Source organism: Macaca nemestrina, chromosome 8 (assembly GCF_043159975.1).
Source record: "Macaca nemestrina isolate mMacNem1 chromosome 8, mMacNem.hap1, whole genome shotgun sequence".
In the NCBI taxonomy this organism is placed as follows: Eukaryota; Metazoa; Chordata; class Mammalia; order Primates; family Cercopithecidae; genus Macaca; species Macaca nemestrina.
Genome location: NC_092132.1, coordinates 42,356,970 through 42,429,058, shown reverse-complemented (window position 1 = coordinate 42,429,058; position 72,089 = coordinate 42,356,970). Strand labels below are relative to the sequence as shown.

The 72,089-nt window shown below is 39.4% G+C and overlaps 1 protein-coding gene across 2 annotated transcripts; it reads left to right on the top strand.

The window, feature by feature from the left end:
- Positions 1 to 19,291: 19,291 nt before the first annotated feature.
- LOC105476022 (ATPase H+ transporting V1 subunit C1) lies at positions 19,292 to 71,429 on the top strand. 2 transcript variants are annotated; one of them, XM_011731639.2, is made up of 13 exons: positions 19,292 to 19,447; positions 38,903 to 39,073; positions 40,754 to 40,821; positions 46,661 to 46,746; positions 48,844 to 48,938; positions 50,522 to 50,613; positions 51,684 to 51,782; positions 53,673 to 53,741; positions 60,746 to 60,838; positions 60,925 to 61,018; positions 62,493 to 62,590; positions 64,100 to 64,226; positions 66,513 to 71,429. In XM_011731639.2, exons 2-13 carry the CDS (start codon positions 38,942 to 38,944, stop codon positions 66,606 to 66,608), a joined length of 1,149 nt encoding a protein of 382 aa, XP_011729941.1. In that variant the 5' UTR covers positions 19,292 to 19,447; positions 38,903 to 38,941; the 3' UTR covers positions 66,609 to 71,429. The 2 variants fall into 2 exon arrangements, with proteins under 2 accessions (XP_011729941.1, XP_011729942.1); XM_011731640.3 differs by lacking the exon at positions 19,292 to 19,447 and adding an exon at positions 19,597 to 19,782.
- The last annotated feature ends 660 nt before the right edge of the window (positions 71,430 to 72,089 follow it).

The following is a 72,089-nucleotide window of genomic DNA, read 5'->3' as shown; positions in this document are numbered from 1 at the left end:
CCGTCTCTACTAAAAATACAAAAATTAGTCGGGCATGATGGTGGGCACCTGTAATCCTAGCTATTCAGGAGGCTGAGGTGGGAGAATCGCTTGAACCTGGGAGGCAGGGGTTGCAGTGAGCCAAGATCTCGCCATTGCACTCCATCCTGGGCAACAGAGGGAGACTCCATCTCAAAAAAAAAAGGGGACAACTTTTTTTTGTCCCCTTTTCCTCTGAGGGGACAACTCTGAGATGAGACCTACCCCGTCCCCGAGACAACTCTGCTTGCTGTCACCCCATTCCCTTATTTGGCCTCTTCCCTTTCCTGCTCCATTTTCTTATTCACCTAATGATTTTTCCTGAGAATGCTCTCTATTTAAACCATTTTCATATGGATTATCCTTGTCTCAGAATGTGCTTCCGAGGAATCCAAATGAAAAAAAAACACCAACTCTGGAATTATTATTATTACTATTACAACCACGTTTTCTTTTTAATTTTATTTTGGTTTTTTATTGCAATATCATGGTTGTACATATTTGTGGGGTACAGGTGCTATTTTGATACAGACATACAATGTGTCATGATTAAAGCAGGGTAAATGGGATATCCATCACCTCCAACATTTATCATTTCTTTTTGTTGGGAACATTCTAAACCTTCTAGCTATTTTGAAGTGTATAATAAATGATTGTTAACTATGATTTCCCTACTGTACTATCAAATACTAGAACTTATTCCATTTAACTGTATGTTTGTACCCCTTAACCAACTTCTGTTCATCTTCCACCCCTTCCCTTCTCAGCCTCTTGTAACTACCATTCTACTCTCTGTCTCCATGAGATCCACTTTTTTAGCTCCCACATGTGAGTGAGAACATGCAATATTAGTCTTTCTGTGCCTGGCTTATTTCACTTAACATAATGATCTCCAGTTTTATCCATGTTGCTGCAAATGGTAGGATTTCATTTTTTAATGACTGAATAACTATTCCATTGTGCATACATACCACATTTTTGTCTTCTTTTTTTTTTGATGGAGTTTCGCTCTTGTTGTCCAGGCTGGAGTGCAATGGTGTGACCTCAGCTCACTGCAACCTCCGCCTCCCGGGTTCAAGCGATTCTCCTGCCTCAGCCTCCGGAGCAGCTGGGATTACAGGCATGCACCACCACACCTGGCTAATTTTGTATTTTTAGTAGAAACAGGGTTTCTCATGTTGGTCAGCCTGGTCTCAAACTCTCAACCTCAGATGATCTGCCCGCCTTGACCTCCCAAAGTGCTGGGATTACAGGCGTAAGCCACCGTGCCCAGTCACACATTTTCTTTATTCATTCATGCATCAGTGGGCACTTAGGTTGATTCCCTGTCTTGGCTATTATGCCTACTGCTGCAATAAACCTGGGAGTGCAGAGATCTCTTTGACATACTGATTTCCTTTCCCTCAGATATATACCCAGCAATGGGATTGCTGGATCATATGGTGGTTCTATTTTTAATTTTTTGAGGAACCTCCATACTGTTTTCCATAGTGGCTGTACTACTTTACATTCCCACCAACAGTGTATGAGCATTTCCTTTTCTGACAACCACCCCTTCTTGAGCACTTACTGTGTGGATCTGGGTATCAGAATCTTGGTTAAAATCCTGGATCTGCTACTGACTCATTGTTTGACTTTGGACATGTTATTGAGTCTCTTATATCTAAGTTCCTTTGTAAAACATGGAAAATAATTTCTCTAAAGGATAGTAAGGACCTGTTTTATGTGGGTGTGTGTTGAGGGTACTCAATTAGACAGTGAGCTGGGCTGCGGCCTTGGCACACAGTGAGGCTGCAGCTAAATGACTTTCCAAAGTGTCTATCACTGACATCTGTGGCCACGGAGTAAGTAAATTATTTCCAAGCTTTCTGATCACCAGGGCAAGATAAATAGTGATTTTCTGTATCCCTCATGGGATTAGACCACTGAAAGGTTTTTTGTTGTTGTTGTTGTTTGTTTTTTTGTGTGTGTTGTTGTTTTGAGACAGAGTTTTGCTATTGTTGCCCAGGCTGGAGTGCAATGGTGTGATCTTGGCTCACCGCAACCTTCACCTCCCAGGTGCAAGGAATTCTCCTGCCTCAGCCTCCTGAGGAGCTGGGATTACAGGCAGGCACCACCACGCCCAGCTAATTTTGTATTTTTAGTAGAGACGGGGTTTCTCCATATTGGTCGGGCTGGTCTCGAACTCCCGACCTCAGGTGATCTGCCTGCCTTGGCCTCCCAAAGTGCTGAGATTACAGGCGTGAGCCACCGCCCTTGGCCACTGAAGGGCTTTGTAAGCATTTGTTGACAGACTGGTGACCATAGCCAGGTAAGCTCCCCAAGAGGATAAGAGTATTCTTGGGACACAGGGGGAAGAATAAACTGAAGGGGAGGGAATGGACCAGGCAAGAAGTGGAGCATCAAGTTGGTATATCAATATCAAAGGGAAAGGGCACCTGGTCCACTGAGGTCCTCCGGAGCAGCTGAAGATTTCAAAACAAGATAATGGTGATGGGGGTGGGATGGCCTGGGGGGCACAAATAGAATAGGTGAAACTGGATGTAAAGTGTGGGAATCTGTGTTTTCAACAAGCACCCGGGTGATTTGGGGATAAAGCCTAAGTAGAGGATCTTGTTTTTATGAGAATGTTGGGATAGAAGAAAATGCTGTAGTTTTCCAGGGAAAACCTCAGCTGCCCTTGACATGCTAATTTGTATCTGAATTTCCAAGAAATGATGATTGCCACCCCTGCGGGGTTATAATCCAGCCCCCTACTGGGGCAGGTGGACCTTCCACCCCCAGGAATTTTAATTCCTGTGCCATTCATGAATGTATGCTGCCATATTTTTCAAAGCCCTAGGATGGGGCTTTCCTTGGACTAGATGAATCTTTTAAAATAGGTCTGAGCTCTTACTACACTTCCCATCCCTGTTTTATAAATGTAAGGTATTTACTTATTAATTATTACTTATGTAAATCACAATATTCTAACAGTATAAATGAATTCAGTTTTTTATTTTTATTTTTTATTTTTTAGAAGCTCTGAGGAGTGAATCCATAATACAGTTCAAAGAGAGATTTAAATTGCTAATTTCCCGGCACTGGAATGTGGGAAAAGATTGTCACAGATTTAGCATGAAAGCCATGTATTTAACATTCCTATGTAATAACCCTCTCTTAAATTGCATTTTGGTTTGAGAAACAGCAAGAACAAATTCCGCACTAGGGGAAACTTTGCTGTTGATTTCAAAGGGAATGAGAATTTATGGAGCACCTCTGCCCACCAGGAAAGAGCTTTCTCTTGAGTCTCCCACATGACTGTGTACTATGTATCACATTGGAAAGAACTTCTCTTTTTCCTAATGCTATCTGAGTTCTGCATTTTGCTGCCAGAACAGGGAAGTGAAGGGATACATAAGAGACATACGTAATAGAAATGTAAAAGACAAGCAATACCACCAGAAGATAGATATAATTTGGAACAAAGATACTTTTATTTGCCTAAGGCTCAGAAAGTCGTTTGCCAGGCGATGCTGGAATGAATTAGTTGACTTCCTCTCCCAAACCACTTCCTTGGCGCTCACTCTCTTTCAGGTGGACAAGATATGGCATTTTTTTTTTTTTTTTTTGAGACGGAGTCTCGCTCTGTAGCCCAGGCTGGAGTGCAGTGGCTGGATCTCAGCTCACTGCAAGCTCCTCCTCCCGGGTTCACGCCATTCTCTGGCCTCAGCCTCCCGAGTAGCTGGGACTACAGGCGCTGCCACCTCGCCCGGCTATTTTTTGTATTTCTTAGTAGAGACGGGGTTTCACCGTGTTAGCCAGGATGGTCTCGATCTCCTGACCTCGTGATCTGCCCATCTCGGCCTCCCAAAGCGCTGGGATTACAGGCTTGAGCCACCGCGCCCGGCCAAGATATGGCATTTTGACTGCTAGCAAATGTCAGATGTCATTGTGACATTTCAGTGGCGCAATTGGTGACAATTCAGCCAATTTTTGGGGGCACCTTCCACATGCCCCAGGGTCTGCATTCAGCCCTTTATGTACATGGGCTCATTGATTCTTCCATATTTTCTAGAATGGGATTTTACCCTGGCTGGCACAGAGCAAATGCCCAAAGAATGATAACTATTGTTTTGAATCATCATTATTATTTTTATAAATAACTTCCATATGAGGTGATGGAAAAATTTCAGATTTTGACTTGGGCCTTGGAAAACAGGTTCAATTTTAGTAGATGGAGGTAAAAGGAGGCAAAGAGTGACCTTATATAAACCCAAGGCTGAAGGAAGGCGGCTCTAAGGGGTGTGTGGGTGGTTAGGAGTATCTTGTCTGAAATGAAGTTTGTATACAGCAGGCTTATTTGAAGTCATGCCTAACAAAATTACTTTGGGTCTAATTTTGGAGGCTTGGTAGGCCAGGGAGCTTGGACATGAATTTAAAGACAATGGGAACTCACATTAAAGTTTCTGAAACGGCTGGGTGCGGTGGCTCATGCCTGCAATCCCAGCACTTTGGGAGGCTGAGGCAGGAGGATCACCTGAGGTCGGGAGTTTGAGATCAGCCTAACCAACATGTAGAAACCCCATCTCTACTTTAAAAAAAAAAAAAAAAAAATTAGCCAAGTGTGGTGGTGCATATCTGTAATCCCAGCTACTCGGGAGGCTGAGGTGGGAGAATCATCTGAACCTGGGAGGCAGAAGTTGCAGTGAGCCAAGATCGTGCCATTGCACTCCAGTCTGGGCAACAAGAGCAATACTCCATCTCAAAAAAAAAAAAAAAAAAAAAAAAAAAAACCATTTTCTGAAGGGGGAGCTGTTCTGGAGTATGCAGGAAGGATTGGAGTGGGAGGAGAACAAGGAGAGGAATACGTTTTAGCGATATTGCAGTTATTTCAGGTTAAAAGTGATAGAGTCAGGGGCTGAACCAGGATATAGGCTATAAAAACAGAAAGGAAGGGATATGTGTGAAAGAAATTAAGAAAGAGGACTTGTTAGGACTTCACGTCAGGTGAAAATTATGAGGAAGATGGATACATTAAAGAGAGTATAAAGGTCTTAATCTTGAAAGTATGGTAGTATCATTTCCAGAAAAGGGAGATGATTTTTAGATATAAATTGGTAACCTGACTTTGAACACATTGATTCTGATTAGAGTGGACCATCTCAGTGAAACTGTCTACTAAGCAATTGCAAGTGGAGGATGGCTAAATAGTGTAAACTCTAGGAGAAGAGAAGAATGGAGAATCTATTGTGTGGAAAGACTCATCTTTTGTGGGTAGAGGAGGAAGGGAGCCATTGCGGGAGAAGGAAGAGAGGTTTGATATGTGGGAAGAGAAGTGACATAGAAAGTAGCATCACATAAGTCAAGAGAGGAGGTAGATTAAAGCCAGAGGATGGGGAGTGGTCAGAAATGAAGAGAAAAGCTTGGGGCAGTAGACATCTGTGGGGGGCACTCCTGTTCTCCTGACCTCCCTGCTTCTGGATGATATATCAGAAGGCATTACTTCTATGATATGTGTTTATAACACCACACTAATTCTGACACCAAATGTGTGTGTGGTTTATTCCCCCAACACCAACCAATTCTTCAACTCTCCAGATGCCAACTGGATGTCCTACCATTTAATTAAATTCTGATACTAATTACTAGGAGTTAGCACAGGCCCCACAGGTTAAGGACTCATTCCTAAAGACCTCCCTCACTTCAGATGCCAATCAAAAGTCTGGGCCACTTATACTTCTGTCAATGAGAAGAGCCAAACTCTGTAAAATATTGGAAGAGATTTATTCTGAGCCTAATGTGAGTGACCAGTGGCCTGTGACACAGCCCCAGGAGATCTTGAGAACATGTGCCCAAGGTGATCGGGCTACAGCTTGGTTTTACACATTTTAGGGAGACATAAGACATCCATCAGTACCTGCAAGATGTACATTGGTTCAGTCTGGAAAGACAGGACAACTTGAAGTTGGGGGGAAGTGGGGAAGGGTTCCAGGTTATAGGTAGATTCAAAGATTTCCTGATTTCCATTTGGTTGAAAGAGTTAAGTTATTGTCTAAACACCTAGAATCAACAGAAGGGAATGTCTGAGTTAGGATAGGGGTTATGAAAACTGATATTCCCACCATGCAGAGGAAGCCTCTAGGTAGCAGGCTTCAGACAGAATAGATCATGAATGTTTCTTATCAGAGTTGATTCTCTCCTGGATCAGGAAAAAGAAGGAATGGGGATTCTCTACAAAATGTAGATTTTTCCTCACAAGAGACAGCTTTATAGGGCCATTTCAAAGTATGGCAAAAAATATAATTTTGGGGGTAAAATACTTCAATTTCTTTCAGGCCTGCTATTTGTCATGTGATGCTATACCATAGGCTGAGATTTGGTGTCTTATTGCTACAAAGAGTCTGTTTTGTCCGTCTTAAGATCTGTTTTAATGTTAATGCTGGTCAACTGTGCCGGAATTCCAAAAGGGAGGACGGTATAATGAGGCCAGTCCAAATCCCCCTTTGCATCATGGCCTGAACTAGTTTTTCAGGTTAACATTGGAATGCCCTTGGCGGAGAGGAGGGGTCCATTCAGCTGGTTGAGGGGCTTTGAATTTTATTTTTGGTTTACATAGCCAACCACTTATAAAGTCAGGGGGTTCCCACAACTCCCCTTTGGATTGGATAATTTGCTAGAAAGTCTCACAGAACTCAGGAGGACACGTTACTTACTACTGCTGATTTGTTATAAAGGATATTCTAAAAGATACGCATGAACAACCAGATGAAGCGATACATAGAGTAAGGTTGGGAAGGGTTCTGAGCATAGATGCTTCTGTGCCTGTGGAGTTTGGGGTGTGCCACCCTCCCAGCACATGGATGTATTCACCAACCCGGAAGCTTTCTGGACCCACAAACCCCACTTAAGGTTTTTATGGAGGTGTATTAGCGTATGATTGATTAAAGCATTGGACATTGGTGATTTACTTAATCTCTAGCCCCTCTCCCTCCCCAGAGGTTGGGGCTAGGGGTGGGGCTGAAAGTTGCAACCTAATCACTTGGTCTTTCTGCTGATTCACCCCCAACCTGAAGTTACCTAGGAGCCCCAGCCACCAGTCATCTCTTTGGCATAAACTCAGGTATGATTGAAAGGAGCTTACTGTGAATGATGAAGATGCTCTTCTTATACCTATCCTTCAGAAATTTACAAGGGTTTTAAGAGTTCAATGCCAGGAACCAGAGATGAAAACCAAATATGTATTTCTTAGTGTATCACCATATCACAAAGTGTTCCGAGGCTTAGAGAAAGAGGGTAGCTCTGTGGAGTCAAGATTGTAAATCTTGGTTGATAACTTTACTCAAAACCTCACGAATAAATCTTTTGTTTTTTTTAGACTGGGTCTCACTCTGTTGCTGAGGCTGGAGTGCAGTGGCACCGTGTTGACTCACTGAAACCTCTGTCTCCTGGGTTCAAGCAATTCTCCTGCCTCAGCCTCCCGAGTAGGTGGGATTACAGGTGCCCACCACCATGCCTGGCTAGTTTTTATATTTTTAGTAGAGACAGGGTTTCACCATATTTGCCAGGCTGGTCTTGAACTCCTGACCTCAGGTGATCCATCCACCTTGGCCTCCCAAAGTGCTGGGATTACAGGCGTGAGCCACCATGCCCGGCACAAATAAATCTTAATCATGGTCAGTAGCAACATCCTTGAAGATGGCAATTCTGTCATTTTATTTTTCACATCATTGTCAGCATCATCTGGAACCGATATTTACTGACCCTCAGTTAGGATACCTTGGATGCAAATACAGAAATACAGTCTTGGCCAGGTGCTGTGGCTCATGTCTGTAATCTCAGCACTTTGGGAGGCCAAGGCAGGAAGGTCACTTGAGCGCAGGAGTTCAAGACCAGCCTGGGCAATATAGTGAGATCTTATCTCTACAAAAAATTTACAAATTAACTGGGCATAGTGGTGAGCACCTGTAGTCCCAGCTACTCAGGAGGCTGAGGTGGAAGGATCACTTGAGCCCCGGAGGAGGAGGTTGCAGTGAGCTGAGATCATGCCACTGCACTCCAGCCTCAGCAACAGAGTGAGACACTGTCTCAAAAAGAAAAAGAAAAAAAAAAAAGTGGGTCGGGGGGGAGGGTAATTAAGGACTCATATTTTTTTCCATTTCTCCAGTGGAAGCCATCCCCAGTGGAAGCTTCATTCTCAGGGAGGTAGCAAGATGGCTGTAGCATTTCCAGATTGCAGCAGAAGCATGACTATTTTGAGGCAAAGGAAAGACCACCTCGTCCTGTAGGTCTCTCTTAAGAGCAAGAGAACTCCACGGAAGCTTTCCAGCAGATTTCCCCTTATGCCTCATCTGCCAGAATTAGGTCACAGGCAAATACCCGAAGCAATCATTGGCAAGAGAAATGGCATTACCTTCAAACATTAGAACCATTCCTGACAGTTTCCTCTGACATACGTGGCTAAAGAGATGGGTCCCTGAACAAAACTGTGGTTCTGTTAGAAAGGAAGAAGAGGGAATTGGACTCTGGGTGGGACCCTGGGTGGAGGGTACATTGCTTATCAGTTTCTAGGACTACAAAGACATGTTTACTTAGGATCCCTATTTGAAAGAGGCTTTTAACTAGTTGCGGGTAGACACACCAAAAAATGACAACAGAATGTTTAGTAAGGTTCTAAACACACAGTAGGCACCTAAAAATATTCACTGAATGAATGAACACATACTAATATTACACCTTGGGTGCTAAGTGAGTAACACAGCTATGCCGCACAGGTTCAGAAGAATGACTGCTCAAGAAGTTCTAGTGCAATGACTCATCAAATTTCATGAGGTCCTGTGACAATGCAGATACCCAGGCCACAACCTCCAAAACTTGGATTCAGTGTTTTCATGGACTGCAGATTTAACAAGAATTTCAGTACAACCTCCATTAGTGTTAGGGAAGGTAGCTGCAGGATGTGGTTAGGGTAAACAGGTATTGTTTCCCCACTCCCAAAATCATTTAATGAATCATCAGATTAAAGACCTAGGAGTTTACCTTCTGATATTTGTAAAGTGATTGCTAAGATCCAAAACATAGTGTTTGGCCAGGCGCAGTGGCTCACGCCTATAATCCCAGCACTTTGGGAGGCCAAGGTAGGCGGATCACAAGGTCAGGAGTTTGAGACCGGCCTGACCAACATGGTGAAACTCCATCTCTACTAAAAGTATAAAAATTAGCTGGGCATGGTGGTGCGTGCCTGTAATCCCAGCTACTCAGGAGGCTAAGGTGGGAGAATCGCTTGAACCCGGGAGGTGGAGGTTGCAGTGAGCCGAGATTGCTCCATTGCACTCCAGCCTGGGTGACATAGTAAGACTGTCTCAAAAACAAAACAAAACAAAACAAAACAAAAGGTGTTTAATAGTTCTTTTTTTACAGACATGTAAAAAAGACATGAGCCACAACATCTGGCCACCTGTTATAGCTTTGGGGAGTTCCTCCAGGTAATCAAAGGAAGCTTTATTTTGGAGAAAGCTCCACAGTCATCTGAGGGCTATGTGATCTACTAGTGGTGTACACTTGAAGGTTTTTTATTATGACTTATAAGGTATAAGTCACTATATTTTGTGGAAAGAGTAAAGATAATGCCTGCCTTCCATATAGTCCTGGGATGCACATGGCAGCTCTGGGGACAAAGTGTTGTTTACAGGGCCGGGCACGGTGGCTCATGCCTGTAATTCCAGCACTTTGGGAAGCCGAGGTGGGAGGATTGCTTGAGGTCAGGAGTTTGAGACCAGCCCGGGCAACATAGTAAGACTCCATCTCTACCAAAGAAAAAAAAAATCAGCCGGGTGTGGTGGTGCACACCATAGCTATTCAGGTGGCTCAGGGGAGAGGACCCCTGAGTTCGAGGCTACAGTGAGCTATGACGGCACCAGTGCACTCCAGCCTGGCTGACAGAGTGAGACCCCATCTCTAAAACAATTTAAAATTAAAATTAAAAAAAAGAAAGTGTTGTTTGCAATTGTTGGGATCCCCCAAATGAGACTTATACCATTCGGTGGGCACAGATTGACAGTAATACCAACGTGACCTTAGGGTCAGCTGTTAAAAGTTCTAAGGTCACTTTACACAACTGAATCTAGTCCTTATTTATGGAGGAACTGCCTGAGGGCAGTCAGCCCAGTCGCTCCTGTTTGTTCATGTTGCCAGCAGGGTGACATTATCAACCCCATGGAATGACTGAGCAATGGCAATAGGAATGAGGCTGAGGAAGACATCTGGAGGTATTGACAGGTGATTTGCACGGGAGGTGCAGGAGCTGGGGCCATCCCCTGCTGTTTTGGTAAGATTAAGAGGAGTGATGGTCAAACTGTGGTCACAGCCATCTGGCAGGAGATGGCTGACCCAGCAGTGAGTTAAATTTAGGGCACTTCTCCTAAGGTGCAAGTTCAGGAGAATCACACTAAGATGTTTTCCTTCCTGAAGAAAGCTCCGGTGATGATTTCGAAAGACAATGGTCGTTAAGGTCTCTCTCCCCAGCACTGGCTGAGGTCTAAGATGTTACTTCCCAGATGCTGGGGTTGTTGTTCTCAAAGTGTGCTTAAGACTAGTATTCATTATTTCTGTTGGCTCTCACTTTGTCACCCAGGTTGGAGTGCACTGGCAGGAACACAGCTCACTGCAGCCTCAACCTCCCGGGCTCCAGGGATGCCCCCACCTCAACCCTCAAGTTGCTGGGACTATCGGTGCCTGCCACTACACAAGGTTAATTTTTATACTTTTTTGTAAACACATTGTTTCACCATGTTGCACAGGCTGATCATGAACTCCTGAGCTCAAGTGATCAGCCTGCCTCAGCCTCCCAAAGTGCTGAGATTACAGGCATGAGCCATCAAGCCTGGCCTCCTGTTGATAATTTTTTAACCACACCCTCCCCTTTAGCAAATCAGTTGCCCTATGTATCGTTAACTATTTTGAAAGACATATGTTTGTACATTCACGAATTAGGTGTAACAACACATAGGCGACTAAAGGGATGCTGCTTATAACCATTAAATTCAGTGCATCAGTGTTTTGTGTTATTTTTCTAGAGACAAGGTCTTACTCTGTCACCCAGGCTGCAGTGCAGTGGTACAATCATAGCTCACTGCAGCCCCCACCTCCTGGGCTCAAGTGATCCTGCTGCTTCAGCCTCTATAATAGCTGAAACTACAGGTGTGCACCACTGTGTCTGGCTAATTTTTTAACTTTTATTAGAGACGAGGTCTTGCTATGTTTCCCAGACTGGTCTCAAAGTGCTGGGCTCAATCTTCCCATTTTGTTCTTCCGAAGTGCTGGGATTACAGCACTTTGTGAACCATCTTGCCCTGCCAGTTTTTTTTTTTTCTTTTCTTTTTTCTAATCAGATTGGTACATTATAACTACTAAATACTAACTTCCAGTTCTGTCACTTTTAGACTATTTGGTGTAAATAAGATGAAAATCAGATTTAGTCCAGAGGTGACTACTTCTTAGTATAGCACAGTACTAAGAACTGTTCAAAATCTTTTCCACTGTGTCATGTAAGCAAAGTAAAAAGTAGTAATAAACGGAACAAAATCCTGAAATGAAGGCGGGAGAGCAGAACTAATTTTTTAAGAAAATATATTCCTATTTCTATGAACATTTGCTGCTCCTAAGATTTCATGCTATTTCTAAGGAGATAATGACAAAAATGATGTTTTCTGCCAGGCACGGTGGCTTACTCCTGTAATCTCAGCACTTTGGGAGGCTGAGGCGGGTGGATCACTAGGTCAGGAGATCGAAACCATCTGGCTAACAGAGTGAAACCCCAACACGGTGAAACCCCATCTCTACTAAAAATACAAAAAATTAGCCGGGCGTGGTGGCGGGCACCTGTAGTCCCAGCTACTGGGGAGGCTGAGGCAGGAGAATGGCATGAACCCGGGAGACGGAGCTTGCAGTGAGCCAAGATTGCGCCACTGCACTCCAGCCTGGGCGACAGAGCAAGACTCCGTCTAAAAAAAAAAAAAAAAAAAAAAAAGAAAGAAATATTCTAGAAGGATGTACCCAAGTGATTTTTCCTGAATGGAAGAATAATGGGTGATGTTTATATCTTCTTTTTGCTTGTCTATACTTTCCAATTATTAAACAGCTAATAAGTATTAATTGTTATAACAAGAATAAAGAAAAACATAGTTTAAAAAGCTGGTATTCACCGCTTGAACCAGGCAGGCGGAGGTTGCATTGAGCCAAGATCTCGCCACTGCACTCCAGCCTGGGCAACAGAGTGAGACTCTATTTCCAAAACAAAACAAAACAAAACAAGACAAAACAAAAAAGGCTGGTATTCACTAAATACTTGACATTTATTGCTATGACAATTTCTGTTCCTAGTCTTCTCAGCAAGGGACATGATCTATAGAAACGTGTGACCGTGTCGAGTCAGAAATTCACTATGAGGCTGGCATTCAGGAGCGGATCTCTTAGCTAGTGAGTGAACCTGAGGTGGGAGGCAGGACTCGACTCCAGAGGCAGGGCTCCAAATCGGATGGAGGACTAGCTAAACCAGGGCAGGGGCAAAAGCAGCTTTTAATCAGACACACCTACCAGTGTGCCATGTCAATTTACAGCTGCCATGGGAACAGCCAGGCGTTACCACCTCTTTCCATGGCAATGACATAATGACCCAAAAGTTACTACCGCTTCCCTAGAAATTTCCTCATAAACCGTTCCTTAATCTGAATGCCATTAAAAGTGGGTATAAATATGACCAAAACTGCCCTACTCTGCCTACTGGGTAGCCTCGCTCTGCAGGAGCAATCATCAAACTGTAACACTGCCTCCTCAATAAAGCTGTTTTCTTCTACCTCTGGCTTGCCCTTGAATTCTTTCCTGGGAAAAACCAAGAACCCTCATGGACTAAGCTCCACTTTGGGGCTTGCCTGCCCTGCATCAAACCTAGCTGACATCTCAAAGTGGCAAAGCAACTATAATTTATTATATGATTCAATTTTATTCTCATAACAATAGAGGTAGATATTATTGTCTCACCTTACAGATTAAAAAATTGAGGGTATTATACATTATGCAGTAAGTCACAAATTTGGGAATCTGAGAGTGTTACAAGTCAAGTACTAAGTTTCTCAGCCTCAGCATGGTTGACATTTTGGATTAGATAATTCTGTTTGGGGTCTGTCCTGTACATTTTAGGATGTTTACCATCATCCCCGGCCTTTACCCACTAGGTACTAGTAGCATCCCTACCCCTAAGTTGTGACAACCAAAAATGTCTCCAGACATTGCCAAATGTCCTCAGGTTGGGAATCATGAGTCTAGTATATTCATTAACCTTGAGCAATGAACTCCAAAAATTCAAGATATAAACCTCATACCATTTTCAACACTTCACCTTCACAGGGGCTTAGTTCTTAATTAAATCTTTAATAAATAGTGTTGATGATGAAAATGAACATAAATAATGATGTAATAAACATATTTTGCATAAATACTTTTCTATCTTTTGCATTATTTCCATTCTAATGACAGTCAAACGGAACAAACATTTTAAAGGCTTCTCATTCATACTGTTAATCACTGACTAAAGAGTTGTACAAATTTACATTTCTACTATCAGTTTAAGAGTCTGTCTTACCACACCCTCATCAGCATCGGTTATTATGTGTATATTTCTATCTTTGCTAATATGAATTCTTATTTCTATTTATTTCAATATTTATGTTTATACAAATTTGTATTGTTCTTATTTATATTTTTGAGCACTAATAAAAGTGAATATTTCCCATATGTTATAGCCAGTGGCACTTCTTTTTTTCTCAACTGTTTTGTGCTTTTTGCTCATTTGGCTTTCAGGTGGTCTTAGTATTGTTCTTTTTTTTAGAGAGAGAGTCTCGTTCTGTCACCCAGGCTGTAGTGCAGTGTCGCCATCTTGGCTCATTGCAACCTCTGCCTCCCAGCTTCAAGCGATTCTCATCCCTCAGCCTCCTGAGTAGCTGGGATTACAGGCATACACCACCACACCTGGATAATTTTGTATTTTTTAGTAGAGACAAGGTTTCGTCATGTTGGCCTGGCTGGTCTTAAACTCCTGGCCTCAAGTGATCCATCTACCTTGGCCTCCCAAAGTGTTGGGATTACAGGCATGAGTCACCGTGCTCAGCCCTTAGTATTATTTTTATCAATTTGTTCAAGCTCTCTGTATATTGTAACCTGGATAGCATATATTTCTACAAAAAAATATTTTGCATAAAGGCATTAGAGCTTAGACTTTATTAAAGCTCTGGGAAGATGGCAAAGGATTTAAATCACAGCAACTGAAGGAAGCTTAAATTGAATTCTAAACACTCCTCTTTTTATAAGTCCTTTGTCATTTGTCTTTCTCTTTTCTCTTTCTTTCCTTCTCTTCCCTATGCCTCCCTCCCATCTCTTCATTCCCTAATTTCTGTTGCTTTTCAGTGGAAACTAGCTTAGTTATTTCTTTGGTCTTTGCCTCCATTTACCGATACTCTCTGTTTGTCTTCCACCCTAGTGGAAGGTATTAGTTTATCAAGGTATTTTCTTAAATGAGGACACTTAGTTTAAGTGTTACGCCAGTAACAACTTTCAAGATATCTTGATTATTATACCAGAGTGAAAAAGAGTTCTGAATCCTGTTGCCCTATTTGTTTCAAATACTTTCTCCACTTTGTTTAACACAAGTTTACCTATGTAACAAACCTGCACATGTACCCCTGAACTTAAAAAATATTTTAAAAATTAAAAAAAGAAAACAGTAATCAAAAAACAAAATAATTTATTGCTGGTATGATTCCATCCTGCACAGCTGTTCTCTGGAGTGTGGTCGTTTACCTCTGTCTGGCTTCTCTCCTACCTAAGTGCTTGCTGCCACCCATGGAAGATTTGATGGACATGGACATCAGACTCCTGAGGCTCCAGAACTATCTTTTTGGTTGTGAACTAGAGGTCAACAAAGATTATCACTTTAAGGTGGATAATGATGAAAATGAGCACAAGTTATCTTTAAGAATGGTCAGTTTAGGGGCTGGCAGAAAGGATGGATTGTATATCGTTGAAGCAGAAGTAACGAACTATGAAGGCAGTCCAATTAAAGTAATACTAGCAACTTTAAAAATTATGTACAGTCAATGGTTTATCTTGGGGGCCTTGAAACAACATCTCCTGTGGCCTTAACACTCAGTGCGTTTCAGGGCCTGGGCATATGAGTACACAGCACTTACTAGGTATGAAGGAAGACGCAAAGCAGGAGATGAAGAGGAGGGAGATGTGAGACTCTTTAGTATATCTGGAAAGTGATCTGCCCCTGGAAGTGGGTGCATTTCCACAAGAAAAAAATAAAACTTCTTGCTGATGAAAATCACGATGATGATGATGAAAAGGAAGAAGATTTTGATAAGGGGAAAGCTGAAGAAAAAGCTCTAGTGATCTATACAGGATACTCCATCCAAAAAATGCACAAAAATAAAACCAAAATAAAAAAGACTCAGAACTATCAAGATTAAGAATCCTTCAAAAACAGGGGGAAAAAACCTCTTAAAACACCAAAAGGACCTAGTTTTGTGGAAGACATTAAAAGCAAAAATGCAAGCAAGTATAGAAAAAGTTGGTTCTCTTCCCAAAGCTAAGTACATCAATTATGTGAATAATTCCTTCTGGATGACTGACTAGGAAGCTATTCACGATCTCTGGAAGTGGAAGAAGTCTCTTTAAGAAAATAGTTTAGGCCAGGTACAGTGGCTCACGCCTGTAACCCTAGCACTTTGGGAGGCCAAGGTGGGCGGATTACTTGAGGTCAGGAGTTCAAAACCAGCCTGGCTAACATGGTGAAACCTCATCTCTCCAAAAATAAATAAATAAATAACAATACAAAAAATTAGCCAGGCAAAGTGGTGGATGCCTATAATCCCAGCTACTCGGGAGGCTGAGACAGGAGAATCGCTTGAACCTGGGAGGTGGAGGTTGCAGTGAGCAGAGATTGCACCATTGCGTTCCAGCCTGGGCAACAGAGTGAGACTCTGTCTCAAAAAAAAAAATAAATAAATAAATAAATAAAATAGTTTAAACACTTTGTTAAAATTTTCTCTTTCTTTTCTTTCAAAAAATTCTTTTAAACAAATAGTTCTTATAGAGACAAAAATTATCTGTCATTTCATTTCTATAAGTTGATATCTGACTGTCCTTTTTATAATTCAGAGTGAGAAGTTCCCTACCGTGTTGGATAAATATCGTCCAGGTTCCATCGGCAAAAATGTGTTGTCCAAAATGCCCCTTTAGTTTTTAAAGATGAAACTCCATCCTTTGTTTTTTTTTTTTTTTTTTGAGAGAGTCACACTCTGTCACTCAGACTGGAGGGCAGTGGCACTATCTTGGGCTCACTGCAGCCTCTGGCTCCCGGGCTCAAGCGATTCTCCTGCTTCAGCCTCCCAAGTAGCTGGGATTACAGGCATGCACCACCACACCCAAGTAATTTTTGTATTTTTAGTAGAGATGGGGTTTCACCATGTTGGTCAGGCAGGTATCAAACTTCTGGCCTCAAGTGATCTGCCCACCTCAGCCTCCCAAAGTGCTGGGATTACAGGTGTGAGCCACCGTGCCTGGCTCTTTGCTTGGTTTTCAGTATATATGTATGTATGGAATATTATGATAGGACATAGTAGTAGCTGTGGTCAGACAAATGGAAATCATGGGAAAACAAAAATATACAAGTGAAATAAGCTCAATATTTTAATAAAGGAAAAAATAAATTTTTTCCCTTGAAAAAGTTGTAAGAAAAAAACAAATCTTCTCGTATGCATCTTAGGAGTGCTTTAAACTTAGATGTTTCCAGATGAGTCGTGTTTAGATAGGTGGAAATGGAGGAAAAGGTGTGGCATGCCCATGGATATCTAGTATGCTTATATGCATAGTACAGTATTAAAAAAGTGAGTTGCTTCTCTGTAAAAACATATTACTTTACTATTAGAAACCATTGGAGAGCAATCATGCCCTGCTTATATTAAACATCTTTGCTAGATTCTTATTTGATTTCTTGAGATGGGGTCTTGCTTTGTTGCCCAGGCTGGAGCACATGGCACACTCACTGCAGCCTCAGACTCCTGGGCTCAAGGGGTCCTCCCATCTTAGCCTCCTGAGTAGCTGGGACTATAGGCATGCACCACCATGCCCAGCTATGTTTGCTAAATTTTTAAGTGAGATACATTCAACTTCATAAAAATTAGAGCTAACATTTATTGAGCACTCTGTTATACTGCCTCCCAAGTATAACATGGTAATTAAAACACTGGAGCCCAGGCACGATGGCTCACCCCTGTAATCCCAGCACTTTGGGAGGCCCAAGTGGGCAGATTAATTGATCTCAGGACTTGGAGACCAGCTTGGCCAACATGGGAAAAACCCGTCTCTACTAAAAATACAAAAATTAGTTGGGTGTGGTGGTGCACGCCTGCTACTCAGGAGGGCGGGGCACAAGAATCACTTGAACCCGAGAGGTGGAGGTTGCAGTAAGCTGAGATTGCACCACTGCTCTCCAACCCAGGCGACAAAGCAAGACTCCATCTCAAAAAAACCCCGAAACTAAAAAAAAACCCCAAAAACATTGGAAAGTGCTGCGAGGTATAATTCAGTTTAGCAACTAAGAATCCAAGACAAATCCCAGCACTTTGGGAGGCCGAGGCGGGCGGATCATGAGGTCAGGAGATCGAGACCATCCCGGCTAACACGGTGAAACCCCGTCTCTATTAAAAATACAAAATAAATTAGCCGGGCGTGGTAGCGGGCGCCTGTAGTCCCAGCTACTCCGGAGGCTGAGGCAGGAGAATGGCGTGAACACGGGAGGTGGAGCTTGCAGTGAGTAGAGATCGTGCCACTGCGCTCCAGCCTGGGCAACAGACCGAGATTCCGTCTCAAACAAAAAACAAAACAATACAAAACAAAAAAAAAAAATCCAAGACAAAAAGTCTGCTTCAGGACCACACACAAGCACGAAGAAATCAAGATAGTTCAAGCATAGACCTAACAAGAAAAAAATTGCCTTTAGGCTCATTTTGTGATGGCAGATAAAAGCCTCTGGAATTCTGACAAGTTTGTGAAGCCATGTTACAGAACTGGTTATTGTAATTGCGTGAACTTCATCCAAAACTGGTGAAAGCATCAGGCTGGGGATAGTCTGGTGGTTGTTACTTTCTGTCCGACCTAATACTGAGGCTCTAAGAAATTCTGTGGTGAATTTCTGTAGGGGGACACAGCAGAAAAGGTGTAAGGTCAGAAAACCTGGGTCCTATAATACATAGTAATAATGACGACCATTTACTGGTTGTTTCCTAGGTACCAGGCATTGTGCTAACCGCATGCTTCATTTAATCCTTACAATACCTCTGTAAGGTATTTATTATTGCCACCACTTTGCAGGTGAATAGGCTGAAGTTCAGAGGTGTAAGGTCACACAACTAGTAAGCAGGAGAGCCTGGATTCAACACCTGGTGTCTATTCCCTTGTGCTAAACAACACCGTGCCCTCTGATTCTTCACTTTCCTCATCTGTAGATCTAAAAGGATTAAATTAGAAAATCTCAAAATTTCTACTGCTTCTAAAACTGTGTTCTAAATTACCACATTACTATCTATCTTCCAAAGCTAATGAAATATGCAGGGTTCCGGGGAGCTTGATACCTATTTTTCTCCAAAGGACATGATTTCCCCTGTCTACGCCTCTGTCCTAAAACCTTCTTTGGTTTCCCACTATCTAACATGGTTTCAACTATTTATGAGGCACTTTCATGGCAAGGAGTGATTCTTCCCAGTCGACAATCCTAAGAACCAGCGCAGTGCTTGGCGCACAATAAATGCTCCATAGACCATTTATGAAATTAAGTCTAAGTGGACTTCAAGGAAAATGTGAATTTGCTGAAATGAACTACTAGCCAGGATATTAGGTAGAAAACCAGGCTGACGAAGAAAACCCCAAGTGGAGAAGCCCTTTTAGGGGGCTGGAGACAATTTCTGACCCGCAGAAACCTGAAGTGGAGTGCCGTTAGGCATGGTGGCGGTGACGTTTACAGGTGGCGGACAAAACGCCGCCTGCGACACTGGAAGAAGCGGAAAACCCCACCCATCCTGGAACAACCGCAACCAGCCCCAACGCTGGGGTCCCCTTGCCGCCCTATAGCCTCCTAGTCCCGCCCCTCTCCCAAGACCCGAGGGAGGCGGCGGCTGCGGCTGCGCAATGGCGCGCGCGTAGGCGGAGCGGCGCGCGCGCGGTCAGCTGACTGCTGGGCTGGCACGTGACTTGTTCTGTGGGCGCTGGGGTAGAGGAAGCCTTGAGGCCGGAGCTTAGGTCGGGAGGGGATGGAGCGCTGAGCCGATAGCGTGCGCCAGGCCGCCCGCCTCCGTACCTGTTACTGCTGTCACCTCCTCGTTTGACACCTTCCTGGGTCAGTGAGCGATGGCTCTCCCCGGATGGGGAGTCCGGGTCACGCCGAAGCTTGCGCTGCGGTCGCCGTCTGGGAAGGACGGGGGTGGGTGCGGGGGCAGAGACCGTGGCGTTGGAGCTGGAGCTGGCTGGGTGGCTGTGTCTGCTTTCTCGGCGCCAATTCACCGTCTGGGGCCTAGGTTCCGTCTCTAAGGAAGAGAAGGAGGGAAAAAGAGAAAGCTCTCGTGGGTAGTTAATGACAGCCTGAAAGGAGAGAGAGAGCGATTTGGCACCTTTCTTCTTGGGTAGGAATGCACGCCGCCTGATTGAGGGGGATGAAGTGACAGAGAGGTCCAGGTGAGGCTATGGAGTGGTGTGTGTGAGGTCACAGCTAGCTCAAGTGCCTTCACTGGGTGTGTGTGGGGGGGAGTTCGCGGGTGTCAGGGGGTCGGGGGTGGTGGATGACAGTTTAAAGGCCGAGTAGCCCCTCACTGCAGGCAGGGAGCCCTCACAGAGTACACAAGGTCCCTCTAGGAATGGGAAAGAAGAGGAATCCAGAGAACCCAACTATTTTTTAGTAGAATGGGGGAGGGTAGGCAAAAAACCAAAACAAAAACCTAGAAGAGAACTTGGTGAGAGTCACGTAAGGCATATTGAATCACTTGAGAAACAGGAGTGTGGGGGAAGCTAGTATTCTTTTCAGAGGAAAATTCTGATATGTTAGGGAAAAATCACATGCTTCAGTGAGAGCCCAGTACTTAGCACCGCTCTGGGAATGGAGCGGTGGGATGTAAACAGTCTATCCTTAGGAGTTCGCACTAATGTTGGAGAGAAAAGTCACACACAGAACACGTTAAAATACGATGCAGTTTATATATAATTACCAAAAAGAGAATGCGAAGTGCTTAGAAAGTGTGGAGCAACGACACGTGTAAACTGGCACTATGGGAAAATATTCTGGAGGAAAGAAAACTTGAGTCTTGGCAAGCCCTTAGGATTTGAACAGGTTGAGAGAAATGGGAGTAATTTTACAGACGGGGAAAGCCACAGTATTTGAAAGCCGGAAGATTGGGATAGGGAATGCTTCTTGGGGAGTCAGAAGTCTAGCTTTTGTAGTGGATTGCACTGTGGAGAAGTGGGAAAGAAAGTTGGGAGTCAGGTAACGAGGACTTTTGAATGGTAGTCATTTACTTATTCATGCAAATAATGTGTATTGAATACATGCTATATGCAGGTACAGTGCTGATGGTAGGGTTTAGAAAATTGTCTTTATAGAGCTTACAGGCAAGCATAGGGGATGGATTTTAAAAATCAAGCGTGAAATGTGCTTTGAAGGAATAACAGTGGTATGAAAGAGTGTACTAGGGGCATGTGTATTATGGAAGATTTAAAAAAGGCATTGCTAAGAATATGACTTTTTAAAAATTAAAACAATTTTGTTTATTTTCTTCATACCCTCTCCCTCTGAGAGGGTATGACTTTTGACCTGAGATCTGAAAAGAGACTGAAAAAGGAATGTGAAGGTGTGAATGAAAAGAACATTCCAGGCCTGTCAGAGTGGCTTATGACTGTAATCCCAACATTTTGGGAGGCTGAGGTGGGAGGATTGCTTGAGGCCAGGAGTTCAGGACCAGCCTGGGCAACATAGTGAGACCCCCGTCTCTACAAAAAATAAAAAAATAACTAGCTGGGAGTGGTGCGTGCCTGTAGTCCTAGCTGCTAGGAAGGCTGAGGCGAGAGGATCATTTGAGCCCAGTAGTTCGAGGCTGCAGTGAGCTATGATCATGCCACTGCACTCCCTCCTGGGAAACAGAGCTAGACCCCTGTCTGTGAAAAACGAAAAAGGAACGTTTCAGGCTGCAGCAACAGCGTATGTCAAGGCCCTGAAATGTGAAGAGGAAAAAAGCTTTTCAGCGTTTTTGAAAGGCTAGCGTGGCTGACACGGGGAGGGAGAGAGGCAGGTGGAGAAAGCTGGGGTCAGGCCAAGCAGAGCTTTTATTCTAAAAACAGAGGGAAGCCTGTAAAGATTACAGGCAGTGGATTGAGACAGGTTGTGGCTTTTTTTTGGGAATAATGGAGGGTAGCAAAAGTGAATGAGGGGAGACCCGCTCAGGGAAACATTGTTGTAATCCACTGAAGGATTTGAAGGCAGGATACCTTCTCTCTCCACTGAAGACTTAAGGAGAACGTTTAACTGTACTCACTTTTAGAGGGTTCAGGAGTTGGGGAAGGGAAAGAATGATTAGATTCTATCTACACCCTTCACAGGGTAGTTGTAACTACCCTCGAGGCAGTCCTGAAGTACATATCGGAGGCTCTTTTGCAAAAATTTGTTTTGGCTTTTCGAATTTATCCTTTTGTAAGGTCGTCTATTTCAGAATATCTTTTATTGAAATATGTTAGTTACAGGGAGGGATCACTTTCATGTCTATTTTGTTCTCACAGTTCTTTGAAAGACAGTGAATGAAAATGCTATTCTTTATATAGATGGCAACCTGGAACTAGAAACAGGTAAAGTGATTTGGCTGAGTCCGGAGTAACTGCCACAGTTTCTGACTGCTGGTGTATTCCTGCTGATTACCTACACAGTACTAAAACCACGGTCACATCTAGAGAAAAGGGCGAGTTTTTTGAAGTGCACAATAGTCTTTGATTCAGCATTTTTTTTTTTTTTTTTTTTGGCGAACTTCTCCCTGAAGATTCAGCACTTTTGATGAACTTTTTCTGGTAGAACAGCTTCAAAGGAATTGGCAGTGGTGGGCTGTGTCTTATCTGTAATCTTGGGTAGAGCTGTTCAATTTACAGTTCATCTGGAGGAGACAATGAACAACAAGGTGAACTGAAAGTGCTCCGGTTGTCAATCACAGTTCTTTGGCAACAAGTGAGTCTCAAATTATGCTGAAGAGTGAGTCTCAGGGTTCTGTCTCAGAAGTCCTGGATCTTTTTCTCTTTTGGTATACCTTGCAGGGACTAGATAAAATCTAAAGAAACAGTACTCAGGATCTAACTAAATGTTGAGAGCTAGATAGTGTAATTCAGCTTTTAAAACTTGGCACAAAATACTCATTTTTTTTTTTTTTTGGTATATTGGTCTTAGAAGCCTCATGTACATTAGTTTTTGCAACTTAAAAAGAAACTTTAGGGCTTCAAAAATCTGATTTTGTGATTATTTCCACAACTCGTGAGATAATACCATTGGCCAACTGGAATGCCAAAGTAAACCTTTGCCAAAGGTCTCCATGTAGTTCACCCATCCCTAAGCAGTAAGTTTTCTTTTGAACTTGATTCTGCTTAGGAGTACTACAGTTTTGACTGAGTACCTCCTACTTACAATTTTGCTCTTGGACATATTTAAATCTATCTACAGGTTACACCTTTTTCACTCTTTGGATGTGCAATTATATATCATTTTATTTATAAATTAATTCATGTTAGATTTCCATTTTTCATCAATTTTTTAAGACAGAGTATAAACATTAGCATAGTGCCCTTGGGAAGCTTAGGCAATAAACCAAGGCAATCTAAAATTTCCTATTGACGTGAGTGATTCTTGGAACTAGAAATTTCAAACTATATTCTTGATGCTGAAACAGAATTTTTTTCCAGCGGTACATCTACTTCTAACATTATACCATATGCAAATGTGCTATGCATTTATTGAGTTAAAAAAATGAGCCAGGTAGGCAGTGGAGGAGAGGTGCTTTGGTTATATCAGGGGATGAAAGTATTAACTGTATATCTAAAATGTGGGGGTTGTGTGTGTGTCTGTGTGAGTATGTGTGTGTATTTGAAAATGCTAGGTAAGTGATGTTTTATAGAAAGGGATCAATGTATCTTCTAAGGTATTTTAAGCAGACTATCAAGGAATAAGAAGTTATAAATTAAGGCATGTTAACAGGTGGTTTAACTTTACCATGAAAGGTTTTCCTTTTGAATCAGCCCATAGTTTAGTGTTTCTGTGTGGGTGCTATTGGCAGTTTGGAGGTCTGTTTCGCCCCTCCCACTAAATGCTGATTAGCCATCTCCACACTGGGACAACCCAAAATGCTCCCATACATTTCCAAACTCCTCCTCGAGGAGAGAGGCACCATTTGGTTGCAAAACATGCATGTGGTGTCATTGTTTATTTGTTGGGCAACTATTAAGATGTTGAGGATACAGAGGTTAAAAATATTTTAATAAACTGCATATAATGGAATTCAAGTAATTTAAAATCCAGTTTTTGATGTTTTAATGTAACTCCTTTAGTATAAAATTACTGAAACTATATCCTAATATTTATTTGAGGCACTTGTCTTTCATAAAACTGCATGAATAACTCAAATAGAGTCCCCTCAATCTCAATAAAATGTAGTCACTAACTGACTTTGGGCAACTAATTTCACCAGCTGTTCCCTCGTTTGCAAGTGGGGGTGGTGATAACATCTCTTTTGAAGGAATTAAGTACAAAATTGCTTCAGTAGATGGAAGTGCTTATCACTGGGCACCACACATGGTACATATTCAGTGTTACCTGTAAACAGAATCTCAACCTTACTTAGAGTCATGAATTGGAGAAAACTAACTTATCTTAAAGTCTTTAAGTTGGTGAATTTCATGCCAAAATACATTGTATTAGAGATACACCTTCTAGCAGAATGTGGTACTGTACTCCAGTCACTATTATAAATTACCGGCCCTGAAGAAAAGGGAAGTCATGTTTTGTGAGCCATGAATGTAGATTCAGGGAATCCCCTGGCATGGAAGGAATTATTTGCCCTCTGGGTCGCTGCTGAGTTGCCTGTGCAGAGGAGGAGTCTCTAGAAGCTGAGAAGGTTTTGGTGATTACTTGCAGTAATGGGTGTTTGACAGGGCCCTCCTGGCCACGTCTGCCAATTCAGCAGCTTTACCAGAAGTTACTAGAAGTTTTTCCAGCATTGTATTGTGTCTGTGTTACATCCCCAACCCCACTCCACGATGTCACAATGTGTTTCCAGTTTTTATGATAGGCATCTATGTGAAAGTAAGGCTTTGCTTTTACATATTGCTTTCTAGGCAAATGTGGAATAAAAAAAATTGTAGTTGTTGATAAAATGTATCTAATAAAGATTAAATTGTCTTTCATATTTAAGTATACTTATGGCAATAAATTATGGTAGACTTAATAGGATTATAGAGCATTTATAAGTGTTGTTTCCATTGAAAACAAAGCATGGAATATTTAAGATTTATTTAAGAACGGCGGGGCCGGGCGTGGTGGTTCACGCCTGTAATCCCAGTGCTTTGGGGGGCAAAGGCGGGCAGATCCCTTGAGGTCAGGAGTTCAAGAGCAGCCTGGCCAACATGGTGAAACTCCATCTCTACTGAAAATACAAAAAATAGCTGGGCATGGTGGCTCGTGCCTGTAATCCCAGCTACTCAGGAAGCTGAGGCAGGAGAATTGCTTAAACCCAGGAGGCAGAAGTTTCAGTGAGCCGAGATCGCGCCAATGGCACTCCAACCTGGGCAAAGAGTGAGACTCTGTCTCAAAAAAACAAACAAACAAACAAAAAACTACATCATATATTCTGACAATTTAAACATCTCATTTCATATGAATCGTGGAAGTATTCCTTGAAAGGTAAAGTTACTGAAAATGTTTAAACAAATTGTATTATGTGCAAGCCCCTGCCACAATCCCAATTAAGATGCTTCTGTTTTGAAGGATAGAATTTTTACATTCAAAGAGGAAATAGTTATTTTTACTTTTTATTTGTATGGTGTTAGTGATTTCTAGGGTAGGATGTGGCAACTTTTTACCTGAGTGGATTGTGGTAAATGTTTCCCATAGATCAGTTCTGTTAAAAGTTGATGTATACATTTAGAAGACTAAATGATACTTCACTGATAGCTGAGGTATGCCTTCTTATGCTTCTTAAAATAAGCTGCTTTAGTAAACTTGGTATTTTCAAGTATTGAAAAGGAAGTTGTTTTGCATGGAGACTACCTTTTAGGCTTAATTTATTGTGAAATTTAATTTACCGTGAAAGGTGATTGCATTTCAGAGACCATGGTTTGGTTTTCTTGAAAGCAGTAAAATCAGTTAAGTGTTGGAGCGCTTAGTGGAGTGCGGTACTGTTTTCTGCAGTTGCCCCATCTTGGGTCAATCCCATACCTTCCATTCACAGAAGCAGTGCCAGCAGCTGTCTTGTTCAGGTTTATAACCCCCCCCCCCCACCACCCACACACCTTTTGTGTTGTAATTGTTGTTGTTTTGTTGTCTTTGTATGCAAATCAATTGTGGTAGGAAAATAATCCATAGCCTTCAAACTCTCAGAAGTGGGAGATAAAGTAAATGAAATTAACAGTCCCAGAGCTTTGGATCCAGGTTTTTTTGTTTTTTGTTTTTTCCCTTTCCCCTTTCCTCACACTCTTTTCCCTTCCATGTTGAAAAATAATTGTTACTTTTTTTTTTTTTAAGCAGCACACTTATTGCAGTCAGACAAAATAGAAGTGCCTACAGAATTGACTAGTGTTTCCCTTTTACCTGCCTGTATCTTCAGTGTTTTTTTCTGTCTTGACATCTGTATGAAGTCTTCCTCCCACCCTCCCTGCACACACACAGACCTGCCTACTCATAAGACCTGCTACTCTCTCCCACCCCCAGTTGTAAGCTCCATGAGGACAGGTTCTACATTTTATTTGTTTCTCAGAGCCTGCTACAGTTTTGGGAACTTAAGCACCCAAAATATTTTGTGAGATGAATAAGAGCTTAAATTGAGAACAGTTACAGTCAGATGAGATGTGTGACAAAATATAAAATAGATGTCTGCCTGATGCTGTTAATGACATGAGTGTAAGTAGACATGTGGGAGAAGTAGTGGAATTACAGTAACAGGTTTTGTGCATGGATGGACTTAGTTGGGAAAATCATTTTGTTAAGGGATGCTTGGGTTGGCTTAAACTGGAAGAGAGAAGTTTGTTTTGTGCGAAACAAGCAAAGGCAGAATAGGAAAGAGAAAGGAGACCTGGGGTCAAGATGGATTAAGAGAGCTCAGGAGGAATGCGAGGATAAGGCAGAAAAACTCAGACAGGGACACTAGTAGTGATGACAGTAAAGATTGGCAGATTTGAGTTTTGTTTCCAAGAAAGAAGCAGGACTAGGGGTGTATATTTTTGTGAGTTGTTCAGCCTTCTGTCCATAGCCTTCAAGAGTATTGCCATTTCTTGTAACTTTAAATATACTGTGTAATCATAGAAATGCCTGTTTTGTTATAATGGTTCTGAAATTTGGGTGAATTACCTGAGGGACTTAAAATAGAAAAAAAGAATACTGGGCCTCACCTAGTATAGGTTCAGGTAATGAGTATAGGAGCAGAAGAGGATCCTGGATATTGCAATCCAATCCTCTCGTTTTACAAGTGAAGACATTTATGCAGACAATTATATGCAGAACTGGGATTAGATTTGGAGTCTTCAAATCCTCAGCGCAGTGCTCTGGCAATTACATTGTGCTTCCTGAAATTGACATTTGGGTTTCCTTTGGCTGTGATTCCCAGTGAGGTAAAAGGACTGTTTACCAACTTTGATCACATCTTCAGAGGTAGCTGCAATTAACCACATTTGCCCTTCTCTTTTGTATGAACTCCAGGACTCTTTGTTATAATGCCATTTAATGGTCTCTAAACTTTTCAGTGTTTTCAATTATGAGGATACTGCCCTAATAAAGCTGTGGTGGGGCATTTTTGTGTGTGTGTTTACGTGTAATAATTTATTATTAAAGAATTAGGAAAAAGAAATATACAGAAAGGATGAAAACAAATGTTCATAATCACTCCCAAGAGATAATTGTTAACAGTTTTTTTTTTTTATAATTTAATGTTTATACCTATACATATCCTTATTTCCTTTCTTAAGATTGGCATAGCTAGGTCAAAGGATATGCACATTTTGTGTGTTTTGATAAATATTTCCAAATTGTGTTCCAGAAATTGTCCATCTTTTGTTTCTTTTTTTTTCTTTTTTAGACAGAGTCTCTCTCTGTCACCCAGGCTGGAGTGCAGAGGTGTGATCTTGGCTCACTGCAACCTCCGCCTCCTGGGTTCAAGTGATTCTCCTGCCTCAGTCTCCCAAGTAGCTGAGATTACAGACGTGTGCCACCACATCTGGCTAGTGTTTGTATTTAGTAGAGATGGAGGATTTCACCCTGTTGCCCAGACTGGTCTTGAATTCCTGTCCTCAGGTGATCCACCCACCTCAGCCTCCCAAAGTGTTGGGATTACAGGTGTGAGCCACTGAGCCCAGCCCATCTGTTGTTTCTCATCTGCAGAATTTTCTTGGGCTCTCGTGTAGTATACAATTATTTTAGATTATTTTAGAAATAGATGATGCAGTGTATTTAAGATATATCTTAGGTATTTTATTAATGATGACAAGTTGTTATAGCTATATTAATGCTCTATTTTATTTTATTTTTAAAAAAAATTTTTTGAGATGGAGTCTTGCTTTATCGACCAGGCTGGAGTACAGTGGCACAATCTCGGCTCACTGCCACCTCTGCCTGCCAGGTTTAAGTGATTCTCCTACCTCAGCCTCCTGAGTAACTGGGACTACAGGCGTGCACCACCATGCCCAGCTAATTTTTGTATTTTTAGTAGAGACAGGATTTTATTATGTTGGCCGTAGTTGGTCTCGAACTCCTGAGCTCAAGTGATCCACCTGTCTTGGCCTCCCAAAGTGCTGGGATTAAAGGTGTGAGCCACTGCACCTGGCCTATTAATGCTTTTAAATAAATTTATATTTTACCCATCAAGATAACACGCCTTACATCTGCAGATTAATGACACATAAGTAAATGTTGGAGACATTTATTCAAGCTGCAGCTGTTTTTCTTTTTAAACAAAAATGAACATTTTCCTTGTTAGTACAAAAGCAATACATGTTCATTGTGTTCCATTTTTCACAAACACAGTAGTACACCAGTCTTTTAGCCTAGATTTGGTAAATTTTTGCCTTTTATTGTTGTCAATCTTGTTTTCTGTTAAATGTTAAGACATGGGGCTGAGAGAGGCTGGGAGGTTGTGGCTGAATCCCTGCATAGAAACAAACAGAACAATTAGCAAAACCGAACACTTGTGAATAATACGTACAACAAAACTAGATGAGACTTCAGTTTTTGTCTGCAGTGGAGTAACTGGTACCATATTTGCTTTCCCACCATAAACAATTACAGATCTGCACAAGATATATTAAAAAACTGCTTCCAGACATCAGACAATAGGCAGTATGGGAGCTGAGAAAAAGGAAATGAGTAATTCCTCCTGCTTTTTCCTGTAGATACTCTCTGCACCATGTTTTAGGAAGCGGACACCCATGCAGAGCGTTTTGGTCTTGCTGAGTCGAGGAGACTGGACTTGGGGAGGGTTTATCTGGCTGAAATTCGCAGGTGGGATTGACAAAGAGAGGGAGCTAGGAAGAGAAATAAACACCAGAAACTTAAAGGGGGATCTCTGCAGGAGCGCTAACAACGAATGACTAAAGAGCTTTAAAGAATTGACAGAGCTTATGGTGCTGGGAGGCATTTGAATTCTGACCACATATGGGGGAGAGACCTTATTGAATACCTGGGACATTCAATAGAATCCCCAAAAGATCAGACCTCAGTATTAGAGACTAAGTTAGCCCTAGAGTAAGGCCTTAGATCTGTCCTAACAATGTTTGAAAACAAGCCTTGGGTGGATCAAGCTGATCCTCTGCTAACTTACCTGCCCACCAGAACAAAGTACAACACTCTTAAAAGGAAGGCAGCAAAGTCCAGTGATAAACAGTGCAACATTTTTACAAATATGCTCAGTGTTTTAACAGAAAACATAAACATAATGAGGAAAGAAATGGAAGATATTTTAAAAATGGAACTTAAAGCAAAAAAATACATAAGAAGTGAAATATTTACTGGTGAGAAGAATAACAGATTAGATACTCCAAAGAAAAGGTCAGCAAACTAGAAGATACAGCAAGAGACGGTTAGTCGTATTTGTTGCCATAAAGGAATCTGTGAGACTGGATAATTTATAAAGAGGTTTCTTTGGCTCACAGTTCTCTAGGCTGTGCAAGCATGGCATCCAGATCTCAGCCTCTGTTGAGGCTTCAGGAAGCTCTTGAGTCATGGCAGAGGGGAAGGGGAGCAGGAGTGTCACTTGGTGAGAGAAGGAGCAAGAGTTAGGGAGAAGGTAACAGTCAGATCTCATGACAACTTCTTACTATGGGGAGGGCATCCTGTTTTTAACATAAGATTTCAAGGTAGCTTATTACTCCAGGGAGAGCACCAAGCCATTTATGAGGGATCTGTCCCAATGACCCAGACAGCCACCAGGCCCCAGCTCCAACAATGGGGTATTTATTCAACATGAGATCTGGGGAGGACAGACATCCAAACTATATCACTATCCAAAATAAAACACAGTGAGAAAAACAACTGAGAAAAATGAATGAAAGCTCAGTGACCTGTGGAGCAGTATCAAGTAGTTTAACATACATGTGATCTTGTATGTTAAAAGAAGAAAGTGAAGGCAAAAACATTTGAGAAAAAATAATGGCTGAAAACATTTCAAATTTGATGAAAACTATGAATGGATCCAAGAAACTCAACAAACTCCAAGCAGAGTAAATACTTGTGACCTTGGGGTAGGCAGATTTTTCACATGCTACAGAAAGCATATCTTATAAAACAAACAAACAAACAAAAATAAACTGATAAATCGGACATTGGCAGAATTGCAAACTTCTATTCAAAAGCATCATTAAGAAAAGTCAAGCCACAGACTGAGAGAAAATATGTCAATATGTATATTTCACAAGGAAGTTGTGTCAAGATCATATAAAAATTTTGTGGAACTCAATAAGTGAATCCGGTATTCTAAAAACTGGGCAGAAGACTTGAATAGAAAATATACAAATGGCAAATAACATGAAGAGCCCCTGAACTTCATTAGTCCGATTAGAAATGCATCATGAAAATGCAACATAACCCTGCAACCCACTGGAATGGCTAAAAATGAAAAGACGAAGAACACTGAGTGTTGGTGGAGCGTCTGGAGCCTGAGTACCTTGCTGTTGGGAATATAAAATGTTATATATCTGCTTTGAAAAACAGTTTGTCAGTCTCCTCTCCCCTCCCCTCCGTTCACCTCCCCTTACTTTTTTTCTTTTTCTTTTTCTTTTCTTTCTTTCCTCACTGTGCCGCCCAGGCTGGAGTGCAGTGGCATGGCTCACTGCAACCTCTACCTTTTGGGTTCAAGCAGTTCTTGTGCCTCAGCCTCCTATGTAGCTGAGATTACAGGCCTGCACCACCACACCTGGCTAATTTTTGTAATTTTAGTAAAGACGGGGTTTCAGCATGTTGGCTAGACTGGTCTTGAACTCCTGGCCTCAAGTGATCCACCTGCCTCAGCTTCCCAAAGTGTTGGGATTATGGGTGTGAGCCACCATGCCTGGCCAATTTCCTATAAAATTAAATATACATTAATCATTCAACTTATAAATTCTACTTTTAGAACTTTTTATCCAAGATAAAAATATATCTTCACAGAAAGCTTTGTAGAGGAATGTTCATAGAATCTCTATTCTTAGTGGTCCCAAACCAGTAGTAACAATCCAAATGTTCATCAACTGGTGAATGTATGAACAGACTATAGTAGATGTATGCGATAGAATACTAAGTAATAAAACAGATTGAACTACTAATACACACAACATGGACAGATACCAGAGACTTGCTGAGCAAAAGCCAGATACAAAAGAGTATCTAATGCATGCTTCCATTTACAAGGAAATTCTAGATCAGGCAAAACTAATCTATAGTGACAGAAAGCAGACCAGCATTTGCCCAGGTTTGGCAGTGAGGTAGGGATTGACTGGACTGAGTGTGAGGGAAGGTTTGGGGATGATAGAAGTGTCCTTAGTGTTGGTTTTGACAGTGCTCAGACAGATGTATACATTTGTCAAAGACTCATCAAACTCTTATTATGGGTGCATTTAATTCTATATACATTATATTTTAATGAAGTTGATTTTATAGAAAACAGTGGAAGTGAGGGAAGCTAACCAACTATAATCCAGGTGCTTGATGTTATCTCATTTAATCCTCACAGTAGTTTTTATTGAAGAATATTCAGCAAATATTTTCTGAGATTCTACCATGCTGGTCTCTATGCCAAGTACTGAGGATAAAATGATGAGCAAAAACTATCATGATTTCCACTTACCCTCCTGGGCAGTTTATTTGAAAGACAGATACTAGTAAAAAGTGCCCCCCCCCAACCCCCAGGGAAATACTGCAAAGAAGGTGCTATGAGAGCATATAATACATTCATCCTTAGCATATATGTTCTCATATGATCTATGATGAGACACATACTACATAATGTATCTTTTATAATATATAAGATGCTTTATGTGCCCCAGTTTCTTTGTAACTACTACCCCTCTACTGGGGTTTCTCTAACTACTAAATGAGTTCATACATGTGAAGTGTTTTGACTGATGCTAGTAGATAGGAAGTGCCCAGTAAGTGTTGGCTGCTATGAACATTTGACAGTTCTAATTGTCTAATATTGCAGGGGTACACCTGTGCTAACTCAGGGAACGCTGGAGTAGGACTGCGTATTGGGGAAGAGATCATAAGTTTGACTAGAAGTGTTGGGTTTTAGCTGCTTTTGAGACATCCAAGTGGAAAATGTCTTGTAGTCAGATGTGGATACTGGTTGGGTACAACTCTAGATGCTGCAGAGGGCCCTGGGCTGGAGACATACATTTCAGAAAGTGTCCAGCATCTAGACTAGAATTGCCTCAAGTGTAAAGGAGATCATTAAGAAATGTGCTATACACACATTCACACATACACACATACACACACACACACACACACACACACACATGGACATAGACCTGGATCTGAGCCTTGAGAAACTACCATTTAATCAGGGTGCCTTTTTGATCATCATCGCCTCTGTTTAGCATGATTTGCTACATTTAGGCCAGACTTCCTTTGTATTCAAGATAAAATAAAGGGAAATAATTATGAATAAAAACGAGCAGTGAAGGAGGTGGTGTCAGGTTCTTTGTGAGTTGATGACAAATGGCCACCAATTTTTACAATTTGTTTCCTTGCAGCTGAGAAAAAAAGGGAAATATGTTTAGCAACATGGATCCCATTTTCCGATGAATAAAAACATACATACTCATCTGCAAAGATAATTTTTGTTTGAAACTAAACTTAAATTGTTCTTAAATTTCAAGGATTTTTTTTTTTTTTTTTTTTTTTTGAGACGGAGTCTCAGTCTGTCACCCAGGCTGGAGTGCAGTGGCTCCATCTCGGCTCATTGCAACCTCTGCCTCCCGGGTTCAAGTGATTCTCTTGCCTCAGCCTCCTGAGTACCTGGGATTACAGGCGCATGCCACCATGCCTGGCTAATTTTTTTGTATTTTTAGTGAAGACGCGGTTTTGCCATGTTGGGCAGACAGGTCTTGAACTCTTGATCTCAGGTGATCTGCCTGCCTCAGCCTCCCAAAGTGCTGGAATTACAGGCGTGAGCCACTGTGCCTGGCCTCAAGGAGAAATTTTTTTACCTGACTTGTGTGACAAGTTGACAGTGGACATTGTTTAAAAATGGAAAAAACAGATTTTGCAAAATACTTATGATGTTACTGTCATAGGAAGTTCTTACATTCCTCCTTAGGTACTTAAGTAGCTTGTCTTTCCTATTAGGCTCTTTACTGAGAGTTAGTTTGCTTTGATGAGGGGTAGAAGAACTGAGGCCATGGCTTTGCCTGAAGTACAGATAGGTTCTTTATCAAACCCTCTTTTTTGTATCTTTGACTTTATTCACCCTTGACATAAAAGACAAAAGCTTAGGAACCTGCAGCTCTACCAATTTTTAATTTTTACTGTAAAATAAGGGTTTTCTGGAAGACTAAAAAACACATTTAAAAAACGTGAATATTTTTGCCTTTGTTTTATCTCTAATCAGACTTTTTGTTTGGTTCCATCATTGTTATATTTGAATTTGAATTTTATTAATTCAACAGGCATTTATTAAGTCCCTGCTATTGCCAGGAATTTAGTGTATTCTGGCTCTCAGGGTTTCACAGAGAAGATGATATGATTCTAGCTCTTCAGGATTTCTCAGTAAGGTGGAGAGGAAAATATGTTATAAAAATGAGGGAGAATATGATGAGTGCGTAGTAGGGGCATTTATAAAGTATGAGTAAGCAAAGGATATTTCCCATCTGGGATATGGGGGAGAGTCTTGGGAGGTAGGATGAGGTGGGGCAGCAGCAAATACAGTCACCCCCAGAAAGGGCGGCCGCATGGAAAGGGGAAGGTCTAGGTACATTATTTTATTCATACTTTCCGACAGCTGGGTGAAGAGAGGTGTCATATTTCCACTTCACAGATGAGGAAACTAGTTAGAGGATAGAGTCAGAGTTTTAACTGTTGCAGGACTCCAAAGTTTGTGTTCCTTCCTCCATGATCTGGCAGGTCCATTGAATCTCTAGTATCTGGTCTCTAGTCTCAAAGTATACTTTGAATCTTCAATTTTGTGTGTGTCCTTTTGTTTGGAGGAATGATTGTTCCTTCTAGGAGGTAGGATAGTTTTGGATGCTGGGCAATGCTGCTTTAGAAATTGTGATGATCCAGGATGAAGGGAACAAGTAAAGGAAGCTTGGATCCCTTTATCAGAATTCACCGTACCAACAGGGTGTTCTGAGCCTGGAACCAAACATAGGGTGAAGGTGTTGTTGAAGCTTACATGTGGATCGCTCTTCAAAGAGGACAGCCCAGGCGTACCAGACCACAGAACATTCTTTTCTCCTAGTGTGACACAATAGAGAGAATGTGGCCTGTAGAGTCAAACACAACTGAATTTGAACCCCATCTGCCAGTCTTGAAACCTTGGGTAAACTACTGACCTCTCTGTGTATTACTGCCTATCTCATGGGTTGTAGTGATAATGGAAGTGATGTATGAGAAGTGAAAAGCACGGCATCAGACTTAGAAGGCACCTTTTCCTTCCTTTCTTCCTCATCTTCTAACACCTAGGCTCTAGGGAGGTCTCAATTAAAAGCTAGAATTATGAGCACAGTGGCTCACACGTGTAATCTCAGCACTTTGGGAGGCTAAGGCAGGAGGATTGCTTGAGGCTGGAAGTTTGAGACCAACCTGAGCAACATATCAAGACTCCATCTCTACAAAAAATAGAATTTTTTAAAAGCTAAATTAGAGAACTTCTATAATATTTTTAGACTATAGTTTTGTTCAGAATTTATCATGACATTATTTCCTTTGATCCTAATAAAAGCTCAGTAAAGTAGATAGGGCAGGTATTATTTATAGATGAGAAATGAGGTCCTCTTTCCTATTCCTTGAAATCCTCTGAAAGCCTGTTAGAAGGAAAGATTTTCTGGAACTCTTAAGTAGTATGATAGTGACATCTACTGTAATAGCTCATATTATTACAATCTTTGAGGAAGCAGCAGTTTAGATAATTTAGCACTATCATCAGGAAGAATTTAACGGTTGACTTTACTACCTGCCATTTTGGGAGGAAAGGAGATACAAAAATTTATCATTAAATATACTAACAGAAAACCACTTGCATAAAATTATTATAACAAAATCTCAATTTTCCAGAAACCACGATCACTTAGAAGATCTGGATTACTAAAATTAGAGGTTTAAAGCTGCTATTAGATTTTCTAATAACTGAAAATGTTAAAGTTCAAGATAGTTTGTGCTAAAAAAGCTAGATTCGGTAAGTGCAAGAGTATTAACTGGAAGGAACCAGAGATAGGTGGTGAGGTGATCCAGGTGTTGCGAAGAACAGGGACAGGATGACAAGAGGGCAGGAGATAGGTCCACGAGATTTCAGCAGGAATTTATTTTTAAAAGCAACTTCTTGAGATAGGTTCTGGAGTTAGTATAGGTATAGCCTGAGCCTTGCAACATTATGCAGTTAGATTGTTGAACATATTGACCCCCAAATACTTTTTTAAATTGATTTTTTAAAAATAAAAATAATTAAAAAAAAATAGAGACACGGCCTCGCTGTGTTGACCAGGCTGATCTTAAACTCCTGAGGTCAAGTGATCCTCCTGTCTCAGGATCCAAAAATACTTTTAAAACAAATCCTAAACTCTAAAAGCATTGTCTGCAATGCAATGTATTATACTTGGTCATAAGAAGATATAAACAGACTAGTAAGCATTTCTACTAGGTGTAAAACAAAAAGGTTGTACTTTGAGGATTAATTTGGTATCTAGATTATTCTCTGAATATCCCCTTTTAAAGTTCACTAAAATTTTTTTTAAAATAAATTTGCTCTGCAATGTTATGTTTTAACTTGTAAATACATTCTTGTAACAATTGTACAAATATTTAGTTTTGAAGTATTTCAGATATACAGAAAAATTTTAATATTGCAATTAATGACATCCATGCAGATTAGCAAGTATTAACATTTTGCTATATTTGCTCAATTTTTTTAATGAAATCTTACAAAACTAAAGCTCCTTTCTCCTATGCATATTTTAGTATTTTCAGTAAGTGTATATAACTCTGAACAATATATACTATTGTGTGTTTTTCAGTTGTGGAAATAGAAACTTACTCTGCTGGTAGGAACTTAAGTTGGTAGAGGCTTTGGAGAACAGTTTGGCAATACCAGAAGAGTTGGCAGTGGTGTGTGTTAGTTGTCTCATGCTGCACAACAAACAACCCCAAAACTTATTGGCTTAAAACAGTGATTTCTTATTTCTCCTAATTTTGTGGGTTGCTGGGGTAGTCCCTCTGTTTGTTTTACCTGGACTCATTGATGCAGCTGCATTCAGCTGGGAGATTGACTGGGCTGGTGGGCTCATAATGGCCTCAGTCACATGTCTGGTGGTTCATGCTGGTTGTTGGTTCTCTACACTTGCAATAGGCTAAACTGGCTTCCTTATGTGGTAGTCTGAGGGCAGTGGTCCAAGACACAAGACCTCTTGAGGTCTGAGCCCTGAACTTGCATAGTGTGGATTCCATGTGTTTTGTTGGTCAAACCAAGTCACCAGCTCCACCTTTTGATGGAAGGAGTGGCAGAGTCACACTGCATAGAAGCATGGAAAGACATGTCGCCACTATCTTTGAAGACATATCCTATAACTCAGCTATTTTACTTTTATCCCAGAGAAAATCTTTCATAGATAGAGACATGTACACATTGTTCACAGCAGAATTGTTTATAATAGCAAAAAAGTAAAAACAATTGAACAGTCATTCCAGGAAGAAGCAGATAATAAATTTTAGTTTACTCATATAATAGAATATTATATATCAATTAAAATTAATGATCACTGGATAATTCTAAAAATAGGTTGAATGAAAAAATCAGGTTGGATAAGAGTATGGTAGTATAATAGCCTTCAAGTTCAGTATTTGAAGTTTCTCAGGTAGGCTAATGAAGATTTTGCTTTTGCTTCTGTTTTGAAATCAAAACTGATCTTTGGATGGTCTCATTAGAGCGTGGGGCTCACGAGTAGCTTCCATCCTTGAATGGCCAGTTCAGCTGTGCTGTTCTCTGACCAGACTGGCTGTCACTAAAAAGCTTGTGTTTAACTTCTTGGCCATTTGGGAAAGTGTAGCTCTTTCATTTGAGAAGGTGTAGGTAGAGCTGATAAAGGTTTAACTTCATCAGTAATGTCAGAAAAGTCCGCGTACAGTACAGTTTCTTTAAAAATTTTTTTTTTCTAGAATATGGTTTCTTAACATATTCATTTGATACCACCGTCTACATCTGTACCGGGTTTAACCTCCATTTCTTACCTGTAAATGGGAAGCATGATATTTACCTCGTAGAGGTGTTGGGAAGATGAATTGAGCTAATAATGCATTTATAGCAGTACTTTTTATATGGTAGATCCTCTCTAAACAGTAGTTAGAAAAATTAACAAGTATATAGGATGACATCTATGTTAAGTTCACTTTCAAAGGTATTGTAATGGGTAGGTAGCATTGATTACCTAATCATAGGTACTTTAATTAAAATGGACTACTGTAATTATGAAAGTCCATTATGATTAACTATAATACTTTACATTTTAAAGGAAAGTTACATTTACAAACTTTTTTCACCTTAATTATCTGATTTTGTTGTCAGGACAACTTCGTAAGATAGTTATGTTCAATTTAGAGACATTAAATATTAGTTTCAGGAGAGATTAAATAAGCAGTGTTAGCAGAAAGCTTATGTTGGTTCTCATGAAGGCACATTAAAATGGGAATAATGGTACCAAAATACTTTGATTTTTATCACTTGTGTTTATGTGCTTTACCTACCTAGATTCTGAATAGTTTTATCTCTATAGTTTTTTCACCCTTCTGTGTGTGTGGGAAGGGGAAGGAGGAGGAGGAGGAAAAGAGATTGTAGAGAGGGTTAAGTGAATCTTAATGGGACTCTTTGGAAAGGGAGATGTGCAGCCTGCCTCTCAGATCCAAAAATGTTACATTAACGCCACCCTCCCAACTCCCTGTATTTTAAAATAGCCAAGCAGATTGGCAAGTTTTATTTGTTTTTTGTTTTTTGTTTTTTTTTTTCAAATTTGTAAATGTTCAATGGCAACTAAGTGTATGCATCAAAGATTTGAGATTTCTCTAGATTGACTATGGATTAGAATTAACCACCAAATTTACTAGCCTTGTAGGATTTGCTAAGCCAATGTGACAAATTTATTTGGTGACTGCTGTTTATAAATGCATTGATTCAATTAAAATCTTTCTTCAAGATAAAAGTTATGCTTTTTTTTTTTTTTTTAATTTCCTTTTTTTGGTTGTAAGCTTTAAAAGTTTGAGATAGGTTGGGTGCAGTGGATCACTTGAGGCCAGGAGTTTAAGACCAGCCTGGCCAACATGACAAAAACCTGTCTCTACTAAAAATACAAAAATTAACTGAGCGTGGTGGTGCATGGCTGTAAATCCCAGCTACTCAGGAGACTGAGGCACAAAAATCGCTTGAACCTGGGAGGCGGAGGTTGCAGTGAGCCGAGATTGTGCCACTGCCCTCCAGCCTGGACGACAGAGTGAGACACTGTCTCAAAAAAAAAAAAAAAAAAAAAAAAGTTTAAGATAAACCTATACATTTGTAACTCTCCACCTTTTTGGTTGAAGGAAACTATTGGTGGCTGGTATTTTGGGTAATCTCACTTCTTGACTAACTCCCATTAAGAATGTTTTATAATGAAAAAAAGTAGGTACTTCACATACTAGGTTTTTATCACCTCACTTTCCTGATATCATAAATAAATCATTTTTTTCACCATTTATATAGATTTACTTTGAGGTAGGTAAATTTCACTTTGCTGGAGATCATATGCCAATATTAGATTAGTTTTGAAACAGGTTATATGTTACAACGTCTCCTATGACTCTGAAAGACTTTAGAAACAAATGATTTTAAATATATTTCTTTTGTTTTGTTTTACATTTCAGAATCTCTCTTGATTTTTGAGGAAATACCCAGTAACAAACATGACTGAGTTCTGGCTTATATCTGCTCCTGGGGAGAAAACCTGTCAGCAAACATGGGAGAAATTGCATGCGGCAACTTCAAAGAACAATAATCTTGCTGTGACTTCCAAGTTCAATATTCCTGACTTAAAGGTGAAGCTGCACTGTGCAGAATTGCATATGAGTTCATCATTCAGGGGAGGGCCAGTTCTCTCTGTTAGTGGAAATGAGATACCCAGGTTCCTTCCAAAGAAAACCTCCTCTCCAGCCATTGGCATGATTTACAATGTATCTTCTTTGAAATACTAGAAGCGGCCGGGCGCGGTGGCTCAAGCCTGTAATCCCAGCACTTTGGGAGGCCGAGACGGGTGGATCACGAGGTCAGAGATCGAGACCATCCTGGCTAACACGGTGAAACCCCGTCTCTACTAAAAAATACAAAAAACTAGCCGGGCGAGGTGGCGGGCGCCTGTAGTCCCAGCTACTCGGGAGGCTGAGGCAGGAGAATGGCGTGAACCCGGGAGGCGGAGCTTGCAGTGAGCTGAGATCCGGCCACTGTACTCCAGCCTGGGCGACAGAGCGAGACTCCGTCTCAAAAAAAAAACAAAAAACAAATACTAGAAGTAAACTACCAAATTGAAATAACGTCTCTCTACTTAGGCTTTCTGTGCTCTTCTAAATTGCAATGAAAAATCTTATGAAAATGTTTGATGTATTACATTCACAAATACCATTTTCAGAAATTAAAACTCTTAGTAGTATATATTCTTAAATATCATAGTGAAGTTGTTAATAAATTTATGTTACACTGATTCTTACATTGTAAATGTGTTACCATAGCACCTACTTAATCATACTTGACAAATCTAACCCAGTTATTTAATCTGGTTAATCTATTTAAGATTTACTGTATTAAAGATTCGTAATCTAGCAACATCAAAGTGAAGCAGGTATCCAGTAATCAGTTGATGGAACATTTGTAAAGAATAGAAAAGATCATGATACTGACATTTTGCTAGTTAACTGAATGAGGGAGTCGTAGGCAACATTCATTTAAGAAATATTTAAAATGACTGATTCTTGGTGGGGTGCGGTGGGGCCTGTAAACCCAGCACTTTTGGGAGACTGAGGTAAGCGGATCTCCTGAGGTCAGGATTTTGAGACCAGCCTGGCCAACATGGTGAAACCCAGTCTCTACTGAAAATACAAAAATTAGCCAGGTGTGGTGGCAGGTGCCTGTAATCCCAGCTACTTGGGAGGCTGAGGCAGAAGAATCGCTAGAATCCAGGAGGCGGAGGTTGCAGTGAGCCAAGATCACCACACTCCAGCCTGGGTGACAGAGCGAGACTCCATCTCAAAAATATAAATAAATAAATAAATAAATAAATACAATAAAATGACCAATTCTTAATATTTTTGGAGTTACGGATACCTTTGAGACAGGACGTTTCCTCCAAAACGTACTCACTGTGCACAGTTTTGCATGCCAATTTAATTACAGACCCTCTAGCACATATCTGTGGACCTCCTACTCGAGAGCCTGTGTTGTAAACTAAGATTTCAGATGATCCAGTGTCATTGAATAGTACAAGCACAGACCTGTCTTTGAGGAGTCTTCAAGTCTTAAGTGGTGCTTGTACCCATGAATTAAAGGATTATCTTGTACATATAAATAGCTTTGAAATGTCTGGCAAACATCTTTTAACATACTTACACATTATGAAATAAAATAGGGAGAATTTAAGATTCGCAAGAACTTTAAGTCAAGATGTATCAGCTTGTATTTTTTAAAAAAGGATGCCAGCTAAATAACAGAATATATTTTCCTTTTAGGTTGGCACGCTGGATGTCTTGGTTGGCTTGTCAGATGAACTGGCTAAACTGGATGCATTTGTAGAAGGGTAATGTACTTACATGCATGGAGTAGAGCAAAATGGGAGACAGTGTTATCAGGCTCCGTGGACACTGTGTCTATTATCACATGTGTACTCTGCTTACTGGAATGGTTTTAGAAAACAATGACTTTTTTCCTTTTGTATATCAATTTTATGAAGGTACAATTTACATACTATAAAATGCACCTGTTTGAAATATGAAAATGCTGATTCTCTTTTTACTATCTTTATTGGGATATAGTTTACATGCCGTGCATTTCACCTTTACAGGTGTACAATTCAATGATTCTTAGTGTATTCAGACTTGCATAACCATTGCCACAGTCATTTTAAAATATTTCATCATCCTCTATTCCTATGCCCATGAGCAGTCACTTCCTGTCCCCACCACCCACAAATTGTTCTGCCACTATAGATTTGCTTGGTCTGGACATTTCTTGTAAATGGAATACAATACATGGTCTTTTGTGACTGTCTTCTTTTGCTTAGCATAATGTTTTGAAGTTTATCCAAGCTGTTGCATGTATCAGTATTTCATTTCTTTTTATTACTAAATAGTATTCCACTATATATGTGCACACACACTTACCACATTAATCCATTCATCAGTTGATGGGCATTTCTTTTGCTTCCACTTTTTGGCTTATAAGAATAATGCTGCTGTGCACATTTGTGTACAAGTTTGTATTCTTAAATATCTTCATTTTTCTTGGGTTTGTACCTAAGAGTGGAATTTCTGGGTCATATGGTAACTTTATGTTTCACTTTTTGAGGAACTGACAAACTGTTTCCCAGAGTGGCTGCACCATTTAATATTCCTGCCAGCAGTGTTTGAAGATTCTCATTTCTCTACATCCTTGTCAGCACTTGTTACTATTTGTCTTTTTGATTATAGCCATCCCAGGGAGTATGAGATAATACCTCATTTAAAAAAATTTGCATTTCCCTGTTGGCTGATGTGATGTGATGTGTTGAGTATCTTTTCATGTGCTTTTTGGCCATTTGTTTTTCTTCGTTGGAGAAATGTCTGTTCAGATCCTTTGCCCATTTTTAATTGGCTTGTCTTTTTGTTATTGAATTGTAAGAGTTCTTTATACAGAATATGCTAGATATAAATCCCCTATCAGATATAACTTGCAAATATTGTCTCTTATTCTGTGAATTGTCTTCATTTCCTTTTTTTTTTCTCGAGACAAGTCTCGCTCTGTCAACCAGGTTGGAGTGCAGTGGCGAGATCTCGGCTCACTGCAGCCTCCGCCTCCTGGGTTCAAACGATTCTCCTGCTTCAGCCTCCCGAGTAGCTGAGATTACAAGTGCCTGCCACAACGCACAGCTTAGTTTCGTATTTTTAGTAGAGATGGGGTTTCACCATGTTGGACAGGCTGGTCTCGAACTCCTGACACGATGCACCTGCCTCAGCCTCCCAAAGTGCTGGGATTATAGGCATAAGCTGCCATGCCTGGCCATGTCCTCATTTTCTTGATTGTGTCCTGTGAAACATGAAAGTTTTAAATTTTGATGAAGTCCAATTTATTTTTTTCTTTTGTTGCTTGTGTTTGTGGCATTGTGTCTAAGGCACCATTGTCTAATCCAGGGTCGTATCGTTTTATGTCTATGTTTCCTTCTAAGGGATTTACAGTTTTAGCTTTCACATTGAGGTCTTTGATTCATTTTGAGTTAAGTTTTATGTATGTTGTGAGGTAAGGGTCCAACTTGATTCTTTTGAATGTGAATATCTAGTTGTCCCAGCACCATTTGTTGAAAAGACTGTTTTTTCCCACTGAATTGTCCTGGAACCCTTACTGAAAATCAATTGAACGTAATATGAGGGTTTATTTCTGGACTCTCAGTTCTGTTTCATTGATCTATGTTTCTCTCCTATGCCAGTACCACATTGTCTTGATTATTGTAGCTTTGTAGTAAGTTTTAAAATCAGAAAGTATGAATTCTCCAACTTTTTTTTTTTTTTTTCCAAGATTGGCTATTCTGGGTTCTTTGTCTTTTTGTATGAATTTTAGGATCACAGTGTCAAACTTCTGCATATAAGTCAGCTAGAATTTTGATGAGGATAGTGTTGAATCTATGTATCAATTTGGGGAATGGTATCATCCTAACATTATTGTCTTTGATCCATGAACATGGGATATTACTCCATTTATTTGAAGATGGCTATGCTTTCGTCTTCAAAATTCAGTTGGAAGAATTTTTCTAAACTGCAGTTTTTATTACTTTTGAAATTCAGGTACATGTGTATTTGAGCTGAAAATGGTTATAAGCTGTTTGATAGCTGCTTTTTGATTAGTTGGCAGAATCAATCTACAGTTCCTTCACCTCTGGGGATACAAAGCTTTTATCTTAGAGTTTAGATACATAGGTGTAATTTGTAAAATACAGAATTTGGAAAATCTTAGAAATGTACATTCGATAGAAGCTTTAAGGGAATAATAGGCTTGGATAGGAGGAAATTTTTTTGTGAAATCTATATGGAAGATTTTCTCATTTCTGCTGTTAAAATGCTTTTCTGAATTGATAGAACCACCTCAAAGCGACGCTGTGGCAATAGAGACTGAGGTCAGGGTTGCAGAGAGAGAGATCTTTAAACATAACACCATGTAGTGAGGAAGTAAACAGATCTAAGGATGTATTGATGATCTTTAATATTGGAATCAAGAAGGCCACTTAGCAGACAGTTTCACAGTAGATAAGTTAAGAGATAGTAAAAGCTCAATTGGGGCCAGACACTTGGTCATTAGAATGGAAAAGAGAAGATGAAAGGAAAAGCAACTTTTAGGATTATAATTCCATATATTCATATAGAGCAAATGAGTATTATGAATTATTATACATATAGTGAAAATAATTATGATACACTCAAAGCACGAACTGATGGAAAGAATAGTCTCTTGGTTTCTTGCTTACACATTTTTAATTGAGAAAAAAATTTGAGGAAACTTTATTTTCAGTTGTCATCCCTGGAGTGAGTCTTCCCTGAGGTCTCATCTACCTCATTAGAGTTACAAGTTATGACAACCAAAGAGACACTGAGAAAGGAGGTCCCTGAGAATATAATTATTAACATTTATTTGTACCCATGTCAGTCACCTTGATGGCTTTATAGTTCTTTCTTTAAATTGTTAATGGGATGTCCTGAATATAATTTAAAGTTTGCCCAGATTTTAAATTTTATTTACTTTTTTAGAGACAGGGTCTTGGTGTCACCCAGGCTGGAGTGCAGTGGTGTAATCATAGCTCATTGCATCCTTGAACTCCTGGGCTCAAGCGATCCTTTTACCTCAGTTTCCTGAGTAGCTAAGACTATAGGCTTGCACCACCACACCCAGCTAATATTTTTATTTTTATTTTTATTTTTGTGGAGACAGGGTCTCGCTATGTTGTCCAGGCTGGTCTCAAATTCTTGGCCTCAAGTGATCCTCCCACCTCACCTTCCAAAGTGCTGAGATTACAGGCATGAGTCACTGCCCAGCTGGCTCAGATTTTTTAGGGAAGGAATCTGGAAAATATTAAGGGCAAATGTAGTTAGTTTGGTGAGTAGAATTTAAAGTTACCCGTGCAGTGTGTCAGCTGTTCTTTTCTGCATTGTTCCACAAAGCGCATCTTCTTCAGTCCTCCTGAAAGATATGAGGAATTTAAAAATCTTGTTGTTGTTAGACTTTGGTAGTGTTGACAGATGATAGCTTAATGACTTAAATGCTCCAAGTGTTAAAGTCCAAACATTGTAGAATATGGTATATGTGGCAAATCATAGTTTATACTTTCTTAAAAATGTAATCATTGGAGCAGATATTTTTGAGGTGACATTTTGTACATTGACACAGATCCTCTTGTAAATAGGCTTAGGGAGATCTCGAAGTTGTGGATTATGCGACGTTAAGTTTATAAATTTGACACCAGGTGATTCTACACGCTAAAGTACTTCTATGGGTAAACATGCAACATTTTAGAATGTTCATAGCAAATGGTTCTGTTTACAAGATGCTTGTCAAATTTTATGAGAATGATTTGTCCCTCTTGAAGGAATGGGTGAATTTTGGAGACATAGGCAAATGTATGTACAAACCTCAAGTTAAACATGTTGAAGACTTATGACTTACATCATTATTTCTGAAATTGTTCTAATTTTTAGGTTTGAGACCACTCAGCATAGGATTGTCATTTAAATTTAGCTCTTCTATCACGTTTCCTGGCCCATATTGGCCCTCATTTAAACTGTCAACAAGCCACGCTCTGTGGCTCACACCTGTAATCCCTCCTGCTTGAGGGGCCAAGGCAAGAGGATCATTTGAGCCCAGATGTTCAAAGCTGCAATGCACTATAATGGCACCACTGCACTCCAACATGGGCAACAGAGCAAGACACTCTCTTTAAAAAAAAAAAAAATACATATATATATATATATATATATGTACACACACACACACACACACACTTTTTTAAGAAAAAAATAAAACCGTTACAGGAATTTCTTAATTTGTCTTCCAGTTTCCCCTCCTAGCTATTGAGCATATAGTCATCAGAATACTTGTCCTGAGCCCTGTTTCAACTGTGTTACGTCCCTGTCTAGAGTGTGGCTTCAGAGGCTATATATCTGCAATCTGGCATCCCGCTTTCCTAGCCTAAGCTCCCCTCCCTACTTCTCAGCCTGTGGCTCCCATCAGTCTGGACTCCTCACCATTATCTGGATGCCAACTGCTTTTCCACCTCTTATCTTGACTCACATTATGCCCCATGGCAAGAATATGCTTTCGTCCCAGGTAATCATCCTTGTAAAACCATTTCTGTCCTTCATTGCCCTGCTCATGAGCCTTTGGGCTTTCTTGACTACAGTAGCTGCAAGTGATCCCTTTTCCCTTTATCTCTCTCTGTCTGCAACCTGGCAATCTCAGCTGGCACTGACCTCAGATTGCTTTATATTTAGTAATTTATATATTTTTGTATCTTTCCAGTGAGATTTTAAGCAATGTGTGAAGGTAGTGATTTTGTCTTGTGTGACTCTGAACCCCACCCAGGGCCTAGAGGCAGACATGGAATGAGGAAGAGAACGCTGGACTCCAAAGTCAGGACAATGTGTTTCTAGTCACGTCTTTGACATTAACTGGTCTTGTGACTTTGGATAAGTCACTTATTCTTTTATACCTCAGTGTCTTATAAATGAAAGAATTGACAAGGTCATATGTAGGTGCCTTGGTTTAAGTTGGTGCAAAAGTAATGGAGTTTTTGCCATTTTTTTGTTTCTAAAGTAATGGCCAGAACCACAATTACTTTTGTGCCAACCTAATAGTTTTGGCATTATGGCTTCCTCTATAGCATAGCTCCTTGTAGATAGTAGATGCTCAATAAACAATTAATTAATAATGTAGGACCTAATTTTTCATCATGACCATTGCTTACGTTCTCTTGCCTGTAAGATCCCTTTTTTCCTAAGGGAAACCACAGTGTCTTGCATGTCGCAGGAACATGGTGAGTGCTAGTTCTCGGCCGCCTCCTTTGTTCTTGGTCCTTGCATTGTCCAGTTTTTGGCGTATAAATATATGCCTCTTTACAGACTGTTTCTCACTAGCTTCCCACCACTTTCTTTCTAGACTAGTAGACACACTGCATGTAGTCTCCTTAAAACTCTACAGTTACTCAGTTGACCTTTGCATGTAACAAAATCTTGGTCCATTTTATCCTTAAAACATTATAAGGTAAAATCCATTTATTGTATATTATATGGATAGGTATAATGGGAACATACATAGTCAAACTCATGTCTTTATATAATATGTTCATCATATAGAATGCAATTTAGATCTTTTTCCTTAAAATGGTTTTTTTTCCTCTTCAGAGTGGTTAAGAAAGTGGCTCAATACATGGCTGATGTATTGGAAGATAGTAAAGACAAAGTTCAAGAGAATCTGTTGGCTAATGGAGGTAAGCTGATGCTCATGATTGATCATTATTAACTCATATAAAGTGAATAACTAAGCTACAGAAACAAAAAGTAATGTAAAAAAGTCTATAGAAAAGGACACTAAATACAATAGAAAGCCATTAAAGTACAATTATTACTGAATTTGGTGATACTTCCAGGTACATCCTGTTCCCTGAAACATAATCTAGTAGAAGACAGTCTTACATAATATATAATATGGCTTATGATATGATGCCAAGTCCCCTGCAAGAGCAGTATTGTAAAGATTTGCCTTAGTTCTTTCCAGGACCTATTTGTTCACTCATTTACAAGTTTCCAAGTTGTGTATCTCAGCATTGTTCCAGTTGAATACCTGCTGTCGTATGTAGGTTTTTGTATTTCATAGTATATAGCTGTTAAAGCCTTAGAACAGAAATTATTAGTTTTATTGCAGAATAGTGCCTCCCCCCAATATGATTTTGGCATTTCTTTACTTAATACCCATAAAATAGCTTACTGACTTCTCTGTAGATAGAAGCCAGTATTTATATAGAGTTTGCTCTATGTAGTAATGACTTTATAAAGATGATTCTGACCCCATTGTTTTCACTTGTACTTGCATTTCTTATTTTCTTGTGAAATGTCATTTTAGCATTTTACTTCATTTAAAATTAAACCCATCTTTAGTGATATGTCATTATAATAGGAAATAATGAGCTGGGCATGGTGGCTCACGCCTGTAATCCCAGCATATTGGGAGGCTGTGGCAGGAGGATCGCTTGAGTGCAGGAGTTCAAGACAAACCTGGGCAACGTAGGGAGAGCCTGTCTCTAAAAAACCCAAACAAAAAGAAAGAAAGAAAAAGAAAAAAATTACCTGAATGTAGTGGCGTATGCCCATAGTCTCAGCTAGTCAGGAGGTTGAGGAGAGGGGATTGCTTGAGCTTAGGAGTTCAAGGCTGCAGTGAGCTATGATTGTACCTCTGTACTCTAGCCTGGGTGACAGAGCAAGACCCTGTCTCTTAAAAAAAAAAAAAAAAAAAGAAGGAAATAACGCTTTCCTTTCATTCTCTATGGGATCGCCTACTCTGATAAGGTTACTATATTTTAAATCCAGTGTTCCTGAAATCTCATTTCTTCTTGCAAATAATAGCTGCTCAATAAATATTTAATCAGTTAAAAATGTAGTAACTTATTCTTGCTCTTTGTTATCAAAGTAATTCTGATCTCATTGTTTACTGTGTCTGTTAATTTGTGTTTCGAGAAAGAACAGAAGGTATGTTAGATATTAATAAGTTAATTTGTGTTGTCTTTACTGATCTTCTATGTATTTTATGAACTAGGGCAGTCAGTCTAGTAGGTGGAATGGTGGTTGACCAAGAGGGGCAGTGCATCTAGATAGAGTTGCTTTCGGAAATACCATCTGTGTTGTTGACTCACTGGTATTATGTAAGGAGATATTGAGAAGAGAAAGGTATTTTTATATGAATTACTTTTGTCAGTGAGTGCTGCCATAATTGCCATTTGGTTTCTCTGTCCTTGATCCCGTTAGGGGTGAAGTCACTTTGATTACTAAACTTCCAAGGAATAAATTGTTGAGTATTTTTTTAGCTCTACATGTTTTATTCTTGCCATTTGAAAGTGAAAGGGTCCATGTTTTGAAAATTGTTAAAATGTGAACTCCTGGAAACAGTCATCACATGGTTTTAACAGACAAGTTTATTTTCAGTTTGCTTGGGTAAGTTATCAAAGAAAGAACATACTTTTGTGAAATTCTACTTATCGAGGAGGCAATTTGAAGTAGTTTCTTAATCTTTGTGTGTCTCTCCTACGTGTGAAGCATATTAGCAATATGTACATACTTCATTTTTAAAGTAATCAAATTAGAAGGAGCATCTTAATTTGTATTAAATTTTGAGTAAGAAGAAGAGATTACAAGGTAGAAATTTTGATTAATCCATGTTACTTAATATAGTTCACATTTAATCAGGATTCTTCAGAAATGACATCTTTGCTGATTTCCTCAATGCCGATTTCAGCGTTAAAATATATTGCTGTGTAAAAAACTGAACAATTCTGTTGCTTCTCTTCAGTAATTAGTTTATTCCCTTATTTCAGTGGACTTGGTTACTTATATAACAAGGTTCCAGTGGGACATGGCCAAATATCCAATCAAGCAGTCCCTGAAAAATATTTCTGAAATAATTGCCAAGGTAAGATAATACTTGAGACAAGTAGGACACATTGATTTATAGTGACTTTGCTTATTTTATAATTTCACTATGAAATACTTTTTAGGTTTTGATAAGGCAACTTAGTTATATGTCACAGATAAGAGGGTATCCTTACTACAACTTTAGACATTAAAAGGTGTTAAAAGTATAACACTTTCATGTGTAGATTATCTAAGTTGTATACTTAGTTATGTAATTAACTTGAATATTACATCAACAGTGTTTAAGAAAGTGTGAAAATTCTGTATTATTTATACAAATTTTAAGGGTACCTGAGATTGTGTAGAATAGGAAATTGGAGTCTATTAAGATTTCTTAGTCATTCAGGTAGGTGATAGTGGTCACTGAAGTATGTTTGTGTGCATAGTGTACTTGTTCAAACATTAAACCCTATGGGTTCTCTGACCCCTTCCGACTATTTAGTTTTGATCCTCTGCCTGGAAAAATTCCCCTATTCAGGTGCCACATAATTTTATGTAGTTTCAGCGAGTACATGGACCTTGAAGCCGATGCATGAACTCACCAAGAGCTCCTTTTATATTGAGAAATCCTTGAACTTGAGAAGAAATGTAAAAGTCTGTTTTTTCCCCCAAGATCTGTTTGTGGAATAAAAGTCTTAACAGTAACTATAATGAGACAAATAGACAAGGACCTGTTAATTGTTTGCCAGCATTCTTATTGACCTGGCTGGGGCAAGAAGTGTAGTTTAAATTATTGGACAGACTTTCCTTTGTTCCCAATAAATTTAGTTGTACAGTGTGTTACATAGTTAAATGTAAATAAATAGACTATCAAAGATTTCAACTAAAGTCATCATATAATTTGATGACTATAGTTTAAGAAACTATTATTTACATTATTTGATAATATAAAGTGGTGTTCTTACTGTGACTGAGCCTTGTTTTCTGGATCCTTAAGGATTAGATGATTTGCTCCCTGATGCTGCTGTAGATAGGGAAGCAGGCTTAGAGACGTGAAGTGACTTACCCTCATGCTACACAGCTAATAATGCTAGAACTGTGTTAAAGTCAGTTCTTCAAATATTGTTTACTTCACATTTTCTCCCTATGTAGTTAGTTTAGTATTCGTTTGAAAAAGCAGCTTTTGTAACATTTATGAATAGATGCAACTATAATTTTAATTTCATAGAAAAATATTCTATGTAATAGTGATGTTTGCAATAATTAAAAGTCTTCATGTAATTTAGTTTATTTTGGAAAATATCCTTCAGTCTTGTGAATTGAAGCCTTGTAATTAGTAATCTCCAAACCCAGTACCCTAGATTCCATTTCCATGGTTTAAGAAGTAATATAATAATAATTAAAATACATGTGGACTAAAACATTATTTTTAGTAGAAAAGATTTATGTGGAAATTATATTAAAAATGAAGTAGACTGTTTTTTAAATGATCTCCTAAAGTCGTGCTTTTAAAATAATAGAATATTCTTACACTAGAAACTAGTGAGTTTTTTTGTAGAAGTTAAAGTTTAGCTACTTTGTTAGTATTAGTAGAGGCAGATTTAGGAAAATTTTGTCTATTTTTCTTCTTTTTTTTTGAAGGGAGTAACTCAGATTGATAATGACCTGAAATCTCGAGCATCTGCATACAATAACCTGAAAGGAAATCTTCAGAATTTGGAACGAAAGAATGCGTAAGCAGATCAAGTATATTTGAGTATTAAGAACTCAGGAAGCACACTAGCATACACCGAAGGAGATATTTTTGGGATTTAGTTAGTTTCAGTTTATGTTGTTTCTGTAATCAAAATGGTATTTCTTTTACTTCATGGAGAAAAGCTCACTAAGATAAGTTTATAGAGTTCAGACTAGTCAAAACAGATGTGAGGCTGATTTATTATACTTGTTTTATAAATAATACTTGTGAACTGGGTCCTGGCTTATCCCTTTATCCGTTTGATATTTCACTGAAAAATAGTCTAAAATTAATTGTTTTAAATGAAATCATAGTTTAACTGCATAGTAATTACCTATCGCTTAACTATAGAATAATCCTTTTATGATGTAACAATCATTCTCTTATCTGTTTTCAGAGTTTAGGTTTTTCACTCATTAGGTTTTTAAAAACAGGACTGAATTGTTTTGGTTGATCCCCTCATACTATGACTACTACAAGTGCAGCTTTAAGCATGAAAGTATTCAAGTTGTGCCTTCATATCCTAGAGGGAAAGTTGGTTGGATACTATGAGTGATACAAACAGGGCAAGACATATTTATTATAGCGAAGTGATTACTGGAAGGCAAATGAAGACTGATTTGAAAGAGTTAATTATTGGGTTAGCTACCAAAATTGCCTGGTATCAAATAATACCCAAGTGAGGGAAGAATACCGAAGGTGTTGTGCTTAGATGACATAATTTCATAATTATATGATAGAATAGACTTTAATTGATATCTAATGAGTAGATAGCACTTTTCCAGTCAAGATATTATATATGTAGGCAAGAGAAGAGCTGAGTTATAATAATTAAAGCAAACACAAAACACTAGAGGCAAATTTTGATAGAAGATATTTCCTTGGTTGCCAGGGTGTAGGATATATTCAGCTAAATGATGACTCCTTACAAAGTAAAACTCTTAACTAAGACTAATCCCTCTCAATGTATATATAGTATATGTGAAAATGATTAGCCTGCTGTTTCTTTACTTGTGTTACAGAAGCACATAATTATCAGCCTAATGATTTTTTTTTTTAATTCCTCAGAGGAAGTTTGCTAACTAGAAGTCTAGCAGAAATTGTGAAGAAGGATGACTTTGTTCTTGATTCAGAGTATCTCGTCACATTACTGGTAGTAGTTCCCAAGTAAGTCTTTCTATTACAAAAGGTTTTACTTGTTAAAATACAAGAAAAATGTTAGTATCTAGTATTGTAGTTTGAAGTTTTCCATAAAATCCAAGCGTAAAAGGAATATAACCTTGCCATTCATTCAGTCAATCAGCATTTGCTCATGTGGCACATAAAGTAGAAATTAGATCATAACCTAGCAATGGAGACTTCAATTATAAATTGAGTTTCCAAATCAAATTTAGCAGCTTGGTAGAGTTGGCTCATTCAAACATTAAGTAATGCTAAATTATTGATTGTTTAACAAATACAGATTTTAGATTTCTCAAAATAGGAAGGTCTTTGCATTTTTTCCCAAAAAATTCTTTATGACTGGTTAGGATGAATTAAGCACTGTAAGACACAAAGAATGGATTAGAGCAGAGATTAGCAATTCTTTTTTCTATGAAGGGCTAGACAGTAAGTATTGTAGGCTTTGTAAACAATGTGATCTCTGTCACAACTACTCCACTGTGTCAACTTTGTGGTTATAGCTTAAGTTGCCATAGATGATATATAAACGAATGGATGTGGCTGTTTGAATAAAACTTTATTTACAAAACAGGCTTGGCTATGCGCATAGTTTGCTAACCACTGGACTAGACAACCTTTGATATCTCCTTAGGATTAGGCTTTCTGTGTTATTTAATATTTGATCATAGTTAATCTTGAATGAAATGAAGTGAAACCTTTGGGTACTTGTAGGAAGACCTGGACTCTGTGCATGTCTGTATAGCACTATTAATGGTTTCACTTTTGACTTACACTGAAGTCTTGCTATCAGGGAATGTTTGGGGGATCCGAACTCAGGTGGGAGGTTTGGGTCTTTTTCAGAGTATCATTGCATGAAGACTTCCTTGCTGTGCTCTGCATTTTTATCTGGTTCAGAGATTGGGAGTACTAGAAAATGATGCCTCTGTGGAATTTGCAGTGGCTACAATATTGTCTCAGTTCTGCATTTTTCCCCCTTTATTGCAGTATGCTACCTTTTGGATTTTTCTTTGCAGAGGGAGAAGGCCTTAAATCTGAGGATTTCACTCCAGAAGTTTTATTTTGTGTTCTAGTTACATAACTCCCCTCTGCTACACTGAAACACTGATTAATTATAACAAATTCTATGTATCTGTGCTTTTTTATACTATGTAGGAAAATAACTTTTGCCCAGATAAAATATTTGACTCATTCAACCTTTATTTAAAACTCGAGGTCAAAACCAGAAATTTTTATGGTTTTCTGTACCTTGTAATTGAAACATAGGACCTAAGACATCTTACATGATGAATTATTCTCTATCCTGGCCTATAAACACTATAATTATTTGTTTTCAATCTCAAACATAGTTGTCTCTCCCCACACCCCGGGAAGCCAGTGGCCTCTAGAGGTGGTTGTTGCACAATACTTTGTGGCAACATAGTTTACTGTCATTTCATTTACTTACTACCTCATGGTACTCTGTGCTTTCCATAAATACAGTTTTTTTCAGTCCTTCATAACTGCCACTGAGCAGGAGTGATAGTGATTTTAGCATGACCATTTTTTAAAAATGAGGCACTATACGTATGAACTATGCAGCTTGAAAATAATTTACAATCTATACTGTGCTTTACTTCCTTGTCAAACGTAGTTCTAGGATGTGCCTCTTTTGCAATAGTTACTGGAGGTAGGGTGGTGATCTGTATTTCCTGCATTACTCAGTGTATTGGAAATTCATTCTCAGTAGGAATCCTGAATTTTTTTTTGTTACATAGAGTTGGAGTATACTTGCTATAGCCAGATTTCCTATTTGTCACATAATTTTTTCTCTTCCTTGATATGGCAGGAAATAGGACTTGTTTTTCTTTTCCAATGTGTATTGTACCTTTCCTGCAGGTTAAACCACAATGACTGGATTAAGCAGTATGAAACACTAGCCGAAATGGTAGTTCCAAGGTCTAGCAAGTAAGTAGAAGTTTTTGTAAAACCATTTGGTTCCTAGAATTCCTTTCAGAGTTTGGATGTTGGCTGAGGAAATATGTTTGCTGTCTTGCTTTTGTGATAAATTAACCTCATGAGTGAGTTCTGTGAACTCTAGTTGTAATAATTTTAGACCTAGAAGGGACTTGGCACAGTCTGTTTGACAGCCTCCTGTTTATAGACTTAGAAGTTTGAGGCCGGTGAGGTATTAATAGTTTGCCCAGGGTCACACATCTCGTTTGTGGCAGGGCTAGAACTAGAACCTAGGTGTCTGGTGTGGTACTTTTTCTGCCTCACTGTGCTGCCTTTTGAAAATTCTTTATTCACTATTGCATACCTACTATGTGTCTATAATTCCTCATTTTATTTGGCAAAGGAAGTGTACCAGAATGGCTACTGGACTGCTGTATTGATCTCCAGATGTTCCCCATCACTTTGAGCTTAGATTTTACCCAATCTGTATGTTCCTTTTATTTAAAAAACAAACCTGTTTTTATTAAACACTTTTTAAATTTATAGATTTAACATGCATTGCCTAATTTGAAATTTACAAGTCTGTGAAGAAGCATGGACAGGTATCACTCTTATTCTCATGGAAGAAGAAGTTAAAATGCTTAAATAGTTCCCTGAGGCATATGGCTGTGTAAAGCGTCCAATGGCAGAGTTAGGGCTAGAACTCACATCTTTTAGCTCCAGGTCCTGTACCGTTTTTACACTATTCCATGTCATTTTTCCATGTTCTGCCATTGCCACACTAGATATTCTTTGAGAAAATATAAATACAGTGTATCTCCACCCATTCTTTGAAAAAATATAAATGCAGTGTATCTCCACCCCAAAGGATTCTTATAGATACATATATGCTTCAAGGGGAGGCAGCAGGGTAGAAGATATAGGAGGTAGTCAAGAAGTGGAATTAGTAAGGTCAGGCCCATGAAATATTTTCTTTTCCAGTTTCATTGTGTCATGTGGGAAGTAGCTTAGTATAATGGAAAGAGTCCTGGACCCAGGGATCTGAGTTCTATTGCTGGTTCTATGACTGGTAGAATCTGTCACTCGTAGGGTCTGTCAGCGGTAGGGTTGTGACTTCAGGTTGTCCAGGTTCTTGGTGTTTTAAACAAAGAATTGGACAAAATGCCCAGCAAAGCAAAATAAGAATGAAGCAACAAAAGAACCAAAGCAGGGATTTATTAAAAATGAAAGAAAGTACACTCCACAGTGTAAGAGCGAACCCAAGCAGTGGCTCAAGTCCGGATACAGAGTCTTCTTGGGTCCGGATAACTCCTACAAGTTTCCCATTGGCCACTTCATGCTCACCTCATGTAAATGAAGTGGTAGCCTGCAGTCAGTCTCCTTGGTTGCAGAAAGCAGCCAACCAGAGGCTGAAGTGAAGTCACAAAGGTCACACTCCTGTGCAAACATCTGATTGGTTGCAGAAAGCAACCAATCAGAAGCTAGGGTGGAGGTAACAAAGTTATACTTCTCTGCAAATGAAGACTTGGCCTGGAATCAGTCTGATTTGTTGCAGACAGTGAATTTCCCATCTGCCATGCAGGAAAGGTCAAAAGGAGTAGCCTCTGGTCCTTTTGTTACTTAGGCATGGAAAGTTAGGGTTTTCCTTTCAATTTAGTTCTAGGAAATCGGGGTGAAACCACCTTAGGTTCCCTGCCTCCAGACCCTATTCTCCTGCCTCAGTTCTGCTACCAACTTGCTGTGTAACCTGGGGTAAGTCTTTTAACTTCTCTGGCCTCATTTTCTTTGTCTATAAATGAGCATAGCCCCTTCCTTGTATATATTTTGAAGATATTTTAAGGCTTGATGAAGTATTCAAAATACAAGATAATGTTACTGTATTTTCACAAATGTTGATCTTTTAGGAACTAAACAACAAACTTGTGCTCATTGTGAATTTTTTTTTTTTTCATTTGGGGGAATACCTTCATTCTTCACATGGTAACCTGAAGACTACAGTTATGTCTTCATATTAGTGTCTCACTTAGGCTGTTGATGCTGACAGATCTGTAGGGCATTAGAGCCATAGAGATTGACTCTGTGTCTAGGAGGCAGGTGGAGGAGGAGAATGAGGACCCGGTGCACACAGAATGTCCTCCAGAGGTGGACATACGCCAACCCAGATGTCCGGGGGATGGTGTGTAGGCTCATTAAGTAAGCTCAGATTTACTCTGATAGAAGGACTTTAAAAATATTCCATCAGAGATTTAGATCTTTGGACAGTCACTTTAGTAGTTTAAAGGGCAAATTTCAGGCAGGGAACAGTTTAATGCAGTCAAGACTTGTTTGCAAATGACTTGTAAGTGCACACTAATCTTCTGAGAGCTCCCAGCCTTTCCTTGCTCAGTGAAAACATCTGTTCTACCTATTTCTCAGTTCAAAGTACATTTGGAATCACTGACTCAAAAACTTACCTGTTTAAATTTGGTCAGAGACCACATAGCACTAGCTTAAATAGCACCATTAAGAGTATGTGCAGTTAATGTAAGGGCAAATAGGCTTTTTTGAGTGAGCCTGGAATTTTGTCTGCCATTTAGGAAAGATCTCTATGACCTGATGCTGAATTTTTGGTTTATCACACCCAACATTTCTGAGTAATTACTATGAGCCTAGTCATTGTTCTATGTGCTTTACACAAGTTAGTTAATTATGGTAGTAACATTACTTTTTGGCATGATAACTTGAGTGATTATTGTTGGGAGTAGTGAAGATGAAAGTGGAATTCTGAGGTAGAATCGATTGAAAAATATTCACTCTAATATCCAATCTAATATTTTTCAATCTGTTATTCTAACTGTCCTCAAACCTGAAAGAATTTTAAAATTCACAAAATATAACTATTTGTAAAATGTTCTACAAAGATTGGACAGTTTTGAAATACTACCGTTACTGTGAGGCTAAATGCAGCAATGTGTATAAATGCCATGTCAAGGCTGTGGACAAAGAAGTGGAGGCTGGGTTGCTGTTCTGCTTTTTTTTTTTGTAGAAACACTGTTCAGAAAGAGGTGCTTTTCACTTGTCCTTTCAGAATTACCACTATCCTTTTTAAAAATTTTTTTATTTTTTGTCTACTTTTGCTTATTAAAATAGTCTGAATGAGTCAGATCACTGGTTAACTTTTGCCTTTTCTCTGTCATTGGAAGCATCATCACAAACTCATGGGTGCTTCACAGAAGTTTTTGTTGAGAGATCTGAAGTCCCCAGTGAAGCAGAACAGCCTAGCTAAGAAGTGCAGAAAAAATGATACTGGCCACTGTCCAGGAGTTTCTCTATGTTTCAGAGTTTCTGAGGGAGATGGTCTGTTCTCCTGTCAGTATCACTTCAACCACACTCATGGCTCTAACTTCAACTGCAGTTTTCGGACTCCTAAATCTTTATCTGTGGCCAGCTTTCCCCCTACCTGCAAACTCACATACCTGGGTTCCTACTGGACCACTCCATGTGGTATTTCCTAGGTAACTGACACCCCAATCTCAGACTCAAACTCTCTCGTTGCCTTGAAGTATATGGCAGCAACATCTGCCCAGTGATCCAAACCGCAAGTGTGATAGTCATTTTGGAATCTTCCTTCACCCTTGCACCCCAGCTCCCCAACAGACCCCCCCGCCTGCATTAGTCTAATCAGTTGTGGCATTTCCACCTTCCATAGTATTTGGTTGAACCATTAAAAATTGCTGTTTTGTAGGTCAAAAAATGGTCAAATATCCACAATTTCACATGGTTAAATCTACTCTCCCCACTCCCCCAAGACCCACTGCCACTGCTCCAGCTCTGACTCCCTCATCCCTTGCCTGGACCATGGTAATTGACCCTAGCTGGTCTCCTTTTCTCCGGTATTTTCTCTTCTCATCAGTCCTCCACATTGCTGCTGTTTTCATCTTTGTGACATACAAATGTGTTACTTTCCTGTCTAAAACCCTGCTTGTCCCTCCCTATTTTGACTGCCTGCACTCAACACACACACACACACACACACACACCCCCTTCTTGTACCCTTATATGTATATATATATATTTTTCTTTTCTTTTTTTTTTTTTGAGACACAGTCTCTCTCTGTCACCCAGGCTGGAGTGCAGAGGCGTGATCTCGGCTCACCGCAACCTCTGCCTCCCAGATTCAAGTGAGTCTCCTTCCTCAGCTTCCCAAGTATCTGGGATGTGCTACCACACTCAGCTAATTTTTATATTTTTAGTAGAGATGAGGTTTCACTATGTTGGCCAGGCTGGTCTCGAACTCCTGACCTCAAGTGGTCTGCCTGCCTTGGCCTCCGAAAGTGCTGGGATTACAGGCATGAGCTACTATGCTGAGCCCCAGTTATACATACTTCTTGCAATTCCTCAAATGCACCATGCTATTCCACATCTGTATTCATTTGCGTATGGGGTTCTGTCTGGAACGTTATTCTCTTTTTTGCCTTTCTTCCACCTGGTATCACCTCTTTGGTGAAACTCCTTTGACTCCCCTCAGATAAAGTAACTAATTCCCCAGTGTATCATGTATATTTTCTGTTGCAGCACTTACAACTCTGTATTGCAGTTACCTGTTTCCTTTACTAAACCCATACCTGGAGATCAGGAAATGCTGTCTTAATTTTATAGTAATGTCTAGCAAGCACTTGCATTACAGAGTCTTAGTACATGTTAAATGACTACAAGTCCATTATAGTAAGGACTCGTGGTTTATTTTTTTATACAGTTTTTAAGAAATACCTTTCCCTAGGGGAAAGAGAAAAAGCAAGTGGCTTTTATTTATTTTTCATAATAAGGTGGCAGAGTAGGATTTAGTTATAAGGTGAGATGGAAGTTTTATCTTGGCTTTTATCACCATCAGGACTTTGAGTAAGCCATAGGAATTTGCTGTGTCCCAGATCTCTGCACAATAGCTAGGAACCTGTTTAATAGGTAACCTGCTCATTGACACAGGGCCATGTCAAGCACCAAATGCTTTTGGAAGGGTCTTCAAAACAGCAAAGTGTTGGATACTAAAAGATTGGTATGCTAATGGTGAAGCATTATTTGTGGCTCTGAAATAGCCTGCAAGTTAGATTTAGATTTGTTTTGATCTCAAGCAGTTCACACATCACGGAGTAAATCTTGGCAAAGCAGAAGATCCTTAAACGGCTTTTTTAATCGAGCTCTGTCCACTTGGTAGCTGCCCTTCATTGGGTTTGATGGATACCAGGAGCAAGAACTAAGGGTAATCATTTTGAGAAGATACAGTCTAACAGGAGGTTTCAGTGTTCTAAACCCAGAGTACTTGCATTTTCTCTGCATGTCAGCAATGACAGTGATCAGTACTCCCAGAGCTGTCTGCTGGTCATTCGCTAGGGAGGTGCCCGTGCTGGCTGGCTGATCAGAAGTGGGGTAGATTCAGTACTTAAAGCCATCCTGTGATTAAACACTGTAGTTGCCTCCTGAATTTACTTGGCTAACCAGGTGGTTCTTAGGCTTCAGGAAAAACTACACTTGCTTTAAAAATTTTTTTAATATAGTATCTTTAAATTACCCAGCATTCCTCCATTTTGTAAAATTTACTTTTTCTGATTTCAGAATTACCACATTGTAAGTAAAAAGTAAACATTAAAAAACAAAGAAAACAGCCAACAAAAGGGCACAGGACCCTTTTGGTAGTGAGGGGTATGTTTATCGTCTAGATTGTGGTGATGGTTTCATGGGTATATGCGTATGTCCACACTTCAGATTATAGACATTAAATGCGTACAGTTTTCTGTATAACGATTATATCTCAGTAAAGCTGTTTAAAAAACACTAAACATTAGAAGACCTCCAATATGTGAAAGATAGAAAGGAGAAGAGACTCCCCTCAGTAACATTCCCTGCCCCAAGGTTATCCCTGTGGAACAGCTGCCCGTGTAGCCTCGTGGACCTCGCGTAAGGACTTCTATACAGGAGGCACTGTAGGTAAATTCTGAAAGCCAAATTTGGGCCATACTATCACAAGCGATACCATTCCCATTTCAAACAGTGGACTTTCACCCAAAGTATTACAGATTTAGATGACCATTAAAATTTCCTGGCAGTTGTGTCTAGAAAGGTCTTTCCAGTGATGTCCATGGAGCTGTGACTGAATGGAAGTTGTGACCTCACTGGGACCTTCTGAAGCCTAAAATGGAGCCATGGGATGCATACAAGCACATTTATTCAGAGATTATTTAGACAGTTGTGTTCATCAGGTTTTTGTTTTTTTTTTTTTTTTTTTTTGACAGGATCTCACTCTGTCACCCAGGCTGGAGTGCAGTGGCACAATCTTGGCTCACTTAGCCTCAACCTCCCCAGCTTCAGTGATCCTCCCACCTCAGCCTCCTGAGTAGCTAGGACTACAGGCGTGCACCGTCAAACCTGGCTAGGTTTTGTATTTTTTTGTACAGACACAGTCTTGCCATGTTGCCCAGGCTGGTCTCAAAGTCCTGAACTCAAGCAATCACCCACCTCAGCCTCCCAAAGTGTTGGGATTACAGGCATGAGCCACTGCACCTGGCCTGTCAGTTTTTGATTGAGAGATGTCATGGGAGCAAAGGAAAGATCCAAGGTTTGATGTACTGGCAATGCAGAGAGGCTAGGCTGGGCCTCAGTGGGGCTGAGTTGGCCTGGAGAAAGGAAGAAAGAATTAGGTTTCCAGAAAAGAAAAGTGTGCTTATCAAGGAGACACTGGAAACAAAGCAGCCTGGCGCTAATGTTGATTGAAAAGTGTGGTTCTTAGTGTTTGGATGCTTTACTGGAGTTAATGTCTAATTTTGTTGGTTAGTAAGAAAAAAAGTATCATTAGCAAAATAAATCATAAACATTCAGTGTCTTCAGTGTTTGAGGCAATCCAGTTTGAAAAGCTTTGAGGTAATTTGGGAAGGGCTATTATACCCTACTTTTCTCTTCCACCTGTTTCTGAATTTTGCCCTTAATATGAAAGACAGCAATACGTATAAATCTTTAAATGGACTTCTTTTATTTTTTTTCCATAGTGTTCTTTCAGAGGACCAAGACAGTTACCTGTGTAATGTCACCTTGTTTAGGAAGGCAGTTGATGACTTCAGACACAAAGCCAGGGAAAACAAGTAAGATGATTATTTTTGTGTGTATTTACTTTGTTAGATCAATTGTATACAACATGAACAATTTTGTTTTTTCCCCCCAAATTTAGATTCATTGTTCGTGACTTCCAGTATAACGAAGAGGAGATGAAAGCAGATAAAGAAGAAATGAACAGGCTTTCTACTGATAAGAAAAAACAATTTGTATGTGTTTTAAATATTTAGTATTATCAACATTAAGCAGAAGAAAAAGTGGTATTACTTTCCTTTGATTTAAAAGAAAGTAAAAATCTGCTTTGGTTTTAAGACATTTGATTTTAGTTTTTTTTTTTTTTAATTGAATAATTAGAATGAATTTCCTCTAAAGCTTAACTATTCTAGAGATAACTATTCTATTTCTAAGAAAGCTTTCTTCTAAAGCTTACATCTGTCTTAGATCGAATAGAATAGTTACCTTAAAATACATACTTAAATTACTCCACCTAAATCCATATCAGATATTAATTTTAAATGCAGTATTCTGGTTAACGTCCTTGTAGGTGAAGGGAGATTTTAGTTAAGTAACAAAGTTCTTTTCAGTAAGACTTTTCACTTTCTTGAGGCAGATTTGTTCAATGCCTCAGTCTTTTATTGAAGCAATTTGTATTGAAATTATTGGAGAATTGGTGTGTTCTAGGTGTAATGGGAAACAGGTGGAATTGTGAAAATGAAAGATGGTGTTAACTTTCTTGCCATCTTCAAGTGTGGGATTACTGTGAAGACTAAAAGCTTGTTTGGAAAGGGAAACATGAGTGAAAATGTGTTTCTCTTAATAATGTGAGAGGAAATGAAGGGATATACTGAAAATTATTTCCAGGTACTTTATAAGCCATATCAACTAGGAGGAAACTAATTCCTCCAAGTAATGTCCAAAATAACCAGCTTTTTAGGGAAAACCCAAAATCCTTTTATAGAATAGATATTTTGACCAAAGATTTCCACTTTGTTTTGCTATCCTTTTTGCTTTAATTAATTGGTTGGTACATCCAAATGAGCCTAATAATGTTATCCAAGTAAGTGTTAGCTGAATTGTTAATGTATGTCTTTTAAGTATCGAGAGAGAAGGTATTTAAAATCCACTTAATCATCCTAAATATATGAAGTTTAAAAAGAACTTACACTACATAATTTAGAATGTAAAGAGATTTTAGATGTCTAGACCAACTCCCTTTTATACAGATGGGAAAACTAAGAGCTAGGGCTGTTAAATGACTTGCCTACATAACTGTTTATCTTTGTTATGAAGTTGTTTGTAAGTTGAATTTTATTTTACATGTATTAAATATTTTAGAGTATTGTGTAGTAAATTCAGATCTTTGTATTTTGATTTTTAAACCTAAGGCATTTCTATATTTTGTACCGGTTTAACTACTTTTATTAAAATATATACCTTTTTCTGTGTTAGTGAATTGGTTCAATGCATTTTAGCATCTGTTGAGATCACTCAGTAGTGGCTCACCTTTTAATCTAATTTAAGGTAAAATATCTGAGATAATGAGAATAATAGTGAAACATGTAGAAAGTGAATTATGTGACTTAAGTCTTCTATAGATTCCTAATATGTAGTCACTTAAAAAAATTTATCTAATTGCTATTTCTAAGACCAAATTTGTGGTAATTTTTTTTTTTCTTTTTATAGGGACCACTTGTGCGGTGGCTGAAAGTGAATTTTAGTGAAGCATTTATTGCATGGATTCATGTGAAAGCGTTACGGGTTTTTGTTGAGTCTGTTTTAAGGTAAAGAAAGTTAATTGTCAAACTTGGAACTGAAGAGTTCATAGATGCCTTACATTGGACCTCTTTATTATAACAGAGTCCAGCAATAGGAAATTGATTTGGAGAAACCAAAGGGCCAATCATGAGACGGAGGTTGTCAGTATCATCATACAGCTTATACAATGCATATTAGTCTTGTTCTTTAGCACCAAGTTTAGAAAAAGAGATTTATGCTGCCATACCCTCAGGTTCTTTTTCTTGTGTAGGTACTTAAAAGTAGATTAAATATTAACCAATATTTGTTTAAAAGGAAGATCTTTCAGATGTTTTATATGTCATTGGACACATAGTATGCTGATGACTTATTGGAATCATTTCATATTAACCTAAAGTATTTTTATATTTTGAGATACTTAAAACATCACATTCTGATCCAATGTATGGGTTGCTCATATTAGAAATAGTTCTTAAAAACCCAGAACTTGGCCGGGCACAGTGGCTCACGCCTATAATCCCAGCACTTTGGGAGGCTGAGGAGGGCAGATCACGAGGTCAGGAGATTGAGACCATCCTGGCTAACATAGTGAAACCCCGTCTCTACTAAAAATATAAAAAAATTAGCCAGGTGTGGTGTCAGGCACCTGTAGTGCCAGTTACTTGGGAGGCTGAGGCAGAGAATCACTTGAACCCAGGAGGTGGAGGTTGCAGTGAGCCGAGATTGCACCACTGCATTATTGCACCACCGCACTCCAGCCTGGGCAACAGAGTGAGACTCCGTCTGAAAAAAACAAAAAAAACAAAGAAAAACACCCCAAAACTTATGTGTAACTATGCTCACTATTTTTAAATTTTTTCAAATTTTCAAAGTAGATGTGGGTAACCTCATGTTATTACCATAAAAGTATCTGCTGATCTTACTTATTATTACTTCCTGAGGATATTCATATATTACCTTACAAATTGAATGGTAAGCCAGGTGCAGTGGCTCACGCCTGTAATGCCAGCACTTTGGGAGGCCAAGGTGGGTGGATCATGAGGTCAAGAGATTGAGACCATGCTGGCTAACATGGTGAAACCTCGTCTCTACTAAAAATACAAAAATTAGCTGGGCGTGGTGGTGCGTGCCTGTAATCCCAGCTACTCGGGAGGCTGAGGCAGGAGAATGGCTTGAACCCAGGAGGTGGAGATTGCAGTGAGCCAAGATTGCACCACTGCACTCCAGCCTGGCGACAGTGAGAATCCGTCTCAAAAGAAAAAAAAAATGGAATGGTAATTGAAGTAATTCCTAGCAATTGGCTTAGAGATTTCTAGTGGACAGTGAGTACCAAAGTTTTACGTTTCTGTTTATATTAAAGTTTTTTGTGTATATTAGTTTCAGTTTCTATATATATTAGTTGAACTTGTAAAAGTAAAGTGAGATACTGTCTCCCTGTTAACCATGATTAAAGAGTATGAGAATATTTGCTTTGAAAAGAAAATCTCTTTACATGTTTGCTTGTATTGCATACTGTATTTCTGCTTTTTTATAAGGTATGGCTTGCCAGTGAACTTCCAAGCAATGCTACTTCAGCCTAATAAGAAAACTTTGAAGAAACTGAGAGAAGTATTACATGAATTGTATAAACATCTAGACAGCAGTGCAGCAGCTATTATTGATGTAAGTACATATTAGCCCAGTAGAGTAAGAATTGAAGTGAATTTCAAAAAAAAATGATTGAAAGAAGATAGAAAAGGGAGAGTAAGTATGATACTTAATCATTTTTTATTACTTTGAGGTTCTCAATTTGTTACATGAACATAGTAATTTACATCGTTTACCCTGTTTTATACTAATTATAGCTGTGTTTTGCTTCTTGGCATTTCTACAAGCTGATAGTTATCTTGCTGTGTATCAGATGTTTATAGCTGCAGAAATACAGAAACCAGTGATACTAGTTATTTATAAAAACTATAAATTGCAGAGAGGAAGAAAATAAGCAGTTATTTTAATTTTATTTGGTAGAAGCGAGAGAGTCAATAGATGAGTATTTTCAAGGTAGGTTCATTTTTCTAAAATGGCAAAATGGCGTATCTGGGCATGGTGACACATGCCGGTAGTCTCAGCAACTCAGGAGGCTGAGGCGGGAGGATCTTTGAGCCCAGGCCTTCGAGACCAACCTGGATAACGTAGCAAGACCCCATCTGAAAAAAGAAAAAAAACAGACCAAAAAATATATATATATGTGTTTATATCTTCTTTTAAACAAAAGTGTTATTTTTTAAACAAAAGAAGATATAAACAGAGTTACTCGTGTTTTTTTGTTGTTTTTTTGTAGTTTTTCTGTAAGGTCCCAGAAGTAGAATTTGCAGGGTCGTGGGTTATGTACATTGTAATGGGCCACCGGGCATGGTAGCTCATGCCTGTAAACCCAGCACTTTGGGAGGCTGAGGCGGGTGGATCACCTGAAGTCAGGAGTTCGAGACCAACCTGGCCAACATGGTGAAACCCCATCTCTACTAAAAATACAATAATTAGCTGGATGTGATGGCGGGCACCTGTAGTCCTAGCTACTCAAGAGGCTGAGGCAGGAGAATCACTTGAACCGGGTGGGGGTGGTTGCAGTGAGCCAAGATTGTGCCACTGCATTCCAGCCTGGGTGACAGAGGGAGACTCTGTCTCCAAAAAAAAAAAAAAATTGTAGTGGACTTTTATTTTATATTTTTGGTTTTAAATATCTTGCTGATTTTTTTTTCTTTTTAAAAGTTTAGGGTGGATGGTAGTATCTCACATAGGCATTAATTAGAACTATGAAAAATCAGTTTTTCTTGATAGAAGGAAATGCAGGAAATGACTTGCTAAACTTGTTTTATTTTTCTTTCTTTCTTTTTTTTTTTTGAGATGGAGTTACGCTCTTTTGCCCAGGCTGGAGTGAAGTGGCATGATCTTGGCTCACTGTAACCTCCGCCCCCTAGGTTCAAGCAATTCTCCTGCCTCAGCCTACCAAGTAGCTGGGATTATAGGTGCCTGCCACCATGCCTGGCTAATTTTTGTATTTTTAGTAGAGATGCGGTTTTGCCATGTTGGCCAGGCTGGTCTTGAACTCCTGACCTCAGGTAATCCACCCACCTCGGCTTCCCAAAGTGCTAGGCTTACTGGCATGAGCAACTGCACCTGGCTGACTCGCTACACTTTCATGAAATTGTGGATAAAATAAGAGGTCTAATTATTTGATACATAAATGTTCTAGCAGTAAATTCTTACAACATGCATATATAAAAAGTGTTATCCTTGCTTGTTTTTTGTTTTGCCATCAGATCTTGCTCTGTTGCTCAGTCTAGAATGCAGTGGCATGATTCTGGCTCACTGGAGCCTCAACCACTATGCTCAAGTGATCCTCCCACCTCAGCCTCCCATGTAGCTGGGACTATGGGCACGCACCACTACTCCTGGTTAATGTGTTTATTTTTATTTTTTGTAGCTATAGAGTCTCACTGTGTTGCCCAGACTGGTCTTGAACTCCTGGGCTCAAGGCGTTGGCCTCTCAAAGTGCTGAGATTACAGAATAAGCATTACTTTTAAATCATACTTGCTTTATTTTTACTTCACATTTTGTAAGTCTTGTATCGCATCAACTCAGTATTCTAAGTCCAAGATTTAAAAAGTTAATTTTTACAGTGTACATAAAAAAGGTTGGTGGGATCATGCTAAATACATATGCAGGCTTTGCAGTCAGAGTGCTTGAACCTGGCTTTACCACTTACTGTCTGTGTTTCCTAGGAGAAGTCAGTCTTTCAGAGGTTGTTTGCAAAATGGGAATAATGTCTAACTCAGATAAATTAACCCTAAGTGCATACATTTAGCCCAGAGTAGATGTTCAATAAAAAGGTAAATGTTAATACTTAGCTTTCTTTTTTTCTGAGTTCTGTAAATACAAAATTGAGTAATTGTCTATTTTTTCCATAGGCTCCTATGGATATTCCAGGTTTAAACCTGAGTCAACAAGAATACTACCCCTATGTGTACTACAAGATTGATTGCAACTTGCTGGAATTCAAGTGAAAATGGGCTCCTCCCCCGACAATCCTGTCCTTGTGTTGGTGTGTGCTAACAGAAATAAGTTGCAGTATGGTCGTACTTTCACCTCTAGTATCCTTTGCTTGCTTCTGACCCCCTTTCGTAGGTGAATTCTCCCACAGTGGTCTGTATCTCAACATTTTCTTTTTAAAGGAAAATATATATATATATAGTTTCTTTTTATTGATCAGGTCTGTAAATGTGTACTAAAAAAATCAGAGTTTATTTATAAACAGAATAGTTTATTTAAAGAGAAGGTCTTTTCCTTATTGATATCATGGTATGCATTAATTCCATTTGTTACTATTGTGCACAAAAGCCCTGTTCACAAGGGAATAGTGTAAACATTTATACTGTTTTGTTCACTGTATTTAGTAGACATAACTGTTGAATAGTTACTGAATCGTGATGTAAAGAATATGTGACCATCTTCAGGTATGGGATTTCTAAATGTTTCAAATTTCAATCAATGAGCACTGTCAACACCCACAGGAAGAATAAAATTACCTGTGCAAAGGTGTATTGTGGTGTGTGTAACTTAAGATTACAGTTCAGTTTGAGAGTTAAATGATGTCATAGCTCACTTGCTATGATACTGCCAGGATTTTGTTATGTGCTGAGGTGTAACCATTTGTGTTATCTGACGTATGATTTAATTGAGCCAAATTTGGGTCAGAACTAAATTTGAAGATTACTTCTCAGTATATGATGGGTATTTACATTTGAACACTAGAATTTTAGGTCTCTCAAATAAGTATAGGGCCAGTTTTGAATAAAGTCTAGCAGAACTATGCAGCTTTAGTCATTTGTTTTGTCTAAATCTGTATTTTACGTATTTTCTTCTTAAGATCTATAATTTTGGCATTTATGTCATTTGTGACGTCTGAAAATAGAGACATTGGTGGCCTTTAAAATCTCAGAAGTGAATGACTTAGTGTAGTGTCCTGAAAGAGCTTTTAAAAGAGGATTTTGTGGCAATGCTTCTCTTACTATGTACTCACAGGTTTGCAAATGGGAGAAAGAAGTTTACATTTCAGTTTAGGGGCATGTCTAAGCTGTGCTATTCCCTTTAGAAAATTAGCCTCCAGAATATTTTGTTTCAAAATTTTATGTCATTTCATAAATAACTTTAAGCAAATACAGACGTCCACAATGTAGAACATGAGAGACCCCCTCCATCAATTTCCACCTCCCAAGGGAAGTTTATGTATTTTTCTAGGCCCTTTTCTATGTCTTTACATCTCTCTCTCTCTCACACACACATATACACACACAGAGTTTATTTTTAATAAAATAGGATTATACTATGCACATTCTGTCACTTGCTTTTTTGCTTAATAGTATATCTAAGATAATCCTTTATGTCAGTGAAGCTAGAGCTACCTCATTCTTTTAACCAGCTACATGGTGTTCCATCGAGTGTCTGCCATCATGTGTTTAGCCGAGTGAATGGTTAGTCTGCTTGTTTTTAGTTTTTGCTGTTAACAACACTGCTGCAGTCAGCATCCTTGCACAGATTTCTTTGTATACTTGTATTAGTTTTTCTGTAAGATCCCAGAAGTAGAATTTGCAGGGTCGTAGGTTATGTACATTTAAGTTTTTGACACTCACTGCCAATTCCTCTGTCAGAATTCTAAACTAAAGACATGTTTGGAATGTGGATTTATCTTCAGTTTTTCCTTGGACAAGAGAAAGCTGTGAAAAATTTTGATATCAGAAAATTCTGGTTTTTTGTCTTCTTTTGCAAAACATGTCACTAACCTGAAGCTCAGCCACACAGTGACTTTTAAGGTTTTATTTAGACTTTACTGTTGTTCTCATGAGAATAGGTACAGACTGCGTAAGGTTTAAAATCCCAGCATATGTCGAAACTACGGGACTTTCACTGTGGTTTCCGCCAGGGGACTTACAGCAGAGTGGCTGAGCGCACGCTCTGAGGCCAGGTCCCAGCTCTGCTGCCGACGAGCTGTGTTGTCCTGGGCAGAATGGTCTCCGAGTTCCAGTCCCTCCTCTGGAAAATGGGCATGGTTAGAGTGGCCACCTCGTTAGGGATGTTGGGGTGAGTTGGTGTGACCGCATGTGCACAGAGAGTGCTGCGAGTGGTGCACCGTGAGAGGCTGATGCAGGTACTTAGCCCTTGGGGAACACATGTAGTTCCTTTTCACTGTGTTTAATTTGGGAAAATCCAGGTCCACATCATTGTAGAGTCCAAGGGTTAGAAGGAAGTCATTGTGTCTAACATAACGTCGGAGCAGTTTGTGTCACTGAGCTCCAGTCTGTGCTGGATTATTGATATTGTTGGTGGCCGTCACCATTCCTGGGAAGGGACTGTCCTCCCCGAGGAGTCTCCTGGTTCTCCTCGAGGATAGTGCTTAGATAACAGACTCATTAAACATTTACTGAGCGTCTGTCAGGAATCATTCACATCCACACCATCCTCCCGGCCCCTCCCTGTGTTGTTCATGGAGGGAGCACTGGCAGTCCCCATTTTCATGTATGGAGACTTCAGGTCAAATAAGTGAATTATTTGTTGAGTTACAAATTTTGAGCCAGTCAGAATTTGAACCTAAGATTTCTGACTGCGGGGTGTCACACTTCCCGCCCCACACTCAACTGTTGTATGAATGAGCCAGACACATTCCTTGACCTGAGTCCGAGATGGACAATGGTATAGGAAAGATACTAGGTATGGAGAATCAGATGTTAACTTGTATTGCTATTTGGTTTGGTTTTTTTGAGACAAGGTCTTGCTCTGTCACCCAGGCTGGAGTGCAGTGGCATGATCAGGGCTTACTGCAGCCTCAACCTTGACTGCCTGGGCTCAAGCAATCCTCCCACCTCAGCCCCCCAAGTAGCTGGGCCTACATGTTTGCACTACCATGCCTGGCCAATTTTTTAAATTTTAGCACAGATGAGGTCTCACTATGTTGCCCGGGCTGGTCTCGAACTCCTGAGCTCAAGGGTTCCTCCTGCCTCAGCCTCCCAAAGTGTTGGAGTTACAGGTGTGAGCCACCGTGCCTGGCCTGTGTTGCTATTATTTTTGGCAGGAACCCAGGAGTCCAGAACATTTCATCTGTGATGGGTTAGATAATGTGTCTAGTTGTTTGCATGCCAATCTTAGTAGCCTCAGTTATTCAACCTAGGAGATTTTTCTACCTCTCTACTACCCTGCTGAAGTTGCTCTTCAGCAGAAAATCTTTGTGGAACATATTCCACACTTTGAAATCTTCGTGGGACAAAAGATCTTTGTGGAACCAATCTTTGTGGAACATAATTCCAGCTTTTTGAATGAGTGCATATCCAGTAGTACCTTTAAAGTTATACTTTGTACATAACAAATACTCAGCAAATGTGAACCTTTATTTGCTCTTACTTCAAAATTAGTCCCAAATGTTGGAAATAAAATATAGGACATTGATCTAGATATGAGGTTTTTCTCCTTCATTCTCAGATGTTGAAGAAATCAAAGTAGCATATGCACAAGGTTAAAAACCACATATACAAATATTATAGAACAGCTTATAATGAAAACTTTGCCTGCCTTTATAAAAAATGTGATTATCTTCTTCTGTTAATGTCAATAAAAGATGGTTTGTCCTAGAAGGTCTAAAAATGGTATTATGTTCTGGAGGAAACCTAGCAAAAACTTTCCTAGTTTAGTACTTGTCTCTAAATTGATGTTCACCCATTTCAATATTGCAGACTTGTTCATGGTCTTTATTTTTCTAGCGTAGGTAACAGTTGATTCTTTAGATTCATATATGCAGGAAATTCTTGCTTTCTAAAAAAAGGAATATGGGACATTGGAACCATTTTATTCACCAGTGGATTTACCCTTAGAGTATTTTTAGATCTGAGCTGATGACTTGTTAGAGAAAAAGGGAACAGAGTAAAGCCATGGAAGCCGGGAACAGTAGGAGACTGCCGCCTGGCATGGTTTCTTCTTCTGGAGAAGATGAAACTGAGGAGAAACAAGAAAACATCCTTCCTACCAAGAATGGTCAAGATGATGCAAGAAGAAAAAGGCTTTCAAACAAATCAGAAGGCAGTCAACAAACACAAGGGGGACATTCATTCTCTGGCAGTTGCTCAAAACTGAAATTACTTACTGTGTACACTGGGGCTTGTACTTGGGGAATTTAATAAAAATGCTCATTACCAAACTCCATAGAGATGTGGTTTAAAGTCTTAAGTAGATCTGAGGAATAACCTACATTTTAAACAAATACCCAGGAGAATCAGAGGCTAGGGGTTAGTCAGTTATTATCGGATACTGTCTTTTAAAGATTCTTCCTCTGAACCCTCAGATTCGGGTGTTGATTTAGAGTTTATAAGCATCTTGAGGTCTCATTCAAATAGTGATTCTTCTCTATTCACAGAGACCACACTTACTAGAATCTTCATGGGTAAATCAGCTTTTTCTACTGTCATTTGAAGAAATATTCCACATCGTTAAATCAGTAGAACTGGAGATTTCTGTCTCAGCAGAAATTGATCAATAAAGATGTGTTTTGCCCTTGGAAGGCCATAGAATATCAAGTTGAAATTTGCAAGAACTCTTAAGATGATCAAGGTCACATTTTCATCTTTTAATTGAGAACTCATTCTGGACATGATGTATCACTGTTTTTAAAGTGTAGAAAGGAACAACCAAGCAGACTTTGAAAGAATGGTTTATGTGAGGAAGCCTTCCTCCCCCCAAGAAAAGGGCTATTAAGATGAAAGTGAAAAAAGGAGTTGGAGGCAGCAAAGGTTATTGTTGATGTTGGACAAAGGAAGGAATAAACTGTATGATGCCACCTTGAACTTGAAAGTCATTTGTTTTTAACTAGAAGATGAACAGGAACTATTTAGAATATCAAATCCCAAGAACAGCTTTCATGTATTTTGTTAGTTCCTAGATACGTGGATGACCTCACCACAAAGTCCTGTGACAGATCTTAAATATTTTTTTCACCAGCACAACTTGCCGTATTTTACATAAACTATATAGATGCATATTTATACTGTTTCTCAAGAGTGCTTTATAGTCCAGTACAGGTTTTGTGCATTGTTAGACACTTGTTTTTTGAATAGAAATTGTGACTATGCAGATACCATATTTTACCACAAGAGGGCACTCTGGTGCCATTGAAAAGCAAACAGTTTCTCCTCGCTGCATTTTTGGTTCTGACATGTACAGTCAGTTTAGAGAAACCTATACTCACCTGCAGTCTGGTCTGGTATATTTTGTTACAAGCATTTATTAATATAAAGTTTTCAAAAAATGTTAGATGACTTATTTATTTTGTGACACTCTAGCCTCTGTATTTGTGTGTGTGCATAAAACCCACACACCTTTCAGCAGACCGGTGCCAGCCAGTGGCAGTTTTCACTGAAGATCAAATGAAAAAGGTAAGGATATATGTATGTGTGTGCACGTGCATCATCACTTACTCAGTTACTGAGCATGCACTATGAACCAGG

Bases quoted from the DNA above. Each gene is read 5' to 3' on its own strand.
- LOC105476022 (XM_011731639.2), top strand. From the start codon at position 38,942: ATGACTGAGTTCTGGCTTATATCTGCTCCTGGGGAGAAAACCTGTCAG. The intron at 48,939-50,521 runs GTAAGATAATAC...TTTTTTTTGAAG, and splicing joins TTTCTGAAATAATTGCCAAG to GGAGTAACTCAGATTGATAA. The intron at 50,614-51,683 runs GTAAGCAGATCA...TTAATTCCTCAG, and splicing joins AATTTGGAACGAAAGAATGC to AGGAAGTTTGCTAACTAGAA.